The sequence below is a fragment of the Setaria italica genome, chromosome V (genome assembly GCF_000263155.2).
Source record: "Setaria italica strain Yugu1 chromosome V, Setaria_italica_v2.0, whole genome shotgun sequence".
In the NCBI taxonomy this organism is placed as follows: domain Eukaryota; kingdom Viridiplantae; phylum Streptophyta; class Magnoliopsida; order Poales; family Poaceae; genus Setaria; species Setaria italica.
This window is the reverse complement of record NC_028454.1, coordinates 11,104,544-11,166,003: the sequence shown is the minus strand read 5'-3', so window position 1 is coordinate 11,166,003 and position 61,460 is coordinate 11,104,544. Positions and strand designations below refer to the sequence as shown.

The 61,460-nt window shown below is 43.5% G+C and overlaps 5 protein-coding genes, 1 long non-coding RNA gene and 1 other non-coding gene across 7 annotated transcripts in view; 2 read left to right on the top strand and 5 right to left on the bottom strand.

The window, feature by feature from the left end:
• Positions 1–1,562: 1,562 nt before the first annotated feature.
• LOC101769366 (noroxomaritidine synthase) lies at positions 1,563–4,160 on the bottom strand. Its single transcript, XM_004968388.2, has 2 exons — positions 2,366–4,160; positions 1,563–2,261 (listed from the first exon to the last, which is right to left on the bottom strand). Exons 1-2 carry the CDS (start codon positions 3,484–3,486, stop codon positions 1,850–1,852), a joined length of 1,533 nt encoding a protein of 510 aa, XP_004968445.1. The 5' UTR covers positions 3,487–4,160; the 3' UTR covers positions 1,563–1,849.
• Positions 4,161–4,293: 133 nt separating this feature from the next.
• On the bottom strand, positions 4,294–5,253 carry LOC101768963 (DNA polymerase epsilon subunit C). The gene has a single exon (XM_004968387.2). It carries the CDS (start codon positions 5,104–5,106, stop codon positions 4,480–4,482), a length of 627 nt encoding a protein of 208 aa, XP_004968444.1. The 5' UTR covers positions 5,107–5,253; the 3' UTR covers positions 4,294–4,479.
• A 16,993-nt stretch (positions 5,254–22,246) lies between these two features.
• Positions 22,247–26,008, top strand: LOC101768557 (type IV inositol polyphosphate 5-phosphatase 3). Its single transcript, XM_004968386.4, has 8 exons — positions 22,247–22,602; positions 22,809–22,923; positions 23,036–23,098; positions 23,723–23,810; positions 23,888–24,001; positions 24,089–25,057; positions 25,137–25,245; positions 25,358–26,008. Exons 1-8 carry the CDS (start codon positions 22,567–22,569, stop codon positions 25,703–25,705), a joined length of 1,842 nt encoding a protein of 613 aa, XP_004968443.1. The 5' UTR covers positions 22,247–22,566; the 3' UTR covers positions 25,706–26,008.
• Positions 26,009–26,119: 111 nt separating this feature from the next.
• On the bottom strand, positions 26,120–26,190 carry TRNAG-GCC. Its single transcript has one exon. It is a non-coding gene; the product is annotated as a tRNA-Gly (tRNA).
• Positions 26,191–28,777: 2,587 nt separating this feature from the next.
• On the bottom strand, positions 28,778–30,149 carry LOC101768148 (cytosolic sulfotransferase 5). The gene is made up of 2 exons (XM_004968385.2): positions 29,617–30,149; positions 28,778–29,532 (listed from the first exon to the last, which is right to left on the bottom strand). The coding sequence occupies exons 1-2, from the start codon at positions 30,111–30,113 to the stop codon at positions 29,028–29,030; spliced, it is 1,002 nt and encodes a 333-aa protein (XP_004968442.1). The 5' UTR covers positions 30,114–30,149; the 3' UTR covers positions 28,778–29,027.
• Positions 30,150–48,930: 18,781 nt separating this feature from the next.
• Positions 48,931–54,800, bottom strand: LOC101767737 (probable WRKY transcription factor 12). Its single transcript, XM_004968384.2, has 3 exons — positions 54,346–54,800; positions 53,964–54,251; positions 48,931–49,694 (listed from the first exon to the last, which is right to left on the bottom strand). Exons 1-3 carry the CDS (start codon positions 54,756–54,758, stop codon positions 49,520–49,522), a joined length of 876 nt encoding a protein of 291 aa, XP_004968441.1. The 5' UTR covers positions 54,759–54,800; the 3' UTR covers positions 48,931–49,519.
• A 6,619-nt stretch (positions 54,801–61,419) lies between these two features.
• Positions 61,420–61,460, top strand: part of LOC111257459 — a 2,488-nt gene continuing 2,447 nt past the window's right edge. Inside the window, exon 1 of the long non-coding RNA XR_002678004.1 lies at positions 61,420–61,460. This exon is cut by the window's right edge and continues 69 nt beyond it. This is a non-coding gene — a long non-coding RNA (uncharacterized LOC111257459).

Sequence of the window (61,460 nt, the reverse complement as noted above, 5' to 3'; positions counted from 1 at the left end):
AGGTCACCCGTCATAGACTTACAATCGAATCACAATAAGCTCCAATATCTCTCTCCGCAAATTACTCTATTACAAGTTCATCTCACTTTTTACAAGTTCTGTTCCTCCCTGGGAGCCTGCTGCTCGCACACTTAAGTTCAGAGACCGCTAACAGTGGCTGTCCAACATCACAGTGAAAAAGGACACCGAATCCTACGCCTAGCTCCCATTGTAATTAGACACTGGACCTGGAACTGGGAATCAATATGCTGCTCCTCCGAATAAAGTAGATTTTATGTGGTTGAACTGTAGCTCAAGTGGTACCTGTAGAGATTGTCCTAATGTGATAGAGAGATCACACCATGGTGTGGATGCCTCTTGCAGTTGGAGGGAGACGAGTGCCATGGTGTGAATGCATGGGCTGAGTGGGCAAGGATCGTCCTCACGGCACGAATGATGGTGCTTCTCTATGACCTTACATCCAAGGTACACCATTGTATGTTGAGAATTGCGGCGCTGTGCATTTTATTGTAAAGGTGCCTTTTGTTTGCGAGGAAAGGTGCCTTTATTCAGATGAACCTAACAATTATTTCTTGATTGCACCGATAAAGGGGGTTATGATATATCAATTTGTCCACTCCCTAGAGGACTAGAGGCCTAGACAGCAGGCCCATCTATCAGTTCTCCACCTTCTCCAGTGAAAGCAGATGAGGGCATATTCAGTTGGGATATATGAGTATTACTTGTACAGGCCGTCAAGCTAGGCATATGTCACGAGATTTGAGAAGCATTGTGAAAAAGGTAGAAAATTTTTATGTCATTTTCTTCGTGGAGTATTGCAATCGTTGACGGTTAAATGTTTTTTTTAAAGAGGATGATTGATTGGTTGTTGCAAGCCTGCGTGCCACATCAGTTTTTAGTCCAGACTTTAGAAAATCGAAAGGCCCATGTATGTGCTGTTTTGAATGGATAAATGTATCTTTGTGTTGAAGTAAAGAAAACTTCTGATACCATGACAGGTAGCATCTGAATATGATACGCCAGACCAGGTGTTGAAAAGGAAATGTCTAGGCCCCGTTTGGATCATTGGAATTGAATTCCATCCTAATAATCATAATTTAGACACAAATTAATCAAGCTAATATAATTGTATGTGGAATATAGTTGTATATTATAGTTGGTGATATGGGAGAGATACTTGTATGCTGCACTTCTACTATAGAGAAGCGAGTCTAAGAGCGTGCTATAAGAATTGAATTCCATCTAATAACCATAATCTATAGAATCAATTTCCATCTCCCACCCCATGAATTTAAGATAGGCTTATATCTAAACTTTGGAAAGTTGTGGAATGTCACATTCCAACATAAATTAGCCTACTCCATTAAATAGATTCCAATTCCTTGCACCCAAACGGGGCCTAATGCAAAACAGAGAGAGAAACACTTGCGGTAGACGGTGTTAGCATAGGTCATCTCTTTCATGCGTATGCCGTGTGTACTCTCCTGTGACAAAAGATGTGATCGGCAGTTGTATGCTGATCACACAATCCCAACCAATTCAGTTGGGGTCGGAATATAGGATACCCACATACTGGTAGATGGATATGGAATATATGATACATTGTACTAACAGGTCTCGAATTCACATAGAATCAGCTAAAAGGATATTGGACACTGACACCAATAACCTTACAGTTTTGTTACTATCACTGACATCAGTTACCATACCATTGTGTTCCTATCACATACTTGCATTGTAAAACAACTCCAAATATATGGTTTCAAACTTCTAAATATTCAAAGTCATGCATATTGTTGCATAAACGGGTATATAACCCCATAAAGCAAGAACTAAGTGATAGGAAGCATCAAGCTGCCATCCTTCTTGTGAGCCTAACCATCATCCCGTTCTGTGTGTGCAGTATGACGGAGCTCTGTGGCATCACAGCATGGTCCTTGACCAGCTCGACCTTGAAGTTGTGTATAATGGAGGCAGCCGTGATCTTCATGTTGCTGAGGCTGAGGTCCTTTCCGATACAGCTCCGAGGCCCGGAGTTGAAGGACAGGAACTTGTAGCTCGGCTCGTGCCGGAGGCGACCGCTCTTGGACACCCACCGCTCCGGCCTGAACTCCATGCAGTCCTTGCCCCATATCCCATTGATCCTCCCCATGGCATAGAGCGAGAAGATGACCCTTGTGCCCTTGGTCACCTTGGTGCCGTTTGGTAGAACGTCATCGACATGGGCCTCCTTTTCCTCAAATGGTGTTGCCGGGAAAAGCCTGAAACACCAGCAATGCCTCTCCAGTCAGATGATTAAGGTGACACTAGCTTGTTTCCGAGATAGTAGCCCAGGAGACCATGGACAAGGTAAAAGATGTCTCACCTGAGTGTCTCAAGGAGTGTAGCTTGGAGGTAAATGGCAGACCGGAGTGCGTCGCACTCAAAGACAGAGAAGTCCCCAGGCCACGTACTGCTCTTCAGGCCCTTGAGCTCCTCGAGTATCTTCGCCTCGACGTTCGGGTGCTTGCACATCATGTAGAAGAACCATGTAAGCGTGACGGCAATAAGGTCCTTCCCAGCGAGGATGAGCCCCACTGCAGTATCACGCAGGAACTGGGTCTTCTGATGTTCGCTCATGCTGGGATCCAAGGTCACTTTCATGTACATGGAGAGTAAATCTGCTTGGCTCCCGTTGCTCCCCTGTGCCTTCCGTTTGGCAATCTCCTCATAAATGAACTGATTGATCACCATCTTTGCATCGGCTAGTTTTTTCTCTGTCCCAACATTGAGCCACCTCAAGAGCTTCCACAATCTCGATGGCACAATGTGTCTGAACAACAATGCCTCCTCTGCTTCCTTTGTGGCTCGGCCAAACACAGGCATTGGAGAAGACACCGATAAGCAGTCAAGATCAGCTGCAAACACCATAAAGTAGGAGACATCGAGCGAGAGCCTCATGAAGACATCCTCCAGCTCGACCTCTGAACCGTGATTAGCCATGTGGTCAAGATAAGGTAGCAAGACATTACCGACCTTTCTTGCGATGGTGGACATCGTAAAGGACCTAAACGCACGAGCGCCGAAGATGGATGTTGCCACACGGCGCTGATACTCCCAGGATTCAGAGTCTGCCACAAGGAGCCCATCGCCTAGAATGTCAAACATCTCAGCAAACTCTCTACCTTTTGGGTACTTGTCAAAGTGGGTGTTAAGGCAGTGGTTGACTGTGGCTGGATCACAGGTTATCAAGAAGTTCATGTCCAGCAACCATGGACCAAAGACCATGAAGGTGCACCCGGCCTCACGTAGCAGATCCACAACCTTGTCATGAATGCAGTAACGATTCACCACGAGGAAGGGAAGCATCCGAACAATAGGCCAGTTCAGCGGGAGGCTGCTCTTCTGGCTTTGTCGGATGAGGCGGAAGATGGAAAGCCCAAAAAAGCAGATGATTGCTAGGAAGACCTCTGGATAGGATTGAATGAAGCTCCAAAAGGGGCCCATGGTAGTTCAAGGTTATGGGTCGCACAGGGAAGAAGTGCATGCAGCAATAGGCCTAAGCTTCACCCTTGGGTTTGCAAATTTCAAATGTATGGTTTTGGTGCACTATAAGAAGCTACCCGTGTACAATGATTTCCTTGTGGGATTGGTATCCTTGACTTCAGGGCTCATGACATTCATATGTCCTATTATCAAAGTTGAAATTATGGAGGTCAAATTATTTATCTAGTATATCACATTTAGATTTGTTCAGATATGAAATTTGATTTCTGATGAATTATTGATATTTTATACCTGGATATTCATTGAATGTTCCTCAACGAATGGTAAACAATATGGCATGAGAATATGCATTGAAGACTCAATTTGACTCATCACAGTGGCTTATTCGCTAACACATAAATAATTGCTCTAATCTTCTGTTTGATTCTAATTCTTCTTAGACTGGTAATTTATTGAGGCTGGGAGCAGAATATTTCCATAAACCCAAAACATAAGCTCAACTTGTTGTTTCCTATGCAAACACCCAAAAAGTGTGGGATACCGAGATGCAGAATTCCTCATGCGAATTTTGTGATGGTGCAGTATGTCAAAATTGCAGGAGAGATGCTATACGCTTGCTTGACTGATACCAACACGCCTTGGCTTCCTAACTAGAGTCTGGAGACACATTAGCTACAAGGTGAGAATATCATCTATTTTCCATGAGAGAACCTTGCTAGTAGCAACCTTACAGTTTATCAATGTCCTACACTCTTAACAATGGAAGCAAGGAGCCAATTCGCCATCAAAGTTGCATTGCAGCAATGGTTAAATACTTAAATTAAGGTATGACTTATGAGCTCACACATATCACTGCAACAAACAGCAATGAACCCAATAAAGAGAAATGCATAATTTAATTGCTAGTTCATAGATTCATCACAATACACGTAGCGTTTTGAAGTAAACATTTAGACCACCAATTTGAAAGCACATACACACAGAGAGAAACCTCTAGGTAACCTTCTGGAAGAAGGCGTCGATGCGGCGGGTCCCACGCGGCAGCGGCTTTGCTTCTCTTCCACCGCCGCCACCGGCGGATCCGGCGACCGGGCGAGCGCGGGGAGCCTCCTCTTCGGCGTGGAGGCAGTCGAGGAGGAAGTCCGCCGTGGGCCGGTGCGCGCGGGCTGCGGCCCGGACGTGCGCGGCGCGCACCGCGCGACGGCCGCGCCGCGCCGCCGCCGTGTGTGCCCCGGCCGCAAGGCTGCCCAGGAAGAGCTCGGTGGCGGCGGCGATGAGCAGCGTCGCCTCGCTCGTCACCTTCTTGATGTCCCGGTCCACCCGCATGATCCGCTTCACCCTCCCCACCGGTAGCGCCGGCCGCAGCGACGCCCCCTCTTCGGCCTCCGCCTCCTCCCGGTCCTCTCCGACCTGCTCCATTGGCTCGGCGGGATCGGTGGCCTCCTCCCGCTCCTCCTCGACCTGCTCCGTTGCCTCTGCGGGCCCGCCGATCTCCTCCCGATCTTCCGCGACCTGCTCCATTGCCTCGGTGGGCTCTTCGACCAGCTCGCCCTCCTTTCTGAGCTCCTCCTCCATTGCCACGGTGGGCTCGTCGACGGCGGCGGCGGCGGCGGTAGCCATGGCTAGGGTTTGCGTTCGGAGGTGGATGTTGGTCAGTTGGTGGTGTGATCCGCCGTTGGATTCATCGGTGTGATTGGATTGGAGAGAAATGGCGGGGAATTTGGGGAAATTTCCCGCGCGATCCCGACTCCGATCGACGCGGGCGGCGCAAGCAACAACTTCTACGGGCATAGTGGGCTGACGGGTCACGCGGTTGCCACGTTTAAGCCCACTGGGCCACATTTAGCAAAGCCATCTTCCTCTAAAAAAACAGCAAACTTATTTATTTTTTTACCCTAAAAAGTATTTTAATTTTAATTTTCATTTTGATTTCTGATGGAGATCCATGGCCACCTGACGTTATGCTGATACGTGGCCACGTCAGACATCAAGCAACCGCAAGTCTAATTTCTTATGGCGGCTAATCGATCAATCGAGTAGCTAATAAGGCACCGTTCTTGTTTTTTGCGTGGTTAAGCTATCAGGTGTCGTTGTCTTATCTGATGCCAACTTTCTTCAAAAAAATAAAAGTTCGATGGTGATTTCGTCTCCAATGGCTAATTAAGAATGTGTTTGTCATTGTCCTTGCACGCAGGTTAAGGTCCATCATTAGCACTAATCCTCCAAGGAGTGTGTGGTACAACATTCAGATTTGACTTCAGTTTCTTGATGGAGATCTCTTGTTGGTTTGGTTGGTTGTGCAGCATGCACTCAACCTAGCTAGTGGGAAAACACCGATGCGCCTGCTTTGGACACAATCACACAACTTTCCTCGGTTGCGTGAAGAGTAAATCGTTACGTGTGAAAAAAATTATATTGCATTATGTTCCGATCCAAACAGTGTTGGATGGAATTTCCTTCTTTCGCAAGAGACATGATACCCTTTCCTCTTGTATAAATATGTAATCAGATCAATTATTCGATCAATAAAAGAGAATAAAAGAGAATCCTCAGATTCATTTTTTCAATCTCAGCTCTCTTTCTACTTTCAACACGTTATCAGTTACGCATGCTCTACGATGAAAATGCAACCATTGAACGAATGGAAGAAAGAAAGATGTGTCGGCCTTTGTCCAGCGACGATGCAAGCAGTATCGGGTTCCTCGCCAGCGACATCTTCCACGACTTCATTATCACCAACCATGGTGAGGTACCGTGGTCCAAATCTCTAATCACAAAATCAAGTACAAAACTGGTGAGACGTTATACTGCATCTACACGTAATGAGACAAGATGAACGAACAAGTTCGTACATGCTCAACGCAACAAAAGATGCACCTCATCCATCCTATGCAGCTACGCCATTTGTGAAAGATGCACCTCATCCATCCTATGCAGCTATGTCATTTGTGCATGGCGGCCACTAGTGGCACCGGTACCTCATCCGAGTGTACAAAGACGACGGCTTCCACATCATGGTTGACATCCTGCAGGATGCCATGACTGGGACGATCATCGGCGACAAGTCTCGTCGTGGATGCCTCCTTGCTCCACCACTAGACCAAGACTAGGGCCTGGCCCTGCATCATCGGCGGCAGCCCCATCCACAGCCTTGCTAGCACCGCTCTCGGCGTCCAGTTCTCTCGGCCGCATCGCGACCGTAGACCGGCAATGGCCTGCGGCTGACCACAGCCGGTGCCTGGGGTTGGCAAGGATGAAAAAGGGTGACGGTGGCACCGCCGCCCGCCACACCAAGCCCCCTCAGCCACGTCGTGGCCGTGGACCGCCGCTCGGGCATTCGGCATGGCACCTGGAGCCCCGCAGCGCTGGGGCTCTCCTCCAAGAGCTAGAGGGTCGGCCAAGGCCGGTAGCAGGCGGAAGGCCAGTGAACTGAGGGTGGCGGGCGCAAGGCAGAGATGGGACGGAGGCACGACTGGGAGAAGGCGACTCTACGCGGATGCGCGGCCCTTAGGCCAGGAGCCAGGCAGCGGTGGCGGCTGGCCGGCGGCGCAAGTCATCGGCGGCAGCTCACAGGACGGAGCGGTTAGGGATTGGGAACCCTAACCAGCTCCTTCCACCCTTTTATACAGGCCGCAGGCCATCAGGCCGGGCCTTCATGGGCTGCCGCAGGCCAATGCGACCTGCCAAGCCTGCAGGCCAGGCCATGCCACTGGATTTGGGCCATTGCCGATGGGCTAGCCATTGGCCAGGCCGACGTGGCCTGCACAGACCGCAGGCTGGCTGGGCTACCTTGGACCGAGCCGCCAGACTGGACCAGGCCACAAAGCCAAGGCTTACCATTATTTACATGTCTAGAATTTTCAGTTTTGCATGTTTCTATTTTAACCCCTAGATTGTTCTGTAAATATGTGTTGTCATGCACATTGTTAGATATACCATCAGGTATTAGCACCCATGTAATAAGGATGCCAAATTTACCACAGTAGTTAAGCATCATCATGATCCACAGATCTTTTGTTGGTGTTAAACAATGTTTACATATGCAATTATTTTGTTTGCTTAATTAATACTTAATGAATATTCTACATCATGTAGAAGGTGATGCAAAATTATAATCAAGGTATATAAATATGATTTTGGAATAACACAAGGTGATGTGACCTAGGCACTGGCTGCGATAAGTTCTTCTCTGAGATCGTGCTTTTAGGCAGTAAATTACTTGCTCATCACTAAAAGTTTTACATCTTATGATGATTACCAACAATGTATATATTCAAAGATTCATACAATAGAAAATTTGTATTCAATATGACTATCAAGTCATTCATTCCCACAAAAATATAAATAATATATTTACAGCAATTGCACTGCTCATTGACATATACCTTTAATTTATTGCAAGAATCATCTTGCCTTCATTATTTTTTGCATAATCATAACACCAACATGGTGCTTACTACCCAAGTGACCATCTAATTACTAGTGTAACATATAAGTGGAGAATAAGACATTTATTGCAATCATGCAAACTATGCCTATAGCAACGAGTTTCTTGTCCACTACTTCAAAGTCTACACCATTCTGGTAACTTCCTTTTGATGTGTTAATTCACTAGTACATGATGATCGAGTCACACTTAATAATAGCAACGATTTCATCGTCTATTAAATATGAGTTTCACACTACTTGTAATTCAAATCGCATTTTGAATGTACAAGATTTTGCATATATTAATTCAAGATTCATCTTGAATTCAAAATTTAGGCATACAATTTTGCTTAAATAAATAGCAGAAAAGCGCAACATATTTGGTTGACTATGTTCTATCATATATACATAGACTATGTTTTGGCAATGATCATCAGATCATTTATTCTCACAAGAATGGAGTCCAAAATATGTGCAACGACTTCTGTCGCCTGTCAATTATAGAATAGTCCACTTCTAATCAAGTATCAACTTGATTAAAATTTTATAAAAAAAATATTGCACAACAATAATATTTCATGCTATACTGTCAAGTAAATTCATTAAAATACATGATCTACTCATGTAGGACATGACTAATGTTTCCAAAATGGAATTTTCTGAATTCGCATTGGATGGGATTTATTCTCTAGTATGGGAACTTGATATCAACACTATCATTGGGAGATTCATGGCACCGATGTCACCATACTTCTACCCTACTCAAAGTACCCAATCCATTATTGGCATTACCACACATGCACCTTTGTGTGTTACTACATTTACTCCATTCAGATTTTACAAATCTGAGTATCCAAAGGAGCAAGATTCATTTATTCTTTAAACTTCCAGTAGAGTTATAAACAAAGAATAGAACTTTCAGTTCATAGAATTTACAACACAATGGATCTCATACATAAATGTCACTTTCCTTAAAAGTGACCATAACGACAAATCTAACGTTTGTCTAAAGTGTGGTTGTATATTTCATGTACACATTATTTCCAGATCAAATATTTGGTTCAAACAATACCTCCATTTCATTGGAGGGAAGTGAGTTTAAGGAGATCAATTTGAAGCTCACTTCAATAAATTAGATTTCCATATGTTACCATATAATTCATGGAAATTATCATTAATTCAACACTATAGTACCTCATACATGGTATTTATTCAGGATTCAATTAGAAATAAAAGGAATTTCATTTAGTGGATCATATAACAACTATCACAGTTATGGGAGGTATATACTCTTCTCACGGGTATTCAATTATTAATTGTAGATGCACTCATATATTCCACAAATACCCAACATATGATTTCATGCCATCCATTTGTATGGTTTCATATCGAAACCTATTATTAAAAGTAATGATGAAATATCAACACTGAACTTGGTACAATGCACATGAAAATTAAATATTCCTTTCATATCATCTAGGATATGTTATATGTCCATACATTAATCGCGTATTCATATAATACCTGAGTAACACACAAAATGTATTATTATCCGTCATTCATATAATACCTTAGGTCTCTTGTGGGGATTTACACACAAGATTGTATGTTGATAACACCTTGAGGACAATTACAGGCATTAGGGGGAGATTAATACCACACATAGAATGCTAGGAATCCAAAATGAATGCTACATACATTCAGTCCTCACATCCATGTACATAACAAAGAATATTTGAACCACCGGTTCAGAACATCTTATATTTGTAACACATTACAAATAGCCTCCCAAATGCATTTGCTTATCAAAAGTGTCATCTTATCCAATCCTTACAATTAATGTGCCAAAAAGAGTGATATCTAACATAATCACTCAACTCCCAAATTAAAATAAGAGGGGGAGAAGTATAGTCACTAGGGATATAGCTTATTACAAGCATCCATGGAAATAGGGGGAGACATCCTCCAAGATAGTAAATGCAAATCAACATCATTCATGTTATTAGACATTTTATGGATATTGAAATCCAAAACCTATGAATGTTCAGTATTCAAAAGCCCAGTACATGTGCACATAAATTGAGGTACTAGATCATTGGAACACCCTAACTTTATCATCATGGGCAATGAGATAAGAGTTCTAGAGGGTTAATATTTCACATGCTATATTGGTTTCACTGAATCAATTATACAAAGACTACAAATTGTCGACATATGCTCCTTAAAATTGCTATACACCTTAAACTGGATCCAAACCAAAAGTCCTAGGTAGAGTGTATCAACACTCAAATTGGGTCAAAGCAAAGGTGGCAATTATGGAGAATTTCTCTCGTTCATTGGTGAGAGGTATTTACCACAATAATATCATATTCTCACAAATGCATTCTTTATGAAAGCAAGGTGGTGAGATAATGAGAGATTGTAGCAATGGTTTTACGTAGAGACCGGGCATGCCCTCGTGGTATATGTGAAAATTATGTTCCCATATTTAATCATTGAAGATCAAATAACTTGATATATTTGGATATACAAGTCATCTTCGACTGACTTCACATTCTAAATCTAAATAGAAATCGCAACATATATTGTGTATTACTCAAGTCACTCCATGACTTGAAACAGTCAAGTTGATTGTGGTACAACTGACGAGAGTATCTTCCATAGAAGGATTACTCCAATCACTATGATTGCATGTGTGTTCATAAACAAATCCGACTTGGATTTTCCATCATCTCAACATACAAACAAACAAGCAATCATTTTATGACAGAATTTGAGATTAAAATTTGGGTAAAACCAAACAATGCTTAAGTTTACAACTTATGCATATATATCACTTTATCAATATTCAATTGATATTGTATACCAATATTCAAATAATATTGGACAAGCATATCCATCAACACTTGTGGTGATTCAATCCTTAAAGATGGATCAATATCCATTTAGACCCTGGGATGTTACTTAGTGCCAAGCGCTTGGGTATCATACAAATTGCAGCAGGCCTGATACTGCATTTGTAGATAACTTGCTATAGCTCAAATTAGTGCAACTCCAACAAACCCCATACTAGTGGGAGTCGAAGAGGATATCCATAGATATCTAAATGGCACCAAAAGGTCTTGATTTATTTCGAGACATGACAAAGTGGGATATCAAGATATTGGCTTACTAATCCCCATATTGCCAAATCATAGGCTGATACAGTTAATAAAGTTTTCATATGAGTCATCAAAATAGACTCTAATGATAACTTTTATGTATCATTCTGAAGCATCATATAAACATTGTTGACTTCACAGAATGATAAATAGTGATTCCATTGAATCATTAACATTATCTATAAATGATAATGCAACTTGTATTGCTTGGATGAAACTATGTTACATATGAGCAATATCATTAACTTATTGCCCAAAATGTTTTATCCTCATTTTTACAAAATGAGGGAATAAACTTCTTGCAAAATATACTCACTAATGTACTTACCCACCACTACACCGTAGAATGGTGTTCATGGTAAGTGGTGAGTAACAACTTTAAATTTTGCAAGGCTTAGGGGGAGACTCTCCTGAAATTCTAATCTATCCAAATATTATATTGTACTCTTTTACCTACATAGGTTTTTCCTCACAAAAGTTATTCGAATATGATCCTCAAATCATAATATTATTGATCTCCAAACTTACTTATGAGTTTTTCCTTTTTAAGGTTTTTCTCATATGAGTTTGTAATGAAACAATAATCTAAATATGCCATATCATTTTCTTCTTATATTTTTCCACTGGGTTTTAAAGAAGTTTTAATGGCATATGGACATACAAGTTAGTTTCTCCTCAATATTTTTCCCATAAGGTTTTTGAGGAGTTTTCCCATATAATCAAAGATGATGGAACAAGGATTACATGAAGCTTACAAGGAGCTAATTGATCAAGGGGGAATGTTGTAAAATACTTTAATTAATGATCAATTAATATTAGAGATAAATATAGAGTACTTTCATGAAAGGGTGTGGACCTTTCATGAAGGGGCCAACTTCATGAAAGGGTGTGGACTTTTTATGAAGGGACCAACTTCCAAGGGACATGATGCCCTTTCTCCTTGTATAAATATGTAACTAGACCATTCATTCAGTCAATAAAAGAGAATCCTCGTATTCATTCTTTCGGTCTCTCTTTCTATTTTCAACATTCTGAATTGATCATCTAACTGCAGATGTCCTAAACGCATGTTTTTAATCATTACTTTATTTCTAAGGATGGTACATGCATGTTATAATGCTCAGGCAAACTGTATAAAATTTTCAAATGCATCATTAGTGCCAACGTGATTTGTTGCTAAACCATGAAAATATATAATCTCTGGATGGGGGTACATAACATGCATGTTTACTTATTAGAGTTATTTTATATATCAACAGTGGTAGTAAATAGTAATAGGTAATTTAGAAGCGTCTATATATAGGTACTTAATGGTGTATAAATATATTATTAAATTTTTGTATTAGAATATGTTGGCATCTTTTTCATTTGTGACGCTCAACGTATTTCATTAAGGTTTTGTTCGGTTATTCCCCTTTTCCAAGGGGCAATTCTCACTACTGGAAAACTGAGCATTCGTCCCGAGGCTCGGTACCGGTTGTATTTTGACCCGATACTAATGTGAGCATTAGTACCGTCCCTAACGGATAGTCCCCATGAAGCCCCACGTGATCCCCACCCGGTACTAAAGGCCCTAAGGCACATTAGTACCGGGTGGAGTAAAGGCACATTAGTTCCCACCCGGTACTAAAACTCCCATCCCTCCCACCCCCGCGCGCGCTACCCGCTCCTCCTGTATCTCTCTCTTTCTCACAGTCTCCCCCTTATCTCGTCTCCCTTCCTCCTCCTCCTCTACTGCCTCCCCTCCCCTCCCCCTCCGCTCGCCCCTCACCGATAGTGAGGAGTAGTGGCGGGGCGAGGTGAGGTGGCGGCGGGCAGATGAGCGGAGGGCAGCGGGCGGAGGTTGGAGGTCGGAGGCGGGAGCAACGGCGGGCGGGCGGGCGGTGGGAGGAGGGTGGCGGAGGGCGGAGGTGGGGGGCGCGGGGCCGGGCAGAGGCAGGCGGAGGGAGGGAGGGGCGGGGCCGATGGGGGTATTTCCTTTTTTTAAATTTTTTAATACTCTTTAGTAGCAGTTATTTCAACCGGTACTAAAGGACCCCTTTACCGAACTACCAGTACCGGTTGCGAAACCGATACTAAAATAGGTTTCCCAACCGGTACTAATGGCGCATTCTCTGGTAGTACCTTTTCAAATCAAACCGAACAAGGCCTAATACGATAACTTCTTGCAGTGATAAATGCGGACTGTGGTGCTCTTGTCAATATCAAGATAGGATAGTCTAGTCTCTTGCTGGCGTGCGTAATGTTACGGTGTTTGCACAAGCTACATGTGAATGTGAGACAGCCTATATGCTGTGTTTCAAAAGAGAACCGATGCCTGGGTGAGCTCTTTATTTAGACAGCAAGGCCGAACCGTGTGCAGGCTGGATATAGTACAGCTGAATCAAGGATGGAATATGATCGCTACCTATATATCTATCTTACTGTACGGGGAAACACATTAAGTGTGTTTGGTTGCATGCACCGCATGATGCATGTATGAATGATCCTGGATGATAGGGTTCAAACAATTTGTAGAATAATATATTAAGTGGGATGGTTTCATCATGGATGGAATGGTAAAATTCACCCAATCAAACAAAAGGATCATTATTATTTTGAACCATTTCATATGTGAACTAAATGATATAAGCAACCAAACACACCCTAACATGTTGCACACCGCTAACACCCACCAAATAGAATTGAAGGGCGGTGGAGCTATTTGGCTCAGTGCACATGATTAACCAAGCTAATTAACACACAACAAACTTAAACGCTCAAAATTGAGCAGTTTCCGGTTGAGCACAGTTCATATTACGGAGACGCAGATGCACACACGCAATTTTGGTTCTTGATTAATCAAAGCAAAAGGCACGTAATAACGGTGTGGTTATGCACGGCTAGCTGGACGTTTCTGGTGAAGTCTACGCATGCCGTGTTCACGTGTTATTATCAAACTGTACGTTTGACGATGGTACGTTGTTCAGCTGGCCCTGTTTCCATACTGTAACACTGTTGACGATGGATTGATGATGTTCACACTACAGTGCACTACATGAAGGTGCATTCGTGCCAACCTATCTGCCATGCACTTGGAGGATGCGCACTCCAGCTCCAGTCTTTTTTCGATGTGATAGTTCAACCCGTGACAACCATCAGGGGTCAGGGCCGAGCTTGCTGGAAAACTAAATGAAAATTGACTCCAGCAGCGAAGGAATCTGCCGCGTGTGTGACTAACAGACCCGGACTGCAATATATAGCGTGTCAGAAGAGGAAGAGGAAGAGGAAGAGGAAGAGGAAGTGATCGACTAGAGAGTTCAGACGCTAGACCAGCAGCGAGAGCAGAGTCACCTTTTGTTGCATTGCACAAGTGATTGTGCGAAAATACGATCGCCACAAGCCACCAAAGATGGCATGCATGCGTGTTGATCGTCACTAGCCATGCACACAGGCACAGTTTGAAGAAAACATCAAATTGGGTTGAGCGTTGCAGACTAATAAACCGTGGCGGCTCCATGCATGAACATGGAAATGTTGTCAGGTCAGGTAGCGTGACAACTAACTCGATCGGCAAATGCAGAGAACCTTAGCACCAAGCATAGTGTAGTAGAGGCCTGATTCTCTCCATCATTAGTCATAGATTGAGGTTGTTAGCAACTAATTAACCTCCTCCGTTCAAGCACGAATGTCAAACAAAAATTATTAGATCCAAAGGACGATAGGTGTCACCGCTTCATCATTGTTAAGGCCAACGAAAATCAATTTTGCGCTGCTTACAAGCAATGTCTCCTGCACATTATTCGGGGAGACTAACCATCACATGAATAGAATAACCATCATGTGACACAATTCAGGACAAAATTTTGGTTAATAATTTTAGGGAATGATTGATTGTTTTTTCCCCCTTTTTTCCCTTCTTTTTGTGAAAGAAGTACGTACTATATATGTAAACAATCATATACACTATATAGGTATAAATACACTATACACATGCAAACAATCATATACGCCATATATGTATAAATACAAATCACAAATGTCACACTTGTGCAAATCTCTTGGGACATTGCAAAAACAAGTGACATCCTAACATAAATACTTAATTTTTGGTCAACCATATAATATCTTCACGAAAATGATACAAGTTCATCAATACTAATTTGTTGGCATCATTAATTATATTATTTTGTTACATTTTGGACATACATTTCATTTGTTTTCAGATGACGAAGCACCACGCCGACTGAAAACCGACCGAAACCGTCAATTTGGCTGATGAGCGAGTAGTATTGGTCAACTTTGGCAAGTATTGAATTGAATGTGTTAACCTCTTGTGTATATATATGTGGAGCGAACTGAAATAAAAATTGTTGTGCTACCAACTTTGTGTTGTTCCAGAATTTTATATGGCCGGCTAATCAATCGATGGAGTAGCATGGTGTTTATTGTTTCCCCTCGTGGTTAAACTATTATGGGTCACTATCTGATAGTGATTTCAGCAAATGCTTATTCAGGTGTTTATAATATTTTCCATGCTCACAACAAGCATTTTGCTAGCGTAAAGCACATCTAGAGGATGTGGTGTGACATGGACACTCAGATTTAACTTAGAATTATCAAGAATTTGTCTGTTGTTTGTGCAACATTATTCATACAAGAAAACCCTGATACCCCCTTTTAACCCTTGCTCCAAACATCTTTACTACTTACTAGTCGATCCATATATTTTGAAGGGCGTAGCCTGACTATGAGTCTTTTTCCTATAGTAGTTTCTTAACTAGTTATAGAATCACAACTGTTACCAAGTTCTTTTAAATACAATCCTATGGTATTGATAGGATGACACATATATAACTCGCATGTTATTAGACTATAAATTTGATCAAACTATGAACCTAGGTAGATGGTCAGATAAACTACGCCTTATAAAATTACCGGCGGGAGTATTTCAAGAGGGCTGGTTAGGTCGTGACTGGTGGAATCTATGTAATTCCATTAGTCCTTAATTAAGGTCATGCCGACGAGCTAATAATTACCTATTGTTGATTATCTACACATGAATTGAATGAGGTGACTACTTTTTTTATAGTTAATTACTTTCGGAACACTTGTTTGAGTTGTACCTGTTCAAAATTCCTGTGGACGGTGAGTAGGATGCAGCACTACTGTTCTTTACAAATAAGGCCGGTGACAATGCGTGTAGATCAATTTGGGAGAAAGACCTCGTCTAATCTATATTATCAGTTGATAGTGCAAGGACGGCGCAATCAAATTAACCAGCTAGGCAGCACCAAACATCCTCTTTTAAGGGAAAAAAGGGGCACCAAACAGAACTAAGGGGGTGTTTGGATACGATGTGCTAAACTTTAGCAGGGTCACATCGGATGTTCGGATGCTAATTAGAAGGACTAAACATAAGCTAATTATAAAACTAATTGCACAGATGGAGTTTAATTCGCGAGACGTATCTATTAAGGCTAATTAATCTATCATTAGCAAATGGTTACTGTAGCATCACATCGTCAAATCATGGACTAATTAGGCTTAATAGATTCGTCTCGCGAATTAGACTCCATCTGTGCAATTAGTTTTGTAATTAGACTATATTTAATACTCCTAATTAGTATCCAAATATCCGATGTGACAAGTGCTAAAGTTTAGAGGGGTATCCAAACACCCCTAACTTGATGCTTTTTTGTACCTTCTTGAACTATTTGTCTGTTGACATCAGCTCAATGCTGGCCTCTGAACAAGAAGTTCATTTTATTAGCTGGGCAGTTTCACCATTCTCATACGTAAGTAGGCACTTCATTGATCGAAACAAGGACGCATGACGGTAGTTTTGTTAGTTGGAAATTTCTGATTATTCACGTGCTACTGATAGGTTATTTTTCTTCTTCTTCTGATTTTGTTATTTAGATTCAGCCTTTCAGGCATAAGTCCAAACCTTGATCGAGAATTCAGGTTCACCAGATGTACGTATTGACTTGTTGATGTGCCAATATGTAGTGTCGTCATGCATGCGTGCAACTGCGTGGGAGAACACATGTAAACATAGGGTAAACGACACCACCATGACAAACCACACGACAATTTCGTTTCTCTCTGTATTGTTCCTTCTGATGGAACAATTGATGAGTAGCACAAAATTGCCATTCCTTTTCGCGTGGCTAAACTATTCGGTGTACATCTCGCTGTCTCTGATTGCGACTTCAGCGAGTGGTTTTTCTTTGGACGTAATCTTCAGCGAGTGGTTAGCTGCCAGGTGATTATCATTTTTCTGTCTCCAAACATGTATTTAATAAGTTAAATAGTACATATCCGCAATTTGTGGTTGGATGGACATGCACAATTGACTTAAAAATCCACTGGATTTAATTGCTCCTCATTATGAATCACTTAGGGTCCCATTCAGATGTGGCAGCACTTTGTGGTTTGTGAAATTTCATCCTTGGTTTATTTCACCATTGGGTTCCTCAGTGCACCTGTCATGCACTTGATTGGAATGATCAGCAAGATCCAGCACCATTAGATTCAGCTGGAAAAAAAACGACTCGATCGAACGCGACAAGGATAGCCGGTTGAGACCGATAGACCATGAACATCTGATGGGTGGTTGTACGCTCATAGCATACGCATCGCGTTTTCAGCTGAAAGAAAACAAGCACGCTATGTTGACATCAAAGGAAGGGGCTTGACTGATGTAGAACTCTGGTCCAACCTTTTTTTTGCTGGTGCCACTTTATTGTTGCTCTGTTGTGCCAAAGTTATGATCACCGCGTGGAGAACATGTGATTTCATGGGAATGCATTTCATTTCTAAAAAACCATTATTGGCAAAACACCTAGGACAGAGCTGTGACATGAGCTTCTTATGGTCCATGGTTTCCCAAAGAGAGTTACATTTGAGCTTGCTCACGACAAGCATTTCGAGAGATTCATGACTGACGGGATCGGGATAATCCATGGAAGTCCATTGACCCTTATAACTAAGGTCATGCATATGCTGACGAGAAGCAGGCCAAGCTAAAAAGTAACAAGCTACTTGTTGATTATCTGCACACGAGAGGCAGCAGGAGATTACTTTTATCTTATCTTATGGTTGATTACATTGATGCCGTGTTGTGTCTAGTGTGGATTACATTACATATACTGAACTCTGAACACTTGTGTGAAGGGCCCTCTAGGCCTCTATTCTAAATTCCTGTGGACGGTGGATAGGATGTGGTGTACACTGTTCTATAAGGCTGGTGACCATGTACAACAGGGGCGAGATAGGTTAAGACCTCGTCGTCTAATCTACATTAATTATCAGCTAATAATGCGAGGACACGGTTCGATCGGCCTGATAGCAGGCAGCACCAGACACTATTTGTTTATTTATTTTGGAAAAGGCACACACCATACAGAATTGGACAGTCAGGTTTTTGGCAATGTGGATATATACTTGCTGCACAAATCAAATAGGAGTACTTTTTAATTAATTAAGTTGCCGCTGGCTGTTGCCAATTCAATCTGTGTCATAGGTGTCTGTAAGGACATCGATCGTATGTGTGTTCATAAAGGTGATTGTTCATGCACGTGAGCATTTATGTGTACATACTATGTTTTGGAGAAAAGGTAGCCGTACACGTCTTCAACGATTTGTTATTAGGACTTACCCGCTTCCTAGTTCTGTTGTTTCTCTTGATCCATACGTTCAATGCCCATATGTGTGCACGCATGTGTAATTGTGTATGCCAACTTAAGAGTCACGCGACTGGAATAAACTAGAAATGCATGGCCCAGCTTGCTCCAGTCCTTTAGATGCGAGTAACCGTACCCGTGACTACCCAGGACCAAGCTAGAACGAAAATGACCCCAAAAACATGTAGACATCACATGGACTTGAGCTTGCATAAACCAGTGGCAGCCATCTACACACCTGGCACTGCTACAAGCTTCTTTTGTTGTACATTGTTTCTCGAAGGAGCCATTGATGGTCCATGTATATCATTCCATGATCTGAAGAGTGGCTTGGCCATGTTGTTGGCTAGGATTTATTATTCGTACTCTCTGTAGCTTTCGTTTGTGGTGACATCGATATTTTTGGTACATAGGAGAACAATAATGACTAATTTCTCGATAAAAAATTCATGCACATCCCAATGCGATGTCATGTCAACCTATGAGCAGTGTACTAAATTTGCATTCGCTGACCTACTCCTACATTTAAAATTGTAGATCATTTTAGTTTTTTTTAATCATAGATATTATTATACATCTCCATATAGTGTATATCTAGGTGCATAATAATATCTATAAACTAAAAAAATCAAAACGATCTACAATTTGTAACGGAGCGAGCATTAGTTAGTGCGTCTACCCATGGTCATCTTGGTGTCTCCGGACGACGTCTGCTTGTTTCCCTAGCGCGATGAATAGTTGGGATGTTCGTATGACATGCACTCTGCAATCTGCATGGATCTGGAATACACTAATGAGTAATGACTAACCCTGGCGCATGTGCACGTGAAACACGTTCCACTGCACCAAAATTGTGACCGTACGACTGCTAGCAGAACAGCAAGGTGCTAAGTGGGGCTGACGGGCATTTATCGCTATCCGCACAGCACATGCCCTGTGCTGCAAATTAACCTAGAACTAATCCCTGTCAACTGCTCGTTAACAGTAAGCATCTTTGTCAGCAACTTAAGCACACGCAGTGTAGTGGAAAAGTGATGCTCCATTTTTCTCTCTCTTACTTCAGGCATCGTTGGGCATGGATTTTACCACTGCAGCTAGCGAGGCTCCGTTGCAAAAAGCAAGCATCGGGTAATGTACAGACATCGATGCCCAATCTGCTCAGCTAATAAACTATCAAATTTTGACACGAACGGCGGAAGGGTAAGGACGTGTTTGACCTTAGATTAAAGTTTAACTCTTGTCACATCGAATGTTTGATACTAATTAGAAGGATTAAACATTAGCTAATTATAAAACTAATTGCATAAGTCCTGGACTAATTCGCGAAACGAATCTATTAAACCTAATTAATCCATCATTAGCAAAGGATTACTGTAGCACCACATTATCAAATCATGAATTAATTAAGCTTAATAGATTCGTCTCGCAAATTAGTCTCGGAGCTAAAGTTTAACGATGACCTGAGAATTAAGCATCGCTAGACCTGGCATGACGTTTCAAGCCTCGCTTGACCGCGGGTGCTCATTACGATGCTGGTGGGTAAGAGCGTCGAGTATGCAGTGTCTACGTGCAAGAAACGGTTAAAGCTGCTTTAACGACCATGCAACAAGAGAATTTCACCTGAACAAAACATTTAAATTTCAACAGTGGCCGTAACAATTGGTTCCGATAATTCTTTTACTCCTCTTTTTCAAACAAATTGCTTCTAACATCTAATATAATTGATGCCGCGCGGCGCTCAAGAAAATAAAATACAAACATCAAATTGGCTCAAGCGTCGCATTGCAGCTGGACCTGGGCTCCACACCTGAACATGCATGAAGTCCTGTCAGGTGGAGTGCAAATTTTGGCGGCAAGCGCAACAAACGTATACCTAGAACCTTATCAAAACATCATAAAAATAGAGGCCCTACTAACTTGATTCTCTGCATCATGAGTCATAGATTGAGGTCGTTAGGAACTGTATATGGTACAGACATTTTTTGCAGAGCAAGTCAAACACGGAGGGCGAATAAAATTAAGGAAAAACCTACTAAGGGCTACAGGTGTCAACATATTACGGCATAAAAAAATGCCGTCGCATCATCATTGTTAAGCCCAACCAGATCAAATTATGTGCAGATTACAGTGTCTCCTGCACATAATTCGGCGAACGCGAACTACCCACCCACCACATGAATAGAATAATCACGTGTCACAGCTCAAGACGAACTTGTGTTTAGTATATATTTTGTTGAGGGAACAGCTGATGTCTATCTCAAACGTTTATGCATGGATCCAAATGTCACACTTGTAAAGATCTCATTCTTAGGATATCCCAAAACTAGAGTGACATCCTAGCTATTTCCTCAGCAACATGGTCTATTAGGTGATATTTTGATTAATAATTTATATAAAAAATAAAACTTTATACTAAAATAGTTTTTTTAAACATAGTACGTACGCATGCGATCATATACACATACTCATTCTTATAGAGTTATAGTCCTATGAATATACGCACCTAACTTTATAACATTATCAGCGAGCTCAGTTCGCTTACATTAAAGTAATTATATATTATAAAAGTATTTTTCACAATAAATCCATTAATGCAACCCATATATTTTCGAGTACTAAGCTAGAATACTTCATGTACTCCCTCCGTATCAATTTAGATGTCGCCGCTAGTACAAATCAAAACGAATCGAAATAATTGTCGTTGGTAGTCAAGGGAAAGCTATTTCTCTTTTTTTTTTGCCCTAGAGTTCGACGCCTGCTTCCCTTGACCCCTTCCGCCGTCGTGTTTGCCTCTTCCTTCGGCCTCCACCTTAGCTGTCAGCCCACGCAATGCAGACTTCACTTACATCCGTGCAGCACCTGGAGGTCGCAGAAGCAGCCGCCGCCGTCCTCCCAAACTCACCTGCGCATCTTGGGATCCATGTCACCCCACGAGGCGCCCCACCTAGTTGCGGCGGTGGACAGAGGCTCGGGCCCGATAGAGAGTCTGAGGCGGTAGAGGAGTCCGGAGCAGCGGAGTGGGATGCCGCCATCACGTTTGGGAGGAGCTGAGGAGCAGCGGCGTGGTTGGGAGGGAGGAGCGGTGTCCTTGGCGAGTTGGCGTGAACAGATAGAAGGGTAAAAGGATAAAATCATCGTTTCCTTAGTTTTATCAAACTGGTCGGAAACGACAATCGTCCCAAAACTAATTTGTTGACGTCATACTTTTGTTAGGCCTTCAACCATACGTGTGGCGTATGTGAAGTAAAAAAGAAAACGAATTCCAACACACATACCATTTGTTTGGCCTTCAACCACACAGCCAACAGCCAAGTAAAACGGTCAGCCCGCGGTTCCCTCCCCAGAAATCCCCGCCGGCCAGCGGTGCCGTACACGGCCGGGAGGAGGCGGACGTCAAGCCGCAGCCGCGGTAGAATTGCATCCCAACTGCCGTCTCGCTCGGCGACCAAAAACTGGACACGCGCGAACGCGGGACCCGGTCGGGCGCGAAGCTTTCCGCGAAGGGAGAGAGAGGCGGAAGCGGCCGGCCCCCATCCGCTTCCGCCCTGCCTCCCACCACATTTTCCACTTGGTATATAGCTCCCCGTCCGGCCCCCTCGCTTGCCGCCACAGGGAGAGACGCGCTGCCATGTGCTAGCTCTGCTCGTCCGGTCCACAGCTTACGAGCCTGCCCGTACGATAAGCCAAGGAGGGAGACGAGGGAGAGGAGAAGGCGAGGGATTTGGGCTGGGAGCGAGAGGGCAGAATCAGAGGCGTTTTGGCTCTGAAATTTTAATCTTTAAGCGATTGATCAGGCGTGAGGAGCAGGCAAGAGAGGAGCGGAAATGGTGGTGGTGAAGCAGAGGAGGATGTCGGGAGAGGTAGGAGACGACGACGGCTCTGTCTTTCTTGCTCGGTTCACTTGTTCTTGGGCTCTTGGCGTTGCAACTGAGAGTCTGAGAGCTTCCCGAGTTTTCTTTTTAGATTTCCTTTTTTTTCTCCTTTCTTCAGACAATTACAACTTGCAACTGAGAGCTTAGCTAGGATGATACTGATAGTGATAGGCGCCGTTGCTGTGCGAGTGCAGGTGTTCTGGCCCAAGATTGTGCTGAAGAAATGGCTCAACCTCAAGAGCAAGGACTTGGACTTCGGCGCCGACGAGGAGGAGGACGACGACGACGGCAGCGACATTGACGACGAAGGTTGGCCAAAGTTTCCCCTTCTCCGACGAGACCCATTCTCGTTCTACTGCCCAAAGCTCACTTCTTTTTTCTCTCTCCACCTCTCACTTGATGTCCTGCTTTTTTTCCCCAGAGAACTGCGGCTGCGACGGCGACGGCCCACGCCGGCCGGCCGACGGCGGCGCTCAGATCACCGGTGAGTTCAATTCCCGCTCATCATCCGTTTCATTACGTGTTGAATTGCGGCTAGTGTGTAGGCAGAACTGAAAGCCGCGTTCCGGTCCTCCGTCTAATGTGTTGATCTTATCCAATGGGTCGTGTTTTAGTGTTTTCTTTTTAAAAAGCAAACCCAGTCGGTCGCGTTACGGAAGAGAAAGGGCAGCTTTGGACTGCTCATTCATCCCCTTTGTGGTAGGGAAAAAAGATGAACTGGTCCTCATGCCGCCATTAGTGTGTTTGGTGCGTCGCATCATAGCTTTCGCCCCGCCCCGGCCCGGCAACCTTGAATCTCCTTGTCTCCAATCACACAAATGGCTTCCAACAATTGCCTAATCTGGCAGACCGGCCGACCTTTATGATCCTGCTTCATCAGTAAAAAAATCATGATATCCACACATTTTCATGTCAAAAACGAAATTACTATTGACATTTTTACCCCAACCATAACAGTAATTCAATGAAATTTGTAGCTTTCATCAAAAAGTAAAAAAAAAATCGTTAGTTTCAAGTGTGGAATTCTCACTGTTCGATCAGCGTTGCTTCTGTCGATTTTTCACTAGCATTTCTTCGCACCGCCGTGTGCTGAATTCTGCTGCATCAGATGAGAGCCTGGAGAGCGCGCCGTACAAGCTGAGGAGGAGGAACTCGGAGACGCTGCGCGCGCAGTACATCAACACCAAAGAGTTGAGGTTCGTCGTGTGATTCGATTGATTTCAGCGATGCGTGCGCCTTTTGCGATTCGATTAACCATGCCCGGCGTTTGCAGGGTCTGCGTCGGCACCTGGAACGCTGGCGGCAAGGCCCCGCCGGAGGACCTCGACATCTCCGAGTGGCTCGGCACCGGCGGCGACGCCGAGCCCGCCGACATCTACGTGCTCGGGTAAGCTCCACGGCCGCCGGACTTGCCTGCCGTGCTATACGTCATCGACCTGCCGTTCTTCCCGCTGACGCGTGTGATGGAACGCAGGTTCCAAGAAGTGGTGCCTCTGAACGCCGGCAACGTGTTCGGCGCGGAGGACGGGCGGCCGGCGCAGGCGTGGGAGTCCGTGATCCGGGGCGCGCTCAGGCGGGCCCAGCCGTCGAGGCCCAAGTACAAGTGCTACAGCCACCCGCCCTCGCCATCGCGGTTCGACCCGCCGCCGGCCGCCGCCGACGAGCTCCTCCCCGGCACGGACACGGAGACCGACACCGACGACGACGCGCCGTTCGGCTTCCCGGCGCGGCCGGAGCAGCACGTCGCGGCGACCCCAAGGAAGCTGAGCAGGCTCAACCACTTCAGCGTCGTGGATGATGACCCGGCGGAGCTCAACGGCGACGAGCCTGACGAGCTCGATCAGGAGCCGCAGCAGCCGGGGCGGATGCTCCTGAGGTCGCTGAGCAGGGCGGACAGGGTCGGGCTGGTCTGGCCGGAGCAGCCGCTGGACCTGCTGCCGGCGCGCGCCATGAACGCCGCGTCGTCGGCGTCGTTCAAGGCGTCGAAATCCTTCAGGGCGTACAAGTCGTTCAGGGGGTCGTCTCGCGTCGCCGACGCGGCGGCGGCGGACGAGCTGCCGATGATCCCGGACCTCGACCTTGACCTCGACGGCGCGCTGCGCAAGAAGAAGAGCCGGTCGCCGTTCGTGAGGATCGTGAGCAAGCAGATGGTGGGCATCTTCCTGACGGTGTGGGTGAGGAGGGGCCTCAGGAAGTGCGTCCAGAACCTCAAGGTCTCCACCGTCGGCGTCGGGGCCATGGGCTACATCGGCAACAAGGGAGCCGTGTCGGTGAGCATGTCCATCTACCAGACCATGTTCTGCTTTGTGTGCTGCCACCTCGCCGCCGGGGAGAAGCCCGGCGACGTCCACAAACGGAACGCCGACGTGCAGGAGATCCACCGGCGGACGCGCTTCCCTGCCCCCGGTGACCAGCAGCTGCTCAGGGACATCCACGACCATGAGTGAGTACTGAGAAGAGTAAGTGAGCACCAAACCCATCAGGATTCAGTAGTCTGACATTTTTCTTGGTGATTTCTGCAGTCGGATCTTCTGGCTGGGCGATCTGAACTACCGCCTCGACGTGTCGTACGAGAGAGCGCACGAGCTGATCTCGACGAAGAGTTGGTCTAAATTAGCCGAGACGGATCAGGTGAGTGAAGAAATCAGAGTCCATTTCGTCATTCTGAATCTGATTCTGATTCTGATTCTATCTGAATTCTGACGATGCTGATGACGATTCTGGCCATTGCTATTCTCTGCAGCTTAAGCGCGAGCTGAAGAAGGGGCGGGCGTTCGACGGGTGGACGGAGGGCGTCCTGGAGTTCGCGCCGACGTACAAGTACGAGGTCGGCTCCGGGAGGTACACCGGCGACGAGCACAGGGGCGGGCGGCGGACGCCGGCGTGGTGCGACCGGGTGCTGTCGTACGGGAATGGGCTGCGGCTGCTGGGGTACCGGCGGTCGGAGCTGGCGCTGTCGGACCACCGGCCGGTGACGGCGACGTACGCGGCGGAGGTGGAGGTGTTCTGCAGCCGGAAGCTGCAGAAGGCGCTGACGCTCACGGACGCCGAGGTGGAGGGCGGCCAGGTCGTGCCGGACCTGGATTTTTGACCGAGGGTTTGGCGCTTTAAATTGCACGCGCCGTGGAGACTGAAGAGTGAAGAGCGTGCCACCGGTGTCACTTGGTCGCTGCAAGTTCAGAACTGAACGAAGGCTGATCGTTCAGGATAACCGGGAGAGCTTGCGTCTTGCGATTACTTCATTTGGGGGACGAAATGGTCGTGTAAATATGAGCCTCTGAATACATCAGCAGATCGATGTATTTCCATTTAATCATGATGGAGTCGTGTGCCTCCTTCGCAAAAAAAAAAAAAAAAAAATCGTATGCCTCGATATCACTTGTCTCTGAGATAAGTCTTGGTGTGTTTTATGCATGAACGCGTGTGCCTGTGCCTCAGCCCTCGGTGCTCACTGGCATGACACACAATACGAAGAGCGGAAAGAGCAGAAAAAAAAAAGAGTGACTGCACCAGCCGGGAATCGAACCCGGGTCTGTACCGTGGCAGGGTACTATTCTACCACTAGACCACTGGTGCTTTCGATGGCTGCCGAGTGATGTAAAAGTCTAGTTCAGCAGGACACAGCAGCAGCGTGATTTGCTTGTGCTCTGCTCTAATGAGGATTTCTTTGCCTACTGAAAGCTGATGAGTTCGTTGGTTTTTCCCAACCTTGTATTCTTCTCCATATTATTTTCCTTTATGTGAGCAAAGGCCGCCTTTGAGCGATCAGTATACACGGAGAGTACGAGATACTTCTCATTCTTGGCTTCAGTGCTAAAAATGCATGTTTGGAGGCTTCCGAGGCATTCTTACTGATGAACATGACTGAGACTTCTCTTTATTTATCACTTGATCTGAACAAATTCTTCATATCGATCAAGAGTTCCTCAGATGATTGGCACTCACATCAGCTTTCATAAGAATAAGTGAGGCATCGGCAAATAAGAAATGTGTTAGACTCGATGCACTATTGCAAGTTTGGGGATTTTCGATCATTCTAAGTCAACGATATTAAATGGGTTTTAGTACAACTTTTTTTAAAAATTTTCTATCATACTTGGTCAACCACATTAAATGGGTTTTAATACAAGTTTTGTCCTGTTTGGGAATTTCCTCTGGTACTTATGGTATTAACCAACGAGCCTGACTATTTAGGCTTTTCAGCTAAATATGACTTGTTGACATGTATGTGACAGTCAATTTCTCATATATCTACTGGTTTATTGGTTTGAGATGATAAATTAGGACTGAGATGTTACTATAATTTAGAGTCATGATGTCCGAGGAACCAGTTATGATCATACCATAATCGATTTACTATATATTAGTTGTGATGGGTGGCTGGTTAGATGGCCCGGCTATAGAATAAACTATTCTATAGCCGGCCACGGAGTATACTCTCCCTCTCTCTCTCTCTATATATATGCTAGCTTTATTTTTATAAAATACATTGATGTAGCATTGGCCCGATCTTCCGAAAGGTAGTGATAAATTCGATTGGTGGAGACTCGATGTTGACGATCCGGCTTCTAATCAGACACAATTCGAATCATTGCAACCGCTACACCGCTGCTCCGTTGGTTATCAACCAAGCACAACTTGATTGACCTCGCCGAGAAGGCTTTTCCTGCAAGCGAATCGAAGGACACAAGCAAGAAAGTATAAACATGCAATCTGATATTGCAAATATGAATGAAGTAAAGAAGGGTTCAAGCCCTCAATTCGAAAGGATTAATCGACACAGTCGAGGAGAACAAGAACATGGGTCCTGAATCACTGTAAAAGGACTTGTCGCCACAGTTACAACGAATCAATCTCTTCTCAAAGGAAAACTAGAACTAAACAAACCCCAGTTTCTAAGGCGGCGGCTACTGAGTTTATATTAAAAAGGGGTGAACTAAGGTTGGGGGCGACCATGAAGGGGGCGCCCACAAATTGGGCTTAAGGCCCGACACCTTCTGGAGCTAGGACTAGAACCAAAAGAATGGCATCGTCGTCCCCGTTCCAACGCATCAAAGAACGCCTCATTTCGATGTCGTATGAAGGAGATATGGCCGAAACCGTGCAGGGGTGTTAGCTGAATCCGAAACGAACGCGACGACCTAGTTGGTGGCGACTTGTAACTTGGGGAAGACCATAACTCGTGAGTGTCCAGCATGGCGATGTCCTCATCATGCATGGATAATATATAGAACTTAGTAAAATGTCCACATATTGAGTCCACCAAATTTGTAGTTTGATATTTTCTTTTATGTGAGAATGTTTATAATTAGTCTCTGTTTTTAGTGTCCCATGTGTGAGGGTTAATATGGATATATGTCAAACAAAAAACCTTCAATCAATAATGCTAGGATAAGATCCACACTACATGCATTGTGGAAGCATTTACAAACCATATCAGTACAATGTGTAATGCAATAAACTAAAAAAGTCATCATTTTTAAAATGGTGATGGAAAATGTTGAGAAAACAAATTTCATATATATCAAATAAAGCATCGCGAACCATGCTCATTAAGTATTTAAGCGATAACAAATTGGCGCCCAGTAATATATATGATCAATCACTAGAATTCCAAATACCAAAATTAAATTTAATTGCCTATTGAAAAAGGTAACATAATGCACAGTTGTGTTTTAGTTCGAAATAAAGGGAGGTGCTTTTTTTCTTCATGTTTTTTGGCATATGGATCTGGTTTGTTCGACATCCTTTCTTCTTTCAGCCAATCCAAATTTTTTTTAATCTTCTCCAGCACGATGTCTTCAAAGCTGGCCATCCCCATTTCCACTCGTCTTTGTTCCGACACCACAACACCTACCCCTATGTCAGCCACCTCAGCTAATCCGGCTTTCCGTCCTGAGCTCCCTGACAGAGGACCAGCTAGCGAACACATATCGTCAAGCCAATTCCCTGAGCTAACTTCAATGTCCAGGGTCGAGTGTCGCCTTGAAGAAGTATAATTACTTTGCCCTTTTATGAGGTGGGGAAAAGAAATATAGGTTTGCATTATTGGCATCAAATATAATTGAACAACCATTCAACAGTGCATTAACAGTTGTACGGTTTTTAAGATAATGCAGTAGTCTTTCTTATCAATAAAAGCTTCATTTATCCAAAGAAAACGTACAATAAACTTTCGATTTTTAGATAATAGAATTTCGGCATCAGCCTCTTAGGGACCATCAGGCCATCCTTATTGCAGTACATGGTTGCAGCCTTGCAGGCATATGCTATGAGCACCATACAACCATGATGACAGAGAAGAAAACTGAACGTGTCATCTCTGTCTTCAAGACAGCGAGCTAGCTGATGAGAGAAATCATGCATGCCTCTGCTTGCGGCAATATTTCTTATTCATCACAGTATTGAATCCATCAATCACGCGCGAACGAGAGGCCCGATCCGCTGAGCTTCTCCTCGACAATGGCGTCCAGGCGGCGCGCCATGTCCGGCGTCATGTGGTTGGCCCAGTCCCCCGCCCCTCCCTTCCTGAAGTACCAGTCGTTGGCGAAGTGGGTGCCGGCGGTGCCCGAGCCTCCCTTGTTGACCTCGACGCTCTTCAGCTTGTCGATGCTGCAGAGCCTCACGATCTGGTCGACGACCCCCGCCTCCTCCTCAGCCGGCGAGAACGGCTGCCCGACGAACCGCGCCAGCTTCCTGGCGTTCCCGGCGGGGTCGCGCAGCATCTCCTCGTACCTTAGGAACAGCACCGTCTCCGGGCTCGCCTTGCTCGCGTTCCAGTACCCTAGGAGATGGTCCCAGATGGGCCCGCTCACCGACGTGCCGTTGCAGGCGGCCTCGAACACGTCGGAGAAGGAGATGTCGGCGTTGACCCTTCTGACGAAGTGCCAGAACGAAACAAGCATGTCCTTGGGATCCCTGCCCAATGACGTTCAGTTAATTGTTATGATCTATTATGTTTATCATTTTTCTTTTCGTAGTTTAATTTAGCTCTATTATTACCTGCAAATGTAGATGATTTTGCAGTCGGGGTTGTTGGTGATGGAGGTGGGGAGAATGGAGTGGTGCAGGTGCGTGGACATGAGCCTCGGCGACGGCAGGGTATCCATGACGGCCTCGTCGCCGGCGGCGAACATCCTCTCCATGTAGGGGACGCACTGGTGCGGGTTGAGGCGGAGCAGCGGGTGCCCGGGGTTATCGGCCGGCGGGTGCGCGGCGCGCGCCATGGTGGCGAACGCCAGGGCCTTGAGCCACGTGGTGCCGGACTTGGGGATGCTCGCGAGGACGACGTCGCCGCGGCGGGGCGCGAAGTTTCTCTGGATGGAGACGATCCCCGGGACGAGGGTCGCCAGCACCCACGTGCCCTGGTAGAAGCACACCCACAGCTTGGGGTCGGTGGTCAGGCCGACGACGGGGATCACCGGCACGGCCTCGGCGCTCTTCATGAACGGCTCCGGGCCGATGGCGCCGGCAGGTTGGTTGGTTTTGCCGGTGGTCATGCTGCTGGTTGTGGAGTGGAGATTATGCGCAGAGGCGAAATATATATAGGCATCATATTATGTGCAGATTATGCGCGTGCGCACATGCTTCACGGGGCTTACTGTAGCTTCTTGAGTTGGATAATAATCCAGCTAGGGGGAAGCTTTCTTTTCTTCGGGTCATCGAGTCGACTGAAAACACATCAAAATGAACTAATTTCGGGATTTTAAAGCAAGAAAAGTGATAGTAAGAAAATAAACTGACTGATCCTTACATCTCAACTAAGAAAATGAACTTTGATGGCAATGGCATTAGTTCATCGTGGTCCAAAGGAGGGGGATCGTCAGAGATCTCAACTAATATGAATACAAAGCAGTAAAGCACGCTAACCATATGGTTTGTGTAACACATTAATTTATTTTTGCTTAGTTTTGAGATATTATCTACGTTCAAGAAGACAGTTTTTATTTTGATTCGCTGTTCGAAACTAGAACTTGATTTTTCCTCAAACAATTATCGTTTATAGCTACAATAGTGTGAAACATTTTTACAATGTAAATCTAGCTGCGTACTTGTTATACATTAGATAGACATAATTCGACTAACTGAACTGAAACAACACGTAATTTTTGTGATACAAAATTGATGTTTACTAAATTTGTTTGTATTAAATTTTTTTACTTATAATCGTATTTTTGTCATAATAAAACAAAACATGCTTTGTAATTTTAGACCGAGGAAATAGTACATATGGGTCACTTTTTTACCCTTCCAAAGTCCCACCATTACATTCACCATCTTTTGTGCTATGCAGTTCTATACGAGTTGGGGAGAGAACTCCATCAAAAATCATATTTACAAGGTCTATCTTTTTATATAAAAAATAACCATCTATAGATGATGTTATGATATGATGCCATACAAAATTTCAAGTCCAACCTGCACATCATTTGAGATCCAAGAGAATTAAAAATCCAATATTTAGAAGCACAATAACAAAAGGACAAAAGGTTAACTTTTGTCCATCTGCATGCGTGTTCCACGTTTGTGTTTTTTGTATCCCACAAAGGGGATGGAGTTTGGTCCTGAAATTTTGCAGTGTATTAATATGGCTTGAACTATGAATGGTGAATTTTTCCAAGATTTTTAAAAACTTTAGGATATAATTTTTACAGGAGTTTTTTTTAGTTTCCCAACACTTCGCTTGTTTTCCTTCGCTGATTTAAATGATCATAATTGTACCTGGACATTCGCAAATGAATGTACTGCTTTGACATGCATATTCCACGTCTAAGATTTCCTTTGACTTTCTTCTAGAATTTTTAGATCCTCGCTGACTATAGGGAGTATCGCAGACCATGATGCTAGAAAAGAAAATATATATGTACGAGCTCTATTCGTTGATTTTAGTATGATGACTGTAATCATGTCAGCAAAAGCGGCATATGTTTGACATAGGAAGCTCCTATCGATCGCCCTAAAACACGTGAGACCAATAAATGAAATACGAAGACTTATGTTTTACTACCTTTTCTTTTTCATGATCGTCTTAAATCACGCAAGGCCCACAAGTAAATACAAATACTTTCTGTTTCCCTATTCTTTTTTAATGTGAGCGCGAGGCTATAAATAAAATGAGACTTTTGTTTGCTTATTCCACCCTCACTTCCCATTGCTCACTCCACACCGACTAACCAATCACAAGAAATGTGCACCAAGTGAAGCAAACTCTCCCTCTGTTTTGGATATATAGGAATAGGATGCTTAAAATAATCTAATTAGTTGCATCCATAGTGGATTCTACTTGATCTGTGCATTCACATTGGACACTTTTTTAACATGCTACAACCACTACTCAAGTGTGCTAGCATGGACAAACTTTATCTGCAACTATGTGCTAGCATGGATGACTGCTATTTTTCCAAAATATTAAGTATTGTAATTGCACTGTGTATATCAGTGATAATTAGAGTTTACCGGATCGATGTTCAATTAGTAATGATAGTAAAATAGCAGTAGCAACCAACTACCTTTGTCATTTGTCTTATTACAGGAAATTCAGGCTCGGTTCTAATAAATATAGTGCTCATAACGTCTACATTTTGACCAAGTAGCTAGTAGTACAAGCTCGGTTTCTTTCTAAAAGTCATATTTGCAATAAGGACGAGTAATATTTGAGACCAAGTACTCCTTATATTTCTTTTTCTAAGGCACATGCACATATCAACATTCAATTCTCGTAATCTCCATCCAACAATTAGTATTACAATATGTAAATTTATTGTACAACAGTGATATCACTGTATTCATTTGAAGGTACTAACTTATGATTGTGGTTTGTTGTGACAAGCATTATACTGGAATGGTCCTGTGCATTTTTTTTTCAACCATAACTCATTCACTAATGCATCAGTACGGTGCAGCAAGTGAACTGGGGCAGCAAATAAATGGAGATACAAGTTTTACAGTGATATTTGTGAACAAGCTCATTGAATATCTGTGAGCTCCAACTGATATCACGCTCGCTACTCAAACACGGACTAAAGAACACGCATCCTCTCATTTTCTGTAACTAAATCCCACCCATAAAAGCCCACAAACCGAACATGCTTCAATGCAACAGTAATAAACAGACCATAAGATAAGTCTTGCGATCAATGTACGTCTTCCATAATCTGCATTATTTCATACCTCTGGCAGGTAGTGGCGGAGCTAGGAATCAATCTGAGGGGCCGATTGCTGCATTCCGTTTAACTTTAGTGCCGGCAAAGCTCTCGTGATTTAGAAATAAGAGAAACATATAAAGAAGCAGATGAACAACCTTATCGACACCTGACAACGAGCAACAAGCAGGCAGCTTTGCGGTGGTTTGGGAGCGCTTGGGAGGTGCGGAGGTTAGGGACACGTTACCATTGAGCTATTCAGTGCATCGAAGTCTTGCTATGCATGCTGGAAGGGCATGATCAGATCACGCAGGGTCTCTGTTTGTTTCTAGATGAACTGCCGATTGGTTAAAATTGCTGTTGCATTGTTTCTGAGTCCATGGACGGGAGGACTGGTATACTTGGCTCTTCAGAAACTGTACCTGGGCAAGGGGGGCCATGGCCCACCTTCGCCAATGAATAGCTCCTCCAGTGCTGGCAGGGAGGGCTCTGATCCTATTCCTTTGTGGCCTTGAGTATTATCATAGTATTTGGCATTTCAGACCTTTTGGTTCGTCCACTGAAGTAACTGATCCATCAGCAATAACATCACAGTTAGAGCGGTTGAAGCAATAATGGAAGAACGAGAAGCATATTTATGCTTATGCACACCTTATATCCAGTTGTTTTTGTAAGAAGAACAAGAATGATATTATTAACCATAAAACTGTTACTATCAAGGAAAGAAACAGAAAATTTCCAAAATCATAAATGATGTTAAGGAATATGTGTTTGGAAAACATTGCAGTCTTCCCCCAAAGTCCTGCCAATCGTGTTTAATCAACAGAAACAACTCCCCATACACCTTAACTTGACAGAGGGTAATCAAATTAGATCTATGCAAACCATCCAAAACTTGTTAATACGTTTGCGCGCCGTGAACAACCCTTAACAGAATAACAGTTAACACCCAACCCACGCACACATTTTTCCCCATCCACATCGAAGATCAAAAGGGAGACGGGAGTTGATGCTTAACGGTCTTGGGGGATCTGGCGTGAGAGAGCTGCCAGTACTGTCGCCCATACATCTATTGGTCCACCAGAAGATTTGAACAGTCCTAGATACAGGATTGTACACCGAGATGTATCAGACATGAAGACTACGATGTAGTACGGCGTGGTCTATGTGGAGGACAAGGACTGGTCGAGGATTAGAAAACTACTCGTAGCAATTAGAGTAGGACTCTCTGGTCAAATCCGACCAGTACTCTTGTAAAACAACCGACCTGTAACCCTACCCCTGGCATTATAAGGCGAGGCAGGGACCCCCTCCAAACATCATCAATCAATACAATCCAACCAATACATAGGACGTAGGGAATCACACGACATAAGCGGTCCGAACCTATCTAAATCGTGTGTTCGAGTTCACCTTTGAGTTCCTGGTCTTCAGCGAGCCCCACACATAAAACACCACTTCGGATACCCCCTCGGTAGGTTGCCGGGTCTAAACACCGATAGCTGGCATGCCAGGTAGGGGATCTCGCCAAAGATCCATCGGCGAACTCGATGACTCAAATCATCATCAAGCCAACCGTCATGTTCGAAGAGGGCGCGACATTCGTCTTTGACTCCTGGGTCTACATTGTGGATGGCGCTGGAAACTTCCATCGCCACATCGCACCGGACCTGAAGGAAAAGCACTACGACATCAACCTTCGTCACCAAGCTTTGGAGGATTTCGTTGAAAAATTCAACAAAATTTTTGACCTCTTCCGAGACTCGAGGGACGGATCTGAGTACAACTCGACTTCTCCCACCAGTTGGATTGGTTCTCACAAGCTGACGCTCAAGCAATCGTGTGAATCGGTCTATGATACAAATCGATTCTTGTTGGACTCCGAAACTCAGGTACTGTCTACCAAGCTACCCTATCCAGATCTCAATCCAACTCAGATTCGATCGAGGACCTCGACTACTACTTGAATCCGGATGAGGAAATTCCTTTATCAGGTCCACAGCACAGCTTGGTAATCACATCTACTCCACAAGGCAGATTCGTCTATTGACCCGATATGTAGCCATCCGCTCTCGCCAAGGACAGTGAGTCACGCCTTGTCGCCTACCTCGACACTCTCCCATACTAGGAGGGTACCCATTTATCTCATATCTACGAAGAAGACGGCTCTACAGAGATTGTCACATCAAGCTCAGCTAGTTTTTCCCCGGAGTGGGAACTACTCGCCCTCGTTACTCCTCAAATGGGCGATGGCGAAGAGCCACCAGAAAGGCATCCGCGACGTGAGTGCCATCCAGATGACGTGTCTGCGGATGAACTCACCACCAATGTAGAAGGAGAAGAGACCGAAAGTCAAAGGAATCGTCGACGTACAAGAAATGCGGCGTGAGCAGATCATCGCCGCCGCCTTGCATCTGACCTACCCATTATGAACTTGGATCACGCATTTGAAACAGTTCAAACGTGTCACCATCACACTCTTGCCACCATTGCATCCATTAATCTGATTACTCAAGCAATGCCACAAGATAAGTACGCCAAGCAACTAGCTCTATTGGCGGAGCATGCATACGAACAACTCGATCGAGAGAGACCGATCAGCTCGGTTCGACGCACCTGTTCCCACGATGGCACTAGCAGCAGGCATCCAAGTCGCCTCGAGGCTGCTAGAAACGAGGTTCCCAGGATCGAGAACCCCAGACCAAGTCAACACAGGGTAGAAGATAGTCAAACGGGACCCTCGGGAGGCCGCGACCATCGTGGGCCCCACCTAGAGCCTAAGCAGCCTCATGACCTCTGCCAGAAGCTCAACCAGAACCGCGACGCTCGTGACATCATCGAAGGGCGCCACCGCAAATGCGAGCAGGAAGTCGACTACTCGGGAGAAGACTCGGACGGGTTCCCTGCTTTCTCCAAACGAGTACACAAGATGGTTCTACCCGACAAGTTTAAACCCCCGGGTATTACCAAGTATGATGGCAAGCAAGACCCAGTCCAATGGCTGAGGTGCTACTCGCTATCAGTCCAAGCAGCGGGAGGAAACAATGACACCAAAGTCATCTACTTCCCCATTAACATGGAAGCAGGGCCACTCATATGGCTCGAATCCCTAGAAAGAGGCTCCATCGACACGTGGAGTCAATTAAAGGTGGCATTCACAAACAACTTTGCAGGGGCGATGCAACATCCTGACAACATGATCGATTTATCGCAAATTAAACAACAACAAGGTGAGATGCTGCACAACTATCTACACTATTTTTTCGACAAGAAAGCCACTATTGTGGACATCATAGAACAGTACGCCATAGAGTGCTTCCGGAATGATCTTTATGACCGCCGAATGTTCCAAGACTTTGGCAGAAAATGCCCGAAAGATATTAAGTCTCTCAAGACCATGATACAGGCCTGGGCGGATGAAGAAGACAAAGATATTGAGCAATTCGAGTCTAGTCATAACAGAGGTTAGAAAAACAACAACCATAACAATAGCTAACGCAATGACAAGAACCGCAATGATCGTCCCAATGACAACCGGGGCAACTACTCGGGAGGTTAAAACCGCAAAAGAAAGTCAGACAATACTATCGAGGTGATGTCCCAGTCCTCCAAAAAAAGTAGTGGAAATCAAGAGATGACTCCTTTTAAGGAGCTCCTGAAGAAGCAGTGCCCATGGTACCCACACTCCAAACACTCTACGATGGATTGCATAGGCCTTCGTAGAGTCATGAAAGATCTGCTAGAATCTTCTAGAGCAAAAGACAGGGGCAAGGCCAAAGAAGATGGAGACGAGGATGATAATGGGAAATTCCAGAACACGTCCAACACCATCAATATTATCTTTGATGGCACACCAGGTACTGCTATCGAGTAGTCCCAAAAACTAGCCCTCCGGGAAATCATGTCCATTGAACCAACAACGCCTACGTTCCTTAAGTGGTCCTAGGTGCCAATCACGTTTTCAAGAAACGATCAGTGGACTAGTTTTTCTGACCCAGGATGCTACCCTCTTGTCCTGGATCTAGTAGTAGCAGGCTCTCGACTCACAAAACTACTCATCAACAGCAGCAGTGGCCTCAACGTGCTCTTCGCCAAGACTTTGAGGAAGATGGGCCTCGACGTAATGGATATGCTCACCCTGATGAACTCTTCGTTCTACGGGATTGTCCCGGGTAATGTGGCTGTACCTGTTGGTCAGGTGGTCTTGCCAGTTACTTTCGAGCATACATCTATGGGTCCATCGGGAGGCTTGGACAGTCCTAAATACGGGGCTATACACTAAGTCATGTCAGACATGAAGACTACAGTGCAGGATTGCATGGTCTACGTGGAGGACAAGGACTAGTCGAGGATTAGGAAACTACTCGTAGCAATTAGAGTAGGACTCTCTGGTCGAATCCGACTAGTACTCTTGTAAAACAACTTACAAACTCTGCCCTCGGCAATATAAGGCGAGGTAGGGACCCCCTCTAAACATCATCAATCAATACAATCCAACCAACACACAGAACGTAGGGTATTACGCGACATAAGCGGCCCGAACCTGTCTAAATCGTGTGTTCAAGTTCACCTTCAAGTTCCTAGTCTTCGGCGAACCCCACACATAAAACACTATCTCGGGTACCCCCTCGGTAGGTTGCCGGTTCTAAACACCAACAAGCGCCGCTCCCACCTCGTGGACAGAAACCTCATCAGCATCAGGTCCCCCATGAGGTAGACGACGATACCTCGGATAGGATACAATGGAGCCAAGGAAATCGATCTCTTTCCTTCCCACTTTCTAGACTCGTCATAGGTATTGGGTGCTAGGAACGGAAGAGGATAGAAGAGACCGTGTCACCTCTGCCGGTAGAGGAGGAAAAGGAGTTCGAGTAGAGAAACGGTTCGTGGCATTGTGTCACGCTCACGGCTCACAGTCTCACCCACTGCGGGAGACTTCGACTGCGGCCCACGGATCACCTCACCCAATGCATTTTCAGCCCAGTCCCAGCCCTTGCATGCATTTGAATTCAAAGACGACCGTTCCAATAGCAGATTTTCCAAGGCATTTATGTTTCGCAAGTACTGAATATGGTACTAGAGTCTGGGGCACGCCTCCGGCGTGCCTGTCTTTCGACTTATTTGTGCAGCAGCATAGATACCGCATGAGAATGTTGTTGTATTTATTCTAAATTAAATCAATTTACAAAAAAAAACACCATCGCGTGCCTGCTTCCTACCCCTGCACCATGCTACCATCTGTACGATCCGCCTTGATTGTATATATGTCCATGTTCTCTGCAATGTTTTTTTATCGGTAATTCAGTACCTATATGCCATAAAATGGATTCTTATTTGGCAAGTTTAAAACATAAAAGTAGGAAGCCCATGCTCATATGGAGTACACACCTTTTCCTTTTATGTAACCCAGCTTAATTTAGAATTGTTTGATAATTTAGAGTTTAAATATACAGATAATTTCTTGACTCATAGTAGGTCATTTCATCTCTTTCATGATCCTCAGGTTCAAATTTAATTTGATCTTTTTGATACATAATAGCTAACATGGCCTACTGTTAACACAATGCAATGTAATTGATGATTGATGCAGGCTTTCAGCAAATAAATTTGATGATTATTACTTACAGTCATTCTCTTTTGTTTTGTAGCAGATACTGAGGCCTCTCCTAGGAGAAATGTACCAGGGAGTCTAAGTAGCCCTCTCATCAATGTTGGCCAGTCAAGAGAGAAATTGGAAATAGGCATGCCTATGACCCTTCATTTTATTCTTTTCTTTTGCCACAACAGTTCATCATTTAGTGCCACCATAATCTCATATGTATAAACATGAGCATGTGTCATCAGTCTGGTGGCTATAACAGAACAGAAACATGAGCATTAGCCATCAGCCTAATTGCTAGTTTACTGTGCAGCATACCATCCATTATATATTTCTAGTTAGTTATAAAAGGGAAAAAACCTGCCGTTGACTTTTAAGAGCTATTGGCAATTTACTCCAGTGATGCGCAATATTTCCACAGCCAAGTCCCAAAAGATGGCTTTGAAATTTCAAAATAAAATATATGAATGTCCAGTTTTGTGTTTGTATGTTGGTAGCTGGGTAGACTGATATAACAAACTCTATCAGCCAGTAGTAGTGGAGCTACTGTAAGCTCTAAGTGCTAATATCATCATGCATAGATCAACAAGGTGTAAAAATACAGATGGTTTTCTTTCATGACATACAGTCTCAAAAGCTACTTGAATGATACCTGAATCTGAAAATTACATTGGTTTTCTAGTTCTTTTCTCACAAGAATAAGGTGAAGCATCATCTGATGAGATCAAAAGTGTGACAACATTAATGAAGAACCACATAGTAGAGCAAGAAAGATGTCCTGGAGCTTAAGGTATGAAGAGAACGATTCTTCTCGAGGTCAAGGACATGATTCTGGAGTTGGATTTTGCAAGATCTGCACGAAGAGAACAATTCTTCTCGAGGTCAAGGACATAATTCATGACAACACCTTGCATCTTACATTGATATGTATGTGTGTCAGGGTCAAAATAGAATACACAATATCATGGACCCACGTTCATAGAACAAATAATAAGATTTAGCAACACATTCAAAATCAACATATGTAATAATTAGGTTTCACCGGTTCACCCAGGCTTCCCACAACTGCGCAATAATTTCTCCGGCCTAATTTTTAATGTAATTTTGGAGTTTCAATGGTGGAAATCACATGTCCACCGATGGAAATTGGATAATTAGATTATATTGCTCACGTCTTGTTGTTATTGAGCTAGCACCATTTCAAACTCGTACAATCACAGCCTCACATGTCCACCGATGGAAATTGGATAATTAGATTATATTGCTCACGTATCACAGCCTCATTTTCTACGTCATTTTTTGGCATAACCTTTCCTTAATCGGGTGCACATAATTTTGTAGACAAATCAACTGATTCAAAAGCTGAAACTACATGATAATAAATAGAAAGAACTATGCAATGTTTTAATCACTGCTGACCTGCACCAATCAAAAAGCCTTTTGAGTCTCTCCATATAAATGGGTAGCTTCACTAGGTTACAGATCCTATCGTTTCTTCAAACTAATTAATGACAATAGGATTTAGAAAATTATTGAAGCATAAGTTGAAAATTTGTTTTCAATGGCGCAGTCTTCAGTTGCCCTCTTTTTCTCCAACCTAACTTGAAAAGCATGTCATAAAATTAATGTATTGCTGAGGGAAGTCATATGCAATCAAGCTGTCTAAATGACACAGACAGAGTTTGCAAGCATTAGCTGTAAAAATTGAAACAATCCACAATATTCTCAAAAAGCCATTTTACTAAAGGTCTCAACATCAGGAATGATTTGAGATAATTGCTCACCTCACAACATAGTTAACTCATCACCATCAAGAAATCAAATGGTGTTTCGCAAAAAAAAAAGAAAGGGAAAGAAATCAAATGATTGAAATACAGTAGCTGGTGATCTTGAAGCTAATTTTTTGTAGAAATATTCGGTCCGATGCTTGCTTTTGGTATAAGCACCAAGAGTTGGAATTGGGAAGACACCAATTTACTGAAGTGGTTGGTTTATCAGTTTTTTAGTAACTCCATTGCCTACATTTACTGGTGCTAGGGTTGAATAAGGCAAGGCTACAAGCTACTACCAAACCTAGTTAAAAACAGAAGGGGAAAGAAATAAATCTGAACCAGTAGTAGGCATTAAGAATATCGAAAGACACTAACAATGCCTACTAAAGTGTACATATACATATGACAAGAATGACCATCCTGCATTTACAAAATATACAAGCTTGAATTATGGGGATGAGGCTACTGCATTGCTTACTAATCTGGTGCTTATTCTACAATGCCAATCAAAAGAGCAAAAGTATCAAATTCAAATTTAAGAATTGGCCCCAAAGACATTTATTAGACCTAGAGGTAGATAGACCAAAACAGGTATATGTAAGAAAAACAAAAAACATATTATCGATAACACCCACTTATTATATAAAATCACTTCATCTTACATATATGGATTATAAAATATTTGAGCCCAACCTATGGACTGAGGAAAATCTTTAATGGAATCTATATGCTACATACATTTCTATAGGCATTTCAGTCATGAATAATGGACTATAGGAGCAAGCAACAAAATTCTACTATGCTTATATGGACAATCATGGATGAGCAAATGTAGGCATTTAGGTTTGTAGCAACATGATGTACCCCCACACAATTTGCTTGCAAATATAAGAAATTTTACTAATGTTCAACAGTCAAAGGCATACTGGCAATTACACAGAATTTAGAGGGTACTAACAGGTGAAGAACAACCTGCAAAAGAGATGTGATCAGCCAAGTCAACAATGGAAGGCTCCACTTTTGCATAAATATGTACTGTCAGTGAATACCCACCAATACAAAGATTTGACCAGTATACCGAAAGTGACTTATCCAATATCTAGGTATGTCTAAATGTATGTTGAATTGTCTATGCATTTCTTCAGAAACAAGCTGGTGTAGCACAAACTGCCACCCAACAAGCGTAGCAAAAGGCTGTGGTGAGAACTCTGACACCGCGCAAAACATCAAAACCTGCAAATTCGACCAGAGAGGTTCAAAACAAAATTAAGATCATGATCCTAAAGCTAGCTATTTATTCTGCAACCAATTCAAAGTTTTAGACAAGTACAGATATTCAGGTGTGATAGTTGAACATGAACAAAGAATTTAACCTACACAAAGATTAACTAGAGTACTGGACACACCATTGGTTAGCACTACTGAATTAGCATCCATGTATGCATAAATAGGTTCTTGTCTAGAACCAAGCAAGGCACATAAATGTGCAATGCCAGTTTGTGCCTGAGATAAGTCTACCTGTTGTGTTGAAAAAAATGAAGCATAAAGAGCCACACTGTGCACAAAAATCTACGACCAAAAAGCAAGAATCATATGGATCTCATTACTAATCTAGTATGAAAAAGGTCCATAGAAAAAAAAGAGATGGGCAATAATGTCAAACATAGGGATTAGTATCATGTAGTAGTAGGGCTTAAAGATTTGAGAGTTCTTCTCAAAGCAAAAACTGTCAGTATATCCTAAAGCACATATGTGCGGTAAAGAATTAAGTTGCCAGATCAGCTCCTGATCTCCATGTTTACTTAACAACATGTGCAATTAAGAAATATTTTCATGTATGATTCAATAAGATACGGAAATTTCCTTTTAATCTTATATGCAAACAAAATACACGAGCTCCAGTTAATTGTTCAATTTTAAACCAAGGTACCTAAAATAGTAAAGCTATCCAATGGTTAGGTGAAGAAACAACAGCTGTCACAAGAAAGAGACACCACTTATGGCATATGAAATCTTCCTCACCTTTTCTAGATAATAATTTTTGCTGGTGAGTTAGAAAGTTAGCATTTGTTTCCTCCAATGTGAAATAACAGTCTTAGGAAATTTCTGACAGTCATGTTACAACCAACCCGAGAATTTTCATTATTAATAAACCAAAGTTGTTAGCTGTTACAACACTCCATCTTAAAAAGTATACTTAACACCAGAAGGCTCTTTATTGGTTCAATTGCAAAGAACTGGAGCTCTTTCTATACCAAGTTCGTTGGGTGCTACTGTGCTAATATATGATCAAAATGAATCCTGAAATATGACATGAAAGGCTGGAACTAAAGACAAAGTTAGGTGATTATCATATTTGTACTATTAGCTGTGGCCAATGAATTTGTGCTGGCCTCTGAAGGCCAAGCCTTTGCCGGGGCACCAAAAGGATTAGTGCCAGTACTACGAGATGTATGCCAGAATTCAATACTGAAACACGTCCAATCCTAGAAGGAAGCAAAAAAAGGTTAAATGTTGACTTTTCTATATTGTGCAAAGGTTGAATTTACATTATAAGAAATTAAATGCATAATGGTTGAAACAAGATGGCTTTCCTGATTTGCACAATTTACGCTTTCTGAAAGTTGTTACAGACTTATCAAGTTACCGTCAGGATCAAGAAGTCTCCACATCTCATGAGCTTAATCTCCTTGACATTGCACATACATAAACTTCAATCTTTTCCATCCCTCTGCAGATAGATAGCTTCTCAAATCCTCGCAAGTAGGCATTAGCTTTACGAAAACACTGGTATCACGAATCTGAATAGAATATATCATGGGTAAGATGATAAAGTAAATATATAAAGGTAAACTAATGAAAAAACAATTAAGTTGAGTGAAAGAATTAAATTTCAAGACCCCATCCTCACTAAAAGAGTGGGGAAAAGAAGCTAACCATTAGGAAGGAGAATGGAGGTACGCTAATAAATAAAGAAATGATGGGAACATCCCAGTTCATACTTCATAGCCTATGCAATATAACTGCAAGGGAATAGCATTTGTTTTTTACTTTGTTCCTAAATCATTTTATCGCTATAACTTGTATATTATGTTCAAATCATGTTTTCTTAAAAATGAAAACAATCATTATCTTTTTCAAAGGCAAACAATTGAATATTATCATGAAACAAGAAATGCTCCTAAAATTTGGGAACCACAGAATCAAAAAAGGTTAATGCCAGATGACATAACACTCCTAAATGCTTTGGAGGAGCCCTATTGAGGTCTTCAAATTTGCAGTTGTAAGATTCAGGGAGATCTTAGTTGTAAAAAATAACATGTACAAATCATTTATGTCTTGAAAAAAATTACAAGGTAACTCATCCACAACTTTCCTAATGGTCATGGAAAACATCCAGAGTTTCAGGTTCAGGCACACTAATGATGGCATGGGAGTATTATATTCCGTGAATTTGCTGGATGACCACAACTTCCAACAGCTTACTCTTTGATCAAGGCCAGTAGAGAAAGCCCAGGTACCGTCTGTCCAGATTCCTAACAAAAACATGCATATGCATATATGCCTAACTCCAACGAAACAGAAAGAAACGGTGGAAAAATATGAACTACATTGATTCGAATGGTGACAAACCTTTAATTGCTGCACTATGAGCTGATGGGACGTTATGTTGATATAAAATTTTAAGTGTACCATTGTCATGCGAGTTTAGCCTAGCTGTGGTAGTTGAGCAGTCCTCTAGAGATCCTACTGTGAAGCTGAAGCACTGGACAGCCTGATCATCCCCACCACTTATGATGCAGTATGACTTGTTATTTGTTGAGGATGATATGTGGAGACAATTAACGCCTGACTGGTGGACACTGGATAATAATAGTATTAGCCTCAATTCAGGTACGTCACATGATTGGGTACTTGAAGGTATCTCAGAATTTGAGCCATCACTTCCTTCATGCACTGCGTTGTGAGCATTTTCCACACCAGGAGTTTCAGATGAATTTTCAGTAGCATATGGGGTACTCGGGTTGCTCCGATCAGGCAGTGATGTATCTCCATCTCTCTTCTTCAAAGAATGGTTTTCCAGTGATCTCCATCAGCGACGACCGCCTTGGCTCCCTTTTCCTAGCCTGGGACGCATTTGACAATCAATACTCCTGTGTGGTTGTGTCTCAGATATTAGTTGCATGAAGCCATGAACGATCTCTTCAGGTTCCAGAAAGTAATGCTACCATCTGTGGTTCCACTCACAATAAGGTATCTATCTTTAGCATCATCCGAAAATCAGAGTGATAATTTCATTAAGATAAAACCATGTCACGACATGAGAAAAGAAAATAGAGCTGACCTTTATAGTGGCTAGCATTGATGATAATATGCCGCAGCTCCAGAACTGGTGATGCCTGTGGAACTAACAAGGCAACATCAAACCTGTACAAAATGGAAGCAACGACTCAGAGATACGACCAAGAACACTACAAATAGGAAATTTGTCTCAGAAATTCAGAATGCATACCACAATCGAGAAGGCAACAGAAGAGCACGGAGCACAATCGTTGCGTCTGAGCAAGCAGCAGCAACAAAGCATACTGTCAACCAGCGACAAAAGGAAGTTTACAGGATGCAAGAGAATGAAAGAAAGGCTATGCTAGCTAGATTCTGTACTGCAACAGCACATGTATGGCAATATAGAATATAGGTACATGGTTTTGAAACTGCTATAAAAAGGCTTAACAGGGACTAAGATCTGAGGAAGCAACACATAGTAGGTTCCAGGAATGACAAATATACATGAACACTTATAGATTGATGTAACCAATCCATTTTCCATTTCGTTTTTTCAGAATATAATCTACATGCACGCATAGATGTAAGGATGAGGGAGGAACGTAGGTCATAGGCCTCACCTTTCAGGGGCCTAGAGGCATACGGAGGTGGCTGCATGGACCTGGAGTGTGTTACCGTGCCGCTCCCGTCTTGCTGTGGCCGTCCTTCCATAGAGCCGGCATAGATTTACTGCACGAGTGGCACTGGCTCGAGGAGGGCGAGCTCTAGGCCGCTTGTGGAGAGTGCTCCAAGCTGCAGGCAGAAGAGCGCCTTGGCTCGATGCAGACCGCGCAAGCGGGGAGCGAGGACCGAAGGTGCGGGGCCACTGCGAGCCCGCACGAAGGGGTGGGAGGTGCAGGGCCGCTGGCGGGAATGGGTGACGCTGACGAGGCACCCCAAACCCTAATCGCCTAGCGGCGAGGAGACTCAGAGAGTGGGAGGATGCTGTGGAGCGGCGCGGCACCGGGAGTGGCCGAAGAGTGGAAGGAGAGGAGAGGTACGGGAATACGGCAACTGCAAAGAGCAGCACGAGCGCAGCGTCGGAGGCATCGGTCGTCGGGGAGGGCGGGAGGATGAGAGAGAGGGGAGGATGCGGAGAGAATTGGGAGGGCGCAGCGGCTCGGGGCGAAGCGTGTGTCGCAGCGCGATTGCGGCGGGGTTCTTTGGAAAATGAACGGCGGACAGTTTTTTTCAAAAATGACGCGAAATCGGAATTTTCTCTTCTTAGTGTTAAAATATTTTGGAGCTTAGGGAGCATGCCGCAAATAAATAGAATGTGGTTACTGTTGTTCTCTTCTTAGTGTTAAAATATTTTGGAGCTTAGGGAGTATGCTGCAAATAAATAGAACATGGTTACTGTTGGCGAGAGGCCTCCCTAGACCCGAAGTCGATTAGCGGAGAACTGAAGAACTTTTTTGCAAAATTCCACACGCCTCTCGCCGCAGGACCCCCAGACCCTCGGAATAGGGGTCCTGATAGATGAACATGAACATATACCCTTGTTCTTCATTCGCTGCACATGAAGGGACGCGTTGGAAGTTGAACGCCATTCCGATGATAGAAAAAGTAAACAGGCCGGTGAAATGCAAATGCATTTCCCTCTTCTAAACATATGCTTCATGGTCGAGAACACTGATCGATTTCTGCGAAAGTTGTTCATATGCATGGGCCATATAATTCTTCTCCAGAGAACACACCAATCGGAAATGATTTCATATATATCTTCCCAGCATAGGAACCAACCCTTTCAAGCTTTCATGATCGACTTCGTGCTGCATGCATGGGTAATACCGGAAGTGGCCACCAGCTTTAATTACACTGTCTCACCAAATCCCAAGCTGCATGATCGGAGTAGTATGTATCATCCTACGGCCTAAATCGAACTAGTAGTCCCACACCGCCGCCAGAACACCCCATATATTCAACCGGGCCCTACCGCCATGGCCTTCGGAGCACAGAGCCACAAAACTAAGTTCACTAGTGGAAATCGTAGTTTCGGTGACGAACGGTTTTCGTACTGTGAAGGGTAAATTCGTCACAAAGAAAGTTTTGTGACGAATTTCAATCCATCAAAAACAGAGCGTCAAGTTTGTATTTTCGTGATGAACTGGCCAAAAACATCATGTGATGAAAAAACTTTCATCACGGAACCATTTTCCGTTCTATGATGCGTCGCAAAAACATCACAGAACTTCGGATCCATGTGTCCCTGCCCACGCTGGCAGGTGACGTGGTGCCATCCACGCTGGCACGTGACGTGGCCCAGACACGCTGACACATGATGTGGCATCGTCCATGCTGGCATGTGCCGTGTAATTCAGCACGTGTCGCAAAGAGGACAGCCACATGGCTAGATAGCATAGGGCCATGTGTAATGATTCTATTCACCCACATGTCGTCGTCCCGTATGGACACATGTCATCTTTTCAATCGGTCCATGTGTCACTTTGTTACGTGTCCACGTGTTGATTTTCCGTTTGTCCACGTGTCATTTTCCCGTTTGTCCATGTGTCATTTCCCAGTTTGTCCACGTGTCCTTTCCATGTTTATCCACATGTCATTTTCCTATTGGTCTACGTGTCTTTTTCCTACGGTTCCACATGTCAAGTCCATAGTGTTCCACGTGTCATTTCACGGCTGCTCCGCGTGTTATTTTTTAGAGGTCCATATGTCTTTTTCTTATTGGTCCACATGTTAATTTCTCATCTGTCCACGATTCCATTTCAATTTATGACACATGTTCTTTTATGTTTGGTCCACATGTTAGTTTCCCATTAGTACACGTGACAGTTTCTTATTGGACCATGCGTCCATTTTTTGATGTTACACGTGTCCATATCATGTATGTCAGAACCATTTCATCACAGAACACCAAATGATACAGCAGAATTCATAGAAAGTTCACCACAATTAAGTTACAACCAGTTCATGGCACCACCATTAGTTAACTGACAGTTCAGAGCCACATAAGTTCATAACACAAGCACCAGAGATCACGACGGAATACCAAGTAGTGCTGACAACAGTTCCACACACATAGGATTAGGGCTGAGAAGAGGTACCAGGGGTGTTTAGGTTCAAGATCTTCATAAGGATGACATTGCTCTCATCCTGTTGCTTCTTGAGCTCCTCGTACTATCTTTGAGTTCTCGCCAACGCTTCCTCTGCTACTTCAATCTTCTTCTTTAGTTCTTTCACTTTGTCGGTGTTTAGACCCGACAACCTACTGGGGGTGGCCGAGGTAGTGTTTTGGTTAGTGGGGCTCATTGAGATCAAGAACTCAAAGGTAAATGCATACGCACGATTTAGACATGTTCGGGCCGCTAGATTGTGTAATACCCTACGTCTAGTGTGTTGGTTGGATTGAATTTCTTTAGAGGGGGTCCCTGCCTCACCTTATATTGCCTGAGGCAGGGTAACAGGTCGGTTGATTACAAGAATACTAGTTGGATATGACTAGAGGAGTTTTACTCTTATTAAAAATGAGTACAAGAATACTAGTTCCTCTCTTTCCATATAGACTACACCGTCTTGCACTATGGTCTCCATGTTAGATGCATCTCGGTGTCCAGCCCCATATTTAGGACTATCCAAACCTTCTGGTAGGCCCATAGATGTATGTATGGCACACTTGTTGATCGAGAACAGTTGAACCTTGTTTCTTATTTTTCAGAAGCAAGTTCTCGACGAATCGCTTCTTCACCAGCTGACTGAGACTTGGAGGAGCTTGTAGGTATACGAGCATTCTTCAAGAATGTGGTGTTGGAGCTGTTCTGCGAGAGGAACTTGGAAACCACATCAGTACTAGGCAATGGTGGCTGCCCATCAGCAACAGGTTCGGCCCGCATAGTTTCCATTTGTCGCATCTAAAATGCAAAGATGAAATATTAGTTTACTTATTATAGTAGTGTTAATATAACACAGCACCGAAAGATACGGGTAGCTATGAATATTAAAACTATATGATGTAGCATGTACGGAAAAGTGTTGGAGAAAGAAGGATAAAAATATGGAAGAAGGATTTGATAAATGTTTTAAGAATCATGTAAGTTAATGAATGACATAACAATAGACTCAACTTTATATGTTTGTATGTAGATCATGAAGCTGCATGATCAGAGTAGTACGTATCATCCTATGGACTAATCGAACTAGTAGTCCGAACGCCCCGTACATGCAACCGGGCCCTACCGCCATGGCCTTCGGAGCACGGAGCCACAAAACTAGCAAGTTTGTTCGTGTAATTTTTAAACCTCAGAACCAGAGTTGGGGCAAATGAAAAAAGAAAAAGAAAACGTGGTGAGTACAAATGCAAGGCACTCGAAGCACGCGCGCGCGCGCCGCGCGCGCAACGCAGAGAGTTGGTGTTCTAGCTAGTTAAATAAACGGAAGAAAAGCCATGAAATTCATGCACCTTGACCGATCGATCTCATTGTATATATAACAGCAAAAAAATATTCTTAATGCACAAACTAATCAATCGTGAAATTTTTAAAATTTAATTTGGTATATGCACATAGCAAGGAAAGCGAGAGAAAAAAAACAGATCATCACACATCATACATGCATACACATCATTATATGGTCCCATGCATCCTCCGCCGAAGATTCCACAAGTTGCTCATATACCCATCTACGGCAGATGACCTTATTAAGTGGAGGTGGAAGAGCCTAGCACAGTAGCACCATCAACACCAACTTAACTTTTTTTTAAAATCTAAAGCAGCAAGCTAGCTAGTATCACGAAGAAGGGCAGTAAATATTGCTAATTCTATAGTACGTTTCTACTATATATTACCATCAGTTCATAACCTGGATGCGCTAATTAACTACAACAGTAGGAGTAATTCACACAACGCATGCAATTTACCAGCGCCGACATGACGTAAAGATCGATATTGCCATGCATAGACACGAATTTGATGGACGGGTTCAGGATCCAGCTAGCTGATGAAACTTGACCGGCCACAAGCGACGACGGCGCGGTGTGTCCCCCCCTGTGCCGGAGACGCCTGATCTCAGCTAGCTGCTGCTTGCTCTAGGCCGGCAATGGAAGCTACTAGCTACCACTACCAGATGAAGCTCATCTCGGCGTTTGCGCGCGCGGCGTCGTCGTCTTCGTCGCGGGATGGTGAGTGGACGTGGCGGCCCTCGTAGGTGGTGATCACCATGCGGGGATCCTCCGCCAGCCGCTCCACTCGCTTCTTCACCCGGCAGTTGTCCTGCGTGCAGCGGTAGTAGCTCCTGCATCATACAATATATTATTGCCACTATTCAGGTTATCTCTTATTCTGTTCTACATGTACTCTAGTAAAATGGATGCAAATCGGTTATATATTATTTGGATAGATCAACTGGATTAATTTGGTTGATCTTTCGTTTTTCCGCTAATGATGAGACCCTGCTTGTCACCCCCAGCTATAGCTTGGTTAGGTCAATTACCTCGTCAGTTGATTTTGTCACCACGATTTTCGAGAAATCTCTTGCCACCCTTTTGATCATTTTTCAATATTTGAAACTTCCTCGGATATATATATAGGTTAATTATGACGATAAAGTTAAGCTTAAAAGTGTCACTAACTAGTACACCTAATCTAACCATGGTTGAAAGAAGCTCACATGGCTTGCTTTGAGCACTGTTAACTTTGTCATGTATAGAGTGTTAGACACGGACACATGCACGGCACAGTGACAGTAGACTATCTGGTGCAGTTGGTAGACTCCTGTTAATTTGTTCACTGCTACAACTCGATCTACAAGTCTACAACTAGCTAGAAGTACTGCTAATTTTTGATCACTTACTTTTGACAAACATATAATTCTATATAACTGATTAATTATACATAGGTAGTACGTACTGCTTTGTCCCTGGTCGTTAAAGTACACCGATTGGAAATCTCAATCATGGCCTGACACATAGACAATGAAAATGCAGAGAGATAATAATAATATTCCAGGCTACCCAGGTAGCATCATTTCACTCAGCCTAAGGGCCATAGATTGATAAAGATGCGGTAATAATTACAAGAACAAAAAAACTTGGCCCTTTGCAAAGCTCAAATCCACCTTTTCATCATCATCCTGCCCTTTACCAAACAGTAAAGATTCTCCCCGCCCAAGGCCAGCCAGTTCAAAGCAGATATCCCATGGGGGAAAAAGTTAAAGATTGTAATAACTTTCTTGTGTAAAAGTAATAGGGTTTTCAATCCCATTAACCTAACTCTTTTATAGTGTACAGGTATGTCTACAGCTAGGTTATATATTAAGTCAATGCCAAACTATTCCTCTACTGAATCGACGATAATACAAAAGACAACAGCCTTATAACCCACCAATTTATGCTTATAGTTCATCTGACGCGGATCTCAGTGTCATCGCGTTCCCCCTTTCACTTGCTTTGTACCTTGGGTAAACTCTCTTTTTTTTTTCAAAGTAAAAAAGAGGAAAGAAGATAGATGATTGCCGAGATTTGCCAACTGATTGGAAAAGGCCATGGGATGGTGTGATTCAGACACCAGAGGGAAGGAGGTGTTTTTGAGTGCCATCATTGCAAATGGCTAATCGGATTGGACTGGATGCTGGGCTCATGTCTGGTGCAGCGTGTGGGTCAATGCTTGGCATTGCCTGCCATGATAGCCATTCAGAGATCCATAGATACATAGGATTCACACCCACACACACACACACGCTTCTAGGTACGTCTGGTGGTTTGATGATTTGATCTGGGCAGGGAGAAGATATAGATCGTGTCATGTCGTCATTTTTAGATAGTCCTTGACTAACTCCGTATCTAAGGCTAAGCAAGTGAATTTTTAGAAGAATTGCATCAATATTTGTTTGTGTAAAATTATAGGACTTCTATTTGGTAAATATCGGTATTTTTAATACTTTTAATTTGTTGCGATCGTTGTTGCTTACGCTAGTACACATGGGATGAGTGGACGTTAGTGGAACTATTAGATGCTGCAATGAGTATTCAACCTACTACTACTACTTGTTAGGATGCACGTCATTCTCTACTTGCACAGAGGCGCAATAGCCAATATACAGGACCCACATGAAAATGGATTAATTGATCCTTAAGCTTAGCGTATTATGAGATATGTTCTAATAACAGCAAATTAAATACCATCTATCACGAAAATACCATATTTAATATACACTAAACGAAAAGAAACAATTTTTAAGTGATCTAAGAATGGTATTCTCGCGACAAGTTACCTTTTTCTGGAAGCAAAATAGCTTATCCTTAATGAGAAACTACACAGTATCAGGGATCAAGTTTAGTTAGGTGGTATAGACAAGAGGGGGACCAGGGACACAGCAAAGTCATCTTAGGACCAGCTTTGCAAACACTTTTTCCTTTTCAGATCCAATGACTAGCACTTTAGAAAAAAGCAACTGTAGGATTGTGGAAAGGTTTGTGAGAATGCTATCCGGTTTACTGCTTGCAGAAGTGCATGAACTATTTACAAAAGTGAGTTTTCTGTGGGAAGGTTTCAGCATTTTATTTCTTCTCTTTTTTATTTTTTTGGCTTTCTTTGAATAAAACCTTGAACTATGCATAGCAAGATCATAATTAGACTGGAGTAATAGTTAGTACAATTGGTTATTAACTATATATATTCCCTCCATCTCCAAAAAAAAAATCATCCAGTGATTCAAAACTTGTCCCACAATTCCCATTTAGTATGTGCATGTGCATGTGTATGTGGCAGTCAATTGGCGCCAAATATAGCTAGTAAATAGGAGCAAGCCATCGTTTCACATATTTGCTAGTTTGTCCTAGAATTCCTATGATGAATTGTTTTTTGGGGGGACAGGGGGAGTATAGAAGACAAATTAATTTTGTTACATTGAAATGTATTTTAGTTTTCTATGTAATGTTCGTTCGGATAGTCACTTACAATCAACTTGACTGGTTCTTAATGTAGGAAGAAGCAGGAAGTATGGTCAATATGGATAATGATTTGTCTAATGTAAAAGTTTGTATCTTCAAAAAATAAGACAAAATTTTGATGCACACTATATTTATCATCATTCATATATAAAAGAACCTATGATTTCCTTTCAGAAAATGATAATAGCAAGATGTATAGAAAGAATAAAAATACTGTAAAGAAGACTAAACGTACTAAATATATTAAGCGGTTGTTTTAAAAATATGTGTTGCCATAGTTAATCACAATTGTGATCTCAATTTTTGTTTAACAATAAGTATTAAAATGGTAGCTGTACTCCAATTAATATTATTCTTCCTTAGTTATGAAACATTTGCTGTATATTTGATGCATATGATCAAAGTAACTAGACAATGGTCTAGCTTCAGTAACATATTTGAAATGTATATCTCTCTGCTGCGAAATGTCTAGTCGTTTGGGTTTCTATCGTGAAAGTTTTTGGCACATAAAAAATTATCAGTTTCCAGTAAAGCTTATAAAGATATACTTTGTGGAAAAATAGGGTCATTGGCCCAAAATTAAATGGCTTGTCACATTGTCCTTTATGAACTGAAAATGGTGAGTGTAAGATCAATGCAATTTTATCAAAGTTGAAAAGACATAAAGGAGGTATGTTTTTGTTGACCACGACATAGATGAAATTAATCTTCTTAACAGTACCCTTAAGCAGAACAAACATGATAATTAAGGTAAGATCCACGTTTAAGTTAATATGAGCAAGCCAATCCCCTAGTCTAGAGAAACAGCAGATAGTATAGTTTATACTATTGCATTTTGATTGTATTTTATGGGCGCTCTCTTTTGATGTAACTATATAATCTACTGTAAACAGTGTAGAACTTTCTCTTATTTCTTTTCATGGATTAACAAAGTGAATATCCTGGATTTTTTATTCCCATTTGTTTATTGTTTATTTAGCTGATGATATGTTGTTGAGGTGCACTAAATAAGGCAGCAGCAGTTGCTTATATTATTTGGATTCAACTTAGAAGGAAAATTTAATCCATTTGAAACGCATAAAAATCTATATAATCTTGACCTATTGTCTGTTGGACAAAGAATCTGAAATCAGAAGTTAAGCCCCTGGTGGGTGTAATGTAGTTAACAAAAACAATTATCCTAAAAGATTAGCCTGCATAGCTAGGAATAAATTAATTGATTAACTAATTAAATCCATACTATATGCATAGCCACATATTCTGCTGGATAATGATCGATCATATAATTACTTAAGTTTTGAGTTGATCTCTAAACTGAACATCAAATTTCCCTCGCCTTACTGAAACCCACCACTCGTCGCAAAATATCCCCAAAATCTTAAATTAACTTTGCAACAAAAACGATGTATATCATGGAACCAAATTAAAGGCCCTGATCGATCTATATACAGTATATATGTGATCATTCAGCCATGGCATGCTATGGAACTGATGATGAGAATTGGGAGCAAATGTGCAAGTGCATCGACGTCCGTGCACAGCTAGCTGAACATGCATGCGTATGTGCAGATGCAAATGAAGAAGCAGCCGGTGACTGGTGGTATATGCTGTACCTGGGGTGCTGCGTGTTCTTGACGACCTTCTGGCCGTACTTGCGCCACTTGTAGCCGTCGTCGAGCACGTCGACGTCGCTCATCGTCTTGAAGCAGAACCGCGGCTCCCGCACCTTCCGCCGCGCCTTCCCTCCGCCACCGCCCGCCTTCTTCATCCTCACCGCGCCCACCCCCAGCGCCGCCGCCGCGCCGTTGTGACCGCCGGCAGCCAACCCCTCGCTCACCGCCGCAGCGCCCTTCCCCCGATGCCTGCCCTGACCTTGGTCATGCCCTTCATCACAGGTCGACCTGTAGAGAGAGAGCGACAACGCCGTCACGCGCCATACACACAAGGAACTTTTCTTTGGGGGAGAGAGGGAGAGGGAGAGAGATCTGATCTTACCATGGGTGTGGAGGAGGAGGAGGCGATGACCTCGTTGGAGGGGAAACGTGCGCTGCATGGAGGTGGTGGAGGGTGGGGGGAGGGATGGTGGACGAAGGCGCGTGCGAGGAGGAAGACGAGGTGGTGGCGGTGGTTGGGTGGTCTAGGAGAAGCGAGCTGTAACCTAGAACGCCATGGTGGGCGAGGGAGCTCGTTGGCGGAGGAGAGGGCTGGAAGGAGAAGGTTATGGTGGGGGTGGAGGAAGCTGCCGCCGCCGCCGCCGCCATGGCGTCACCGGCGGTGGACGAGCTGTGCTGGCCGTGGCCCAGCGCCATCACCGCCCTCCCTGGCGACGGGAACATCTCTCTCTCAGCTTCCCTTTCTACTTTGTTCCTCTCTCTAGCTTTGCTTTCCCAAGTAGGAGCAAAGTGCATGTGAGCGGGGATCGATCGTGGATTCGTGGCCGGCGTGTGATATACTGCTGGGTGTAGGGAGTTGGGGACAAAATTGTTTGGCGAAAGCGGTGGCGCGTCCGTGGAGAGTAAAGAGTGACATGGCTGGACCTATGAGCAGTGCCGCCATCTTGTCGATCTGGCCGTAGAGGATGGAATTGGGATTCAGAGCACAGTGCCACTGCCATCACGGTCACGTCCGGCGAATATTCATGATGCCACTCATGTTCGTTCAGTTTACAACAAAAAAAGCTATTTCATGGTTTGATTATTATTTTGTAGTATTAGTTTTGCTTAAGTGTGATAAATTGCTCTAGATTTTATTTTTTTTGGCAAATATTTAGATTTTCTTAGTTGTTATTTTTCTAATGTGATTGATTATATCGAGCATATTTTAGACGATGTGCATGTTCTTCAAGTTCCGCCGGTTCAGTCCGTTCACAGTGCTTACAAGGATAGGGCGTGCGTGCATGTGTTCATGGGTGTTTTGAAGATAAATATAGTATTTATTTATTTATTTATTTATTACTTTGCAATATATACATGGTGAGAGATCAAGTTGAGATGTACCTTGCTCTATTTGTGATGAGTGATTGACTAGATGCTTTGAGGTGAGTCCATATTTCATATGTGCATGATTATGCTAACGACTAACCGAATGTGTTGTATTGTGTGCGTTGTGTTATGGTGTTTGTCTAAACCATATGTTGTGTGTTGTGTCTCTTGGCTTGTGATGTGCAGATGTAGCATGCGACATGGCGGTCGACGGCATGAGGTGAAGGTCAAGCGAAAAGTTTATGCCGATGTACTAGGGCTGTGAAGGGTGGACACAAGTAGGCTTGGACCGAAGGACCCGAGGAGTCCGGGTGGAGTCATAGGCAATCCACATCGTGCATGGAAGAGCAAGAGTACACGAACAGGATGGAGACGGCATTGGTCGAGTCAAGCAGGATGGAGGCGAGTTGAGTAGGTGGTCGAGGAGCCGGGAGCGAAAGACTTGGAGGCGTCGAAGGCTTGGCGGAGGCCGGACATGCGTCAACATCGGTGAGTCACATTGTGTGCGGCATGCAAGAGGGTTTGACCGATTTGACCTCAAAACTGGGGTTGAATCACGCCTTGCAGGGCGTGTGAGAGGGTTTGACCAGTTTGGCCTCAAAACCGGGGATGAGTCACGCCTGTGGGGTGTGCAAGAGGGTTTGACCGGTTTGGCCTCAAAACCGGGGGACGAGTCCGGTGCGGCTAGACGGTGTCGAGTCGGAGGATGTGTGGCACCATCGCAAAGCTTGCATCGAGGCGAAGCTAAGTCATGAAGGTGTCGGGTCCGTCCGATGTACGAGGAAAAAGTTGGATGATTTTACCCCTGGGGGTATTTGGGTTGTATGCTTCATGTAAGGGCATTTTGGATATTTTCCAAAATGCCTATATATATATGAGGAGTGGCTGTTGAGGCAGACATATCGCCCTTTGGTTGTGGGCTTCTCATTTGTTTGTGAGAGCCTTTGGGTGTGAGAGAGGGGGAGAGAGGAGTGGATCTTTGTGTTGATCTTTTTGCCATCCTAGCTTTGATTGTGCTTAGGAGTGACTTGTAACCGAACATGGTGGAGTAATCCAAGAATCAATTTCGTGATCAATTGCTTCTCCATATCAAGATCTGAGTTTTATCTTTTTCGGGATTTCCGGAGGTATTTTGGGGGATTTTTTGTTCTTCACGTTTGGCTGCAAAATCCGTGAGATTTTTTGGAGGCTTTTATTGCTACGACCCTTGTGAGCAACTTTGAAGTGTTTCCTTCTTCCCATCCCTCTCGGATTTGGCTCGATTTGGTTTTCCCCAAAACTCCCTTTTTCTTGTGTTCTTGGCCAAGCATATAAAGTTTATGGTGAAGTCTTGATCTTCTTGATAGATCTTTTGGACAAGGATTTACCATGTATATGTGAAACTACAGCTGGAGTTTCATTTGTTTTGAACCCCGTTTGACTCAATTTCAAGTTTGAGTTCATCGAGTTTTCTTGCGCTCTTTGTGCCCCTCTCCAAATCCTTTGAATCTGGTAACCAATTCTTGAGCTTTTTGAAGTGAGCCTTTGGGAATAGCCTTAGTATATGTTGTTGTTAGTCTATGGTTCAAATTTCATGATTTTGGAGATCGTTTGATCGAGTTTCGGATTTTTTTCGACTTCTTCACGCAGGCTGTTTTTGGAGCTGCGGAAAATTCCAAAGAATTTTTTGGAAAACTCCATAGCTGCGGAAAACTTCGTAGGTATGGATTCTCCGAAGGTTTGTGCGGATTCTTCGGAAGTTGCAGAATATTCCGAAGAATTTTGCAGAGTTTCCATACTTTTATGTTGGTTTTCGAATCTCTTTTTCTGACAATTGTTTGGATTCTTACTTCCGTTAGTCTCTAAATTAGTCCCTAGCATTATTCCTAGGTCCATTAGCTCTTGCATAGCGAAAATGATTTGATATTATTAGAAAAGAGGTTTGTGGATTGATTTGGGATTCAAATCGAGATTCTTTGAAGAAATTTGAATCGGCTCCCGTAGCCCGTCCCGGTCTCACATGGAATGGTAGATGGTAATAGACTGCTACTAGTCAACTTAGATTAGCCTTTGCTAAAAAAAACTTAGATTAGCCATTGTAGTGAAACAATTCAGTACTAGAATTCTGTGTGATGGGTTTGGACGTATGCGCAGAAAGCCAGAAACACCAGTATCCCAGATAGATCGACAGGTCAAATCTGTTCCACGTAGGTGGGGCCACGGTCGATCGATCGCAAACTTTGAAACCGGAGGCCGAGCTCCGATCGGTTGTCTGCGTTCTCCGCGATCCCGAATTATTCTTTCGTCTCCCTGCAGAAAGCCCTCCCAGTACTCGTGCTCCATAGTTTTGTCACAATTGATGGCAAAGGCTGACCTGGTGTGCAAAAGGCTCCCTTTTTGCAAAGCTAAAAATTATTCGTGGCCTTTTGGACACATCTGGTCGATATTCTTTTGAACCATGGCAGATATCATATGATGTTCTTTCTTTGTTTTCGAAAGAATATGATGACTTTTAGTATAACGAGTACATATAGAATTGAGCTCGGTTGATTATGTTCCTTTTGGTACATAGAACCTATGTACCCAAGTTCGACCGAACCCTCAACTCAGCACTGGTGCTAGCACTTTCATGAGTTTATTCCAAGAGAATTAACGGCATGTTCTTAAAATTTCTTATTGGTGGGAGCTAGTAGATTAACTATGAAGTATTTGAGATTTTTTTTAACAACCCTTCACTAGTAGAGAATTGGCTTTCGATGCGCCCCCTTTTGTCCCGGTTTAAAGTTGGCCCGGGACAAAAGGTTCACCAACCGGGACTAAAGCTCGGTCACTGGTGGTGAGCTCATCAACCGGAACCTTTTATCCCGGTTGTAAAGGCTAGTGGGAAAAAAGACCCTGAGAGGCCTTTTATCCCGGTTTGAAACACCAACCGGGATAAAAGACTCCCCCCTTTTATCCCGGTTGGTAACACCAACCGGGATAAAAGGGTCGAGAGCCTTTTATCCCGGTTTGTAATACCAATCGGGATAAAAGGGGGTCATTTATCCCGGTTGGTGTTTCAAATCGGGATAAAAGGTCCCCAACGAGGTGACTGAAACATCCCTTGAACCCTTTTATCCCGGTTTGTAAAACCAACCGAGATAAAAGGGGGTCTTTTATCCCGGTTGGTGTTTCCAACCGGGATAAAAGGGTCCCCCACAAGTTAATACAAAAGGATACCATCCCCTATATAGTTAGAGTGGTGTGTAGGTGGGATGGCAAGGAAGCTACGCGCGAGGCTGGAGGTTGTGGGTTCGAATCCCGCGCAGTGCGCATGCGCATATTTCGCGCAACCGGGACAAAAGACTCCACCATACCAACCGGGACTAAAGGACAATTCTCTACTAGTGCAACTCGGGCGTTCCTAATAATATCCTAGCTAGCTAAGCTTGTAGTATCAATACCGTACCTTGAATATGCACAGTAGTCTATAGCTTCGTCGCAGTTAGCTACCTAGGGCGTGTAGTTTTTTTTTTAAAAGAAATAGGGTGTGTAGATGAGTGCTCAATAATTGAACAGAGGAGACAGAGAGGGGGGCAACGCATGCATGCACACGCAGTGGATAACCATGCTGCATGCTGCAGGCATGTGCATCAGTGCATGTGCACTCTTCATCAAGAGCACATCGATGGAGCCGGCACTCATCTCCATCTCACACGAGCGACTGGGAGCGAGGGCATGCATGCCCTTTTCGCAGTGCTCGCAAGATGGCGCCATGATGGGGCTCTATCTCGTCTTCCAGCCCTGCACTGGCAAAGGCCATCATGATCCCTTCCAATTGCAACAACAAAGGAAACGGATGAACAGTTCATATACAAGCGTGCAAAGCCTCTGCCTTTCTTCTCAGATAACGAAGCTAAAAATTAAAGTTTATTTGTATTGCATTGGCACCAGCATAGTAGATAGCATCATGCGTGGTTCTCTCTCTTTGCCTTTTTTTTATAGGATTCTCTCTTTTTGCTAGCTAGTACAAAGTTGGATGTGTATCGAAATTTGGTAGATACTAGAACAGTGCACGACGTTGCCGCGCAGAAATAGCCCTCCATCTATTTGGTTTGGATTTTTATATTTTTATGGTTAAATGAAGCACACAATATTTATGCAATATCAATGAGTGAACTTTGAAAAGTATCTTGTAAATAAATTCATGCACATATCGAGATGTTGTATTTTGTTGTTGTTTTTTTTTTTGCTAGATTTAACTTTTTTATTGGATACCTCTGGTTGTAACAAAGCCAACGAAAACTAACTTATATTTTTATCATTTTTCTATATTTCAAAGTGTCTAGGTGCATTATATAGGCCAAAGTGACATTCGATTTATTAGTTAAGAAATTATCAATTTGTATCTCTATCATTTTTCTATGTTTTTGTTTCTATTTTGCAAAGTTGCAGTCAATTTATTAGTTAATAAATTATCAGTTTGCATCTCTATCATTTTCTACATCTTTATTTATATTATTTGTGGGCTGGATAGTGAGGTGATTTCGTTAAAGGTAGAGGGTTTTCTTAGGAAATTGCGTGAGAGAGGCCCGTGGACTACGGGTTGTATTCCGACAAAGTACGGGGGTTTTTTAAAAATTTCGTGTGAGAGGCCTTGGATGGCGGGTTCGATTCTGACGATGTTTGGGGTTTTTTGAAAGATTATCGGGGTTGTCTCTATCTAGACTGTTAGTTAGATTTTGACAAAGTTTGGGGGTTTTTTGAAAAATTTTCTGTGAGGCCTTTGGACTGCTAGTTCGATTTCAACAAAGTTTGGGATTGTCAGGCCTCTGTTCGGCCTGCAGGTTGGATTTTGACAAAGTTTGGGGGGTTTTCGAAAAATTTTCTGTGAGGCCTTTGGACTACTAGTTCGATTGGACTGCTGGTTCGCTTTCGACAAAATTCGGGGTGTTTTTGAAAAATCAGCGTCCTCTGTTCGACGATATGGGCCGTCGGCGCTCGATCCGACGGCTGAAATTTTATGACGATGTAGACAGCCTCCCTAACCTTAAGTGCGACCTGATTTAAGTCATTAAAGATACTAACACGACAACATGTGACGGCCATCGTAGCCGTATCTCACTTCCAATTAGAATAACCAGCGGTACGATCGAGCAAGTAATCATAGAGCACGGATCGATCGATCACACTTGCAGTGCCGCTGCGATTATGAGTTGATTATGGCTGTGCAAGCAGCACGTGAGCTGATGATGGTTGCCCGGATCTCGCCAATCATGCCAACCATGCACGTACGATCTCCAATCCCGGGCATCATGCATCCATGCACAATGCATTTCCGTTTCGTTTTTCCTCCATCCGTTTAGTGTCTTACTTGGGCCAAGCAAATACGAGTGTTTGCATGAGGCGTTTAGATCATAGGGCTCATCTATCTTGTAGATAAGAGTTGAAACTTCCCAACCCTTTAAGGCTCATCTTAATTTTATCTTTTTCTTCCTCACCTTCTTCCCCAACCCTCCCATTTGATGATAGTCCACTGAAAAAATATTATCCAATATTTTTCAAAAAAGTTTGAAAAAAATAAGTTGGACCAACATTTTTTTTCAAAAAGTTGAACCAACATTTATTCAGGAAAAACTTGAACTAACATTTATTCGAAAAAAGTTGACCTAATATTTCTTTAGAAAAAGTTGAATCCAACATTTTTCGAAAAAAAGTTGCACCAACATTTTTTCAAGAAAAGTTGATCCTTCTTCTCCGGCTCTGGCAGCGGCACACGGGCGCACACGCGGGGCCCACGCGGGGGGGGTGTAGGCAGGGGAGGGAGCTAGGGTTTGGTTTGATGTAGATCTGACGAACTTCATTCTTAGCATAAATCTCAAACATTGAAAGGCAATTTCACGTAAATCTTCCGGAAGATGGATAAAATTCCGCGCACAGCGCCCCCACCTTTTTTTTTCCCGAGAACAGACACACAGCCCACTTGTTAAGGCCCAAAAAAGCCGGCTTCAAATCTCAGCCCACCAGCAACGCCGTGCCATCGAAAGCCCAGTCTCCAGCCCAGCCCCGCATCACGTGACGACACGGCCCGAAGCCAGCTAAACAGAGGATTCCGCTGCCGTCCGCGAGCAAATGACTGAGCATTTGGGCGGCAACCAACCGACCCACCTT

Coding starts and splice junctions, on each gene's coding strand:
- LOC101769366 (XM_004968388.2), bottom strand. CDS start 3,486: ATGGGCCCCTTTTGGAGCTTCATTCAATCCTATCCAGAGGTCTTCCTA. Junction 2,262..2,365: donor ACACTCCTTGAGACACTCAG/GTGAGACATCTT, acceptor CTGGTGTTTCAG/GCTTTTCCCGGCAACACCAT.
- LOC101768963 (XM_004968387.2), bottom strand. CDS start 5,106: ATGGCTACCGCCGCCGCCGCCGCCGTCGACGAGCCCACCGTGGCAATG.
- LOC101768557 (XM_004968386.4), top strand. CDS start 22,567: ATGGTGGTGGTGAAGCAGAGGAGGATGTCGGGAGAG. Junction 24,002..24,088: donor GCCGACATCTACGTGCTCGG/GTAAGCTCCACG, acceptor GATGGAACGCAG/GTTCCAAGAAGTGGTGCCTC. Junction 25,058..25,136: donor AGGGACATCCACGACCATGA/GTGAGTACTGAG, acceptor TGATTTCTGCAG/TCGGATCTTCTGGCTGGGCG.
- LOC101768148 (XM_004968385.2), bottom strand. CDS start 30,113: ATGACCACCGGCAAAACCAACCAACCTGCCGGCGCCATCGGCCCGGAG. Junction 29,533..29,616: donor AAAATCATCTACATTTGCAG/GTAATAATAGAG, acceptor GTCATTGGGCAG/GGATCCCAAGGACATGCTTG.
- LOC101767737 (XM_004968384.2), bottom strand. CDS start 54,758: ATGCACTTTGCTCCTACTTGGGAAAGCAAAGCTAGAGAGAGGAACAAA. Junction 54,252..54,345: donor CCTCCTCCTCCACACCCATG/GTAAGATCAGAT, acceptor CTCTCTCTACAG/GTCGACCTGTGATGAAGGGC. Junction 49,695..53,963: donor AAGAACACGCAGCACCCCAG/GTACAGCATATA, acceptor TGTATGATGCAG/GAGCTACTACCGCTGCACGC.